This window comes from Eptesicus fuscus, chromosome 14 (genome assembly GCF_027574615.1).
Source record: "Eptesicus fuscus isolate TK198812 chromosome 14, DD_ASM_mEF_20220401, whole genome shotgun sequence".
Classification (NCBI taxonomy): domain Eukaryota; kingdom Metazoa; phylum Chordata; class Mammalia; order Chiroptera; family Vespertilionidae; genus Eptesicus; species Eptesicus fuscus.
In genome coordinates this window covers 58,367,277-58,439,365 of record NC_072486.1, presented here as the reverse complement: position 1 = coordinate 58,439,365, position 72,089 = coordinate 58,367,277, and the positions used below count along the sequence as shown (strand labels likewise).

The window sequence follows — 72,089 nt, the reverse complement described above, 5'->3', positions numbered from 1 at the left end:
TAATGAGGCAAGTTAGCTCCTCTGTGCCTCAGTTTTCCTACCCATGAAACGATAATTTTCTAATTTCAACGATTTGTCATAGAATTAAATAAATCAATATATAAGCCAAGCACAGTGCCTCATACATGGGAAATGTACGTTTACTATTACTACATGTCACCCCCATTTAATTGCTGGAATTAAAGCCCATTATTTAAACAAGGTTAAAGATTATGGGAAATCGATACAGATGAATGGCCTGCATGAGAGGAATGTACTCATGCAGCAAACTTCATTTGAAGCCATTATAGGAAATAACAAATCCCCAATAGTTATCATCAGCTGTTTCCTTAGCTGCAGAACGCATCTGTGCACCGGGGAGCCCCACGCGGTAATGAAGCCAGATGCTACGTCCTTGAAGTGCTGGTTAAGAAACAATCAGACGTAACTTCACTTTAACGATGGGCTGATTTTATTAATTTGCACATCACTGAAAAGCTTGGAGTATTAAATACTTGCATGGCCAGATGTGCTCTCTCTCTTCTGTTCAAGAGGACTTTCGACATTGAGTGCACACTCATTGCATCCACCCGTACTCGTTTCTGATCGTGGCTTCAAGGCTGAATGAAGTCGGGGAGAGAGAAACCCATCTTTCCTGACATCCACCTATGTCCTTGCACCCTTGCTAACGAGGGACACCTCGGGGGGAGATGCTGCTGGGACCCCAGTTGTGCCTGCAGCTGGCAGTGCTGCCACCGGGTGCCGGGCGGGCAACAACTGCTCCCCCGGTGAGAGTAGGCCACTTGCTAAAGACCTGCACTAAGCCCTGGCTTCCTTTAGTCTCCCAAAGTGTTCTTTATTTTTCTTAGGCACGCAGTTCACAGCATCCCCCTGCCTATGAAGAGAGCGAGGGGCTCGGAGCAGCCGGCACCATCCCAGCTGCAGTCACGGCCTCGGGACAGCTGAAGAATAGCGGGCTCCGTTCTGATAAAGCGGTGCCGTGAGTTTTAAAGAGGTTAGTTTTAATGCTGCTATATGTAGTGCAAAATCTCTCCTTTTGTTTTTTCCTTTCAGTGTCCGGACCTGCGGCCCACTGGGTGATACGGTTAAAATAGACTGGGTGTGGTAAACGGCGATGAAGAGCACTGACCACTGCGGTATTACAGAAGTCAATGCTTCTATTAAGGCAAAGAGGTTTCGAGATTGGCTGCAGAAACGTACTGCCCCAAACCTCCGGACCCTCTGTAAGTGTCTGAGGAGGAGGCAGGCCTGCGCCTGCGGAGTGGTTTGTGATTGATCCGGCTGCTGGGCGCTGGGAGGACAGGCTGCAGTGAAACGCACCAGCTCCGCCACACACGGCCACGCCCGGGCGCTCTGGAAGCTGCGCACGGGTATTTGACAGGTAATGGTGATTGGAAACACCTGCAGGAAATGGATCGCTTTTATTAAGAAACAGTGATTGCACAATCCGAGATAAAAAAAAAAAACCAGTGTTCGACGAGTTGTTTCAGAAGGTAGAAAATTGCTCTTTATCAGAAATCACGGTAAAAAGACTCAGTTTGTTTGGCAAGACATTTTACTCACGAAATCTCCCTTTCCTCCCTCACTCTGCTCAGCTCTGCAGGCTGGAAGCTGATGTTTGATATTTACACAGCTCAGAGTTTGAGTGCTTGCTAATGTCTTTTCGCTGTTCTACCTACTGCTCTCCAGTTCCCTCCTCCCCCAACTCGGTTCTTAAAATGTAACACTGAGTGAAGTGATCAGAGCTGGATAAATCAAACCCTCGCCGTCCCACCCCAACCCTCTACAGGACTAGTCAGGAAATCCTACTTTAAAAACCATCCTTTTGGGAAGAGGCTGTTCCCTGGAATGAAAGCAACTAGCAGAGAAATGACTTGTGGTTGCAACTGATGCACAGACGTTTTTACTGCACTGGGGAGTGACCGTGGCTCCTCTCGTGGTTCAGAGGAGTCTTCTTTACATCTCCGACGACATAAATAATTCAGTGTGCCCAAGGAATTATTACAGCCTCTTTTTTCTTAAAAAGTATGAGTCTTATTTCTTCCAGCTGTAGAGCAAGCTTTTCCCCCACCTATGTCGGCTACCTTGCAGCTTGTCTTACTTGATTAAAGTTGGAGAAATGTGGTAGGATGGTTAGCGATTTAAGTAGGTAAAGCTCAGAGGACGTGATATATGCGCACAGTGAGCTCCGGGCAGCATCAGTACAAACCAACTACCCCAGCTATGGAGACAGCCTGCTTCCAAAAGCCTTAAGAACCTTTAATGCTGCCTGGCTGGCATCTCCTTGCAGGGAGCATCACATGATTTGAGGTGCTAAATATATAATCTCTTCCCGCCCACCATCAGACAGAGAGCAAAAAGCCAGAGCTGATAGCCCTGGTGTGGGTCCTCCTCTAGCCCTGCATTCCTTCTCCTGCTTGGATCTTAGGAGTGTTTCCTCTTCATTGCCTCCTAGCCAACAGCTGATGGAGCGTGGGAACAGGTATCAGGGACCATCCGAAGACTTCTCAGACACTTGAGGGAATAAGCTAGCTTGGCGAGCGTGCATTCATTCCTGTAGCACCAGTCAGACACCACGGGGACCGGCAGTGCTGAACTGAGTGAGACAGGACCCTGGTCCCCCTCAGCACGTCTACCGCACGGAAGCCGCTGGAAGGAGCACCGCCTACCGAGTCTCCCTCCCGTTTGGTACGCACTGAACACATCCCAAAGCTGAGGGCTAGTTCTTTTACTTACAAATATTGTTTATACTGTTCTCAAGTGTCACACCAGTGATCATAATGGACTTTATCTCTTTTGACAGTTCTTTCTACCCAAGAACAAACCACCATAGGTAAGTCCCACTCACACTTTTCAGGATACAGCTGTTGAGACCCGAATGCTTTGCCTATCGAATTGGGACAGACTTACTCCTACTTCTCTTGACTCAAAGCCAAAGAGAAACCAGCTCCAGCAAACGTAGTATCTTGATTTCAGACTCTGTGACGTGGTTCTTCTCGTGTGTGTTTGTGTATCTGCTCCGGTCTTTGCCACATTCTCTAGTGTGTCCGTGGGCCCACTGAGGGGCACCCCCAGCCCAGAGCTCATTCATCGGTTTAGAATCATTCCTGAGCTAATGCATTCCCTCCCTCTCAGGGGCATTTGACACTGTTGTGAAGTCAGCTAGAGGCAGGGTAAAAGGAGGGACATGAGAATCGTTTTCCAAATAAAGACAGAATGGTGGTAAAGATTCTCAACCCCCTCGGAGCTGTAACAGTATAGAAACATTTTTGCATTAACTCTCCATGTTCACACTCACCTACACATACATTCATACACTCTGCCTAATATTCTCACCTCTACTGCCAATGCCTATAACAATGTGTAACAAATTACATGCTCCACCCATACAAATACTCTGTGGAAATTCACAAAACATCCAGAACCCCCAAATAATGGAGACATGAACTGATAAATTAGGTGTTGTTCAGTAGAAAACCACACAAGTGAATGGAGGTGGGGGTGAGAAAGTATAAAACAACAACAACAACAACAACAAAAGGGCAGAAAGTAAAAAACAAACCCCAAACAAACAAAAACCCCACCAATAACAACAACAAAATGGGCAGAAGGGAGGAAGAGATTTATTAGATTAAGAAAATGTCAGGTAATCTTCCCAGAAGAAGCAGTGTGTTGTGGTTGCCTCGGATCAGCTCAGCTTTCACGATCTTTCCTCACTCGTAGCTCTGACCAAATTAAAGTTCTGTAGCATTTCAGCTTGGATAACAGGGCAGGAAGAAGGAAAGAAACTTTGGATTGCGGCTAAATACTTTTGAACTTGATAGAAACTTATCAAGTGCATTAATGGTTGTTTTAGTTGGATGAAAAAGAAAATAAAGGATCAAAGATTACTAATAAAAATGGAAAAGTTAGCATTTATAATGTGATGATAGAATTGTGGTAAAGGATATGTAGACATTACGTTAATGTAATTCAGATATCCACCATTTTCTCCTGTTACCTTATCTATAACCCAGGTCAAGTGGTTCAATGGGCACACATGTATGTGTACACACACACACACACACACACACACACACACACACACACACTACATTTTCTAGCTGGTGTCATCTATTTGATCTTTGCTCTCAAAGACAAGAAAATATATCTTTGATTTTAAAAACAGCTCTAAAGGAATCCTTACAGCATGCAAATACTCTGGCCATCGGAGCAAAACATGAACTTAGCCCATCTGATAAAAACATAATTCAGATCCAGTTTTGTTTTTGTTTTTTTGAGTTTTGTATTTCTGTGCCTGGGACACATAAGCTAGCATTTTAAAATGAAAGTTAGGAAAGTGTGGTCTGTGGTGATCTGTATGTTTATATCTGCCTATGTATTTATGTTGTAGATATGGTATATTTCTACAGGTGGATGGTATTGCCAAGACTGAACTATAATTGCAGAATTGGGTTGTAAAGGAACTTACCCAATTGGCTTAAAACAGGCGTCCTCAAACTACGGCCCGCGGGCCACATGCGGGTGTTTTTGTTTGTTTTGTTTTTTTGTTTTGTTTTTTTTTTTACTTCAAAATAAGATATGTGCAGTGTGCATAGGAATTTGTTCATAGTTTTTTTTTAAAACTATAGTCCAGCCCTCCAACAGTCTGAGGGACAGTGAACTGGCCCCCTGTTTATAAAGTTTGAGGACCCCTGGCTTAACACAAATGAGCACTTATATGAAACAGAGAGAACAGACATGAACCCATTCACTTCCTAATGTGTGTGATCTAGCATGAGTCTTCAGTGAATGGAGTAGCTTAAGGTTGTTGGTTTAATTAAAACAAGCATTTCTTTAGAGAGAATGGCTAATCGCTTTGAGGTCTCATGAAGCCTTTAAGAAGTAATTTAAAAGTAATTGCTAAAGGCAAATGAGATAAGTGGGATATGTTTTTAGGTAAAATTTTGTCAGTTTCCAATAAATCTTGGGTCACTTGTGACAAAGCCTGATCGGGATGTTACAGTGACAGAAAAAGATTTCACATGAAACTAAGAGATTCATGCTTGGAGGAGAAGGTATGAGGAATGAAGACACATTTTGTGGAAGGAAAGAATAATTTTGTCCTGGACTAAAATGATTTTTCTAGAGTAAGAAAGGAAAAAGAAAAAAAGCTGAAAGGCTTATGGGAGTTGATGGAAAAGGAATCTTGAAATCATATGTATGGGTCAGGTTGGCTAGGATTGAAATGGGTTTATTTAAGTGAACTTTCTTTGATTTAAAAAGTCCCCTGATACGGAATTTAAATTTGGGGTTTTCTTGTACTGATGGTATGCTCTTGGTAGAGATTACAAAGGGAAAGGAAGGATTTTGTGTTTGGTAAAATTATTTCCTATGTTCTGTGTGATCTGGTCTTTGATTGCTTCAGTTACCCAGCCTTCTTAATATTAAAGGAGTTAAATTTTGCTCCTAATGACTTAACTTTCTATAATTGCTTGTTAAGACTTTAAATGGATGATTAAATGGATAACTAAAATAAGGAAATATCTCTTTATAAAAGGGAGAGATGAAACTAATTAGGCCTATTCGATATGCTAAAATTCTGAATTTTGGAAAGTAGATTTTAATCCAATTGTCCCTTCCCAAGGATAAAGGTGCCCAGTGATGATTTATATGCATTCTCATTGGGTAGAAGCATTCCCACCTTGAAGGGCTACAGTTGAAAAAATTATTAAAATACTTGCAGAAAGGTTTTTGTTTTTTCTTTTTTCTTTTTTTTTTAATGAATCTTTATTGTTCAGATTACAATTGTTTCTCCTTTTTCCCCACATAACTCCCCACCACCCAGTTCCCACCCCCCCTCTGCCCTTACCTCCCCCCCCCCCCGCTGTCCTTATCCATAGGTGTATGATTTTTGTCCAGTCTCTTCCCATACTCCCCACACAGACACCCCTTTCCCCCTGAGAATTATCAATCCACTCCCATTCTATGCCTCTGATTCTAATAAGTTTACCAGTTTATTCTGTTCCTCAGATTTTTAATTCACTTGACTTTTAGATTCACTTGTTGATAGATATGTATTTGTTGTTCATAATTTTTATCTTTCTTCTTCTTTTTCCTCTTTTTAAGGAATACCTTTCAGCATTTCATATAATGCTGGTTTGGTGGTGATGAACTCCTTTAGCTTTTTTTTAATCTGTGAAGGTCTTTATCTGCCCTTCAATTCTGAATGATAACTTTGCTGGGTAGAGTAGTCTTGGTTGTAGGTTCCTGCTATTCATCACTTTGAATATTTCTTGCCACTCCCGTCTGGCCTGCATGGTTTCTGTTGAGAAATTAGCTGATAATCGTATGGGAGCTCCCTTGTAGGTAACTAACTGTTTTTCTCTTGCTGCTTGTAAGATTCTCTCTTTGTCTTTTGCTCTTGGCATTTTAATTATGATGTGTCTTGGTGTAGTCCTCTTTGGATTCCTTTTGTTTGGGGTTCTGTGCGCTTCCTGGACTTGTAAGTCTATTTCTTTCATCAGGTGGGGGAAGTTTTCATTCATTATTTCTTCAAATAGGTTTTCAGCATCTTGCTCTCTCTCTTCTTCTGGTACCCCCATAATTCTGATGTTGGTTCGCTTGAAGTTGTCCCAGAGGCTTCTTACACTATCTTCAACTTTCTGAATTCTCTTCTCTTCATGCTTCTCTGGAGGAGTGTCCTTGGCCTCTTTGTATTCCAAATCTTTGAGTTGATTCTTGCAATCCTCTAGTCTGCTTTTGGGTCTCTGTATAATATTTTTTATCTCAGTCAGTGTATGTTTAATTTCTAGTTGGTCCTCATGGAATTTATCGGCCTTTTCCATGAAATTCTTGAAAAACCTTATAACCGTGGTTTTGAACTCTATGTCCAATCGCTTGTTTTCCTCCATTTCTTTGGTTTGTGATCTGTTTCCTTGCCTTCTCATATTCTCTGCTTCCCTGAGTTGGTAGGGTAGTTTTGTGTACTAGGTGTCCTATTGGTTCAACGGGTCAGCCTCCCAGTTACTTGAGGTGGACACTCTTGGTGTATCCTTGTGTACTGTGTGTTCCCCAGCAGGAGCTACAGCAAGGGCTAGTTTTCTCCTCCTTTGCTTGGGCGGTTTTGGAGCAGTCTGACTGGAGCTGCAGTTGGTTAAGCTGCCACAGAACAGGCCATTTATATGTAAAAGCCGCTGTGTGGAGCCTGGGCGGGTTTGTAGAATGTGCGGGGCGGGGCCTCAGGGCGGGGCCTCAGGGCTGGGCGGGGTCTCAGAGCGTCACTAGGCTGGGGCGTGGCCAACAGCGATGGCTGCCGTCAGCCGTCTCTGCCTTTCCCGTTTCCAAGTCCCTGCGCCCCACGGTCCAGCGCAGTAAACAATGATTGCTGGGCGCACCACCGCAAAAAAGTCACTCTCACTTTCCGACCCGATGGCCGAGAGTCCAGCTTCTCCCCATAGGTGTCTGGGTCCCCCGAGTGTCCCCAGAAACTGGATTTCAGAGTGATCGGGAGCTTGTCTCCCTGCGGGTTGAAGAAAAGCCGCGCACCCAGCCGCCCACCGCCGGCCCGATTCGCGTGCCTCCGTACCTCAGCTTTTCAGCGATTGTGCTCCTTTCTGTTCTTAGTTGTCAGTCTTCCACTCAGCCAGCTTTCCCGTGGTTCTGGGTGGTAGACGTTTTTGTCTTTTAGTTGTGTTTTTGAAATTGTTGTGTGAGGCAGCAGATTAGTTGTTTAACTATGCCGCCATCTTGGTTCCTCTCGGTTTTGTTTTTTCTTGCTTGGAAAATGACCATGGAGCTCCACAGTGATCAGGGAACCCACTTTACAAGACAAAGTCTACTACACCAGGAGTGCCAACTTTGGCCAATAGTACAGCGTATCATCCCCACCCAGCCTTCTGGTTTTACAGCACAAACATGTGAGGTAGTCAAAATTCAGTTGGTGAAATTTGGTTGAATCTTTTAGTCTACCTTGGCCTAAAGCTCTTGACTTGGTGTTGCTTAATGTAAGATCTACTCCCTTTGGTAAATGTCCATTGTCCCTTTTTAAAATCGTTTTCGGAAGACCTATGAGGCTATGTATGAGCCTGCCTTAAGGAGACCTTCTGACTTATTGCAAAGGACTTATAAACGCCCTTGAAATGAATTCACAGCTTGTAGAGCAATCTTTCCACAGCACACTCCCAACATATGAAGACATTGAAAGTCATGGCGCCCAACCTGGATACAGGTCCATCAGAAGACCTCCCAACAAGGCCTCTCTCCAGCAAGGCTGGAGAGACCATACCAGCTATTGCTAACTAATCCCTACACTACAAAGTTAAAAGGTATTAACTCTGAATTCCTGTTTCTTATTTAAAAAGGCTTCCACACTTCCACCTCATCCACCTGATTGAACATCCCAGCCTATAGGCGACCTCAAGTTAAAGTGATCCAGAGCGGACAACCGCTCGGACGAGAAGCAGACGACCTTTCCCAAGATCCAGGACCAGGCCAGTAAAGTCAAATCCCGCCATGCAAAATCCTATGCTTATTTCACTTCCATCATAATGATTATATTCCGGGGTGTATTAGTAATCTTCATTTCTTGTGGTCACCTTACCTGGTCTAGTTATTCCTTATCATTAACCCTAAACCAGTGGTTGGCAAACTCATTAGTCAACAGAGCCAAATAGCAACAGTACAACGATTGAAATTTCTTTTGAGAGCCAAATTTTTTAAACTTAAACTTCTTCTAATGCCACTTCTTCAAAATAGACTTGCCCAGGCCGTGGTATTTTGTGGAAGAGCCACACTCAAGGGGCCAAAGAGCCGCATGTGGCTTGCGAGCCGCAGTTTGCCCACCACGGCCCTAAACTATTCAGTACACCCTACTTTTTGCTGCTTTAACCCTTATATGGGACACCTTGGCGTAGAAATAGAGGGTTCCCCCCCAAAAAAAAAATGTATACACACTTTAATATCTGATAGCTCAATTTTGAAAATGAAGTGTATTTTAATAAACACTGTCGTTATAATTATTCAAAGTGTGTCTATACATTTTGGGGGCACCCTATATTATAGTACGATACCCTCAAACCTTAGCTTCTTCAGGGAACTGGCTGGAATGCGGGATTTATCATCTGATGTCTGCCTCTATCTTTGGTAAAACTGATGATTCAGGTTGATTTTCTAAAACCCCCTCTAAAGCACTATGCAGTACCTTGCCTCTCTACCATCGAAGTTGATATTCCAGTAGTTTCAGACACCACCTAATGGGGAAATAATTAGTTATTAAGGAAAAATTATAGCCTTGTACATTTCCCTTGTACAGGAACTTGTTTCTGATCAGTCAATGAAGTCAAATTGGAATATCCCAGTAGAATGCAGTTCTAGTACGAATTTAGGAAAGTACATTGTTTTAAATGTGAATCATTCCCTTCATCTTCCTAGAAGGATTTTTTAAGTTTTTCAGTGTTTTTAAAAATGTTTTTATTGATTTCAGAGAGAGGGAGAGAGGGAGATAGAAGCATCAATGATGCCAGATAATCATTGATGGGCTGCCTCCTGCATGCCCCCTACTGGGTATCGAGCCCACAATCCAGGCATGTGCTCTGACTGGAATCGAACTATGACCTCCTGGTTCATGGGTCGATGCTCAACTACTGAGCCACATTGGCTGGGTGCTAGGATTTTTAATCCCAGTATTACTATTGGTCAGTTTTTCAAGTGAAAAGGACTTGCATCTCAACTGAGGTGATTTAAAGAAACATGGACAGTAAGGCAGAAATGGATGGCTATGAACACTGTTGTGTACAATCTTAGAGTGGGTGTTCTTCTTTCCCAGGACTTAAACTGAAAGAGGTAATTTCAAATATAAGAACATTTCCTTGAAGTAGGACTAATATCTCGAAGCAGCCAGTCTGTCAGCTTAAGGCTGCAACCTTTCTTATTTCAGTCTTGGGGCTGATTATATTTCGAATGGAGTTCAGTATTTTGAAGACTAGCTCCCTTCATGAGTTCCTTATCTCCACCTCATGACAGTGTTAAAAACTGAGGTGCATTTTAAGTGATGGCAGAGAGAATAAGCCAAAATATCTATTCGTATGGATAACATTAAACATAACTTTTAAAAATTAATGATTCAGTTAATGGTATTATTGTCGTTAAAATATGCCATGTAATGAATTGGTGTTTATTTGAGGCAGAAGGAAAATCTGTCCTCAGATACCATCCACCAAATGGTACTCATGCCCACAACACTTTCATAGGTGCTATCAAGGATACAGGAAAGGAAGGCAACCTGGTCCTATCTACTAAGAAGTTTTAGTTTTTAATTATTCTGTATTTTTATTGAATTTATTGGGGTGACATTGGTTAATAAAACTATATAGGTTTCAGGTATGCAATTATATAATACATCATCTATATACTGAATTGTGTTCACCACACCAAGTCTCCTTTCATCACCATTTAGCTCCCCTTTACTCTTTTCTACTCCCCAACCCCTTTCCCTCTGGTAATCACCATGCTGTTGTCTGTGTCTATGAGTTTTTTTTCTTTGCTTAATCCCTTCACCTTTCTCCCCAAGTTCCCCAACCCCTATCCCCTCTAACAGCTGCCAGTCTGTTCTCTGTATCTATGAGTCTGTGTCTGGTTTGTTACCAGTAGTTTATTTTGTTCATTAGATTCCAGCATACAAGTGGAATCATACGGTACTTTTCCTTCTCTGATTGGCTTATTTCACTTAGCATAATATTCTCCAGGCCTATCCCTGCTGTTGCAAAAGGTAAGATTTCCTTCTTTTTTATGGCCGAGTAGTATATGTACCATTGTGTAAATGTGCCACAGCTTTTTTATTCACTCATCTACTGATGGGCGCTTGGGTTGCTTCCACATCTTGGCTATTGTAAATTATGCTGCTGTGAAAATAGGGGTGCATATATTCTTTTGAATTAGTGTTCTGGGTTTCTGCAGATATATTCCCAGAAATGGAATCACTGGGTCATAAGGCAGTTCCATTTTTAATTTTTTGAGGTAACTTAATACTGCTTTCCACAGTGGTTGCACCAGTTTATATTCCCAATCACCAGTGTGCAAGGGTTCCCTCTACATCCTTACCAACACTTATTATTGATGATAGCCATTCTGATAGGTGTGAGGTAGTATCTCATGGTGATTTTAATATGCATCTCTATGATGATTAGTAATGTTGAGCACCTTTTCATGTCTGTTGGCCATCTGTATGTCCTCTTTGGAGAAGTGTCTATTCAGGTCCTTTGCCCATTTTTTAATTGGATTTTCTTGGTGTTCAGTTTTACAATTTCTTTATAAATTTTGCATATTAACCACTTATCAGATGTATTATTGGCAAATATATCCTCCCATTCAGTGGGCTGTCTTTTCATCTTGTTGATGGCCTCCTTTGCTTTGCAAAAACTTGTTAGTTTGATATTTATTTTTTCTGTTTCCCTTGTCCGAGAAGATATATTGACAAAAATGTTGCTACAAGATATGTCTGAGATTTTATTATCTACTAGAGGCCCAGTGCACGAAATTCGTGCGGGGGGTGGCGGGGGAGGTCCCTCAGTCCCGCCTGCAACGACACTAGCATCCTTCGCCCCGGCCTCTGGCCAGAGGCCCCTCCCCTCCCTCCATGCAGCTGAGGAGCAGACACTGGGCTCGCATTGCCGGAGCGATGCCGCCAGCATCCCGCCCCGGCCGCCGCCATCTTTGTCGCGGAGTGATGGTTAATTTGTATATTACTCTTTTATTAGATAGGATGTTTTCTTCTTGGATCTTTATGGTTTTGAGTATAACATATAAGTCTGGAATTCATTTTGAGTTTATTCTTGTGTATGGTGCAAGAAGGTAGTCTAGTTTTATTTTCTGGCACCATTTATTATTATTAATCCTAACCTGGTATGTTTTTATTGATTTTTAGAGAGGGAGAAACATCAATGTGAGAAGCATCGATTGCTTGCCACTCATACATGTCCTGCCATGGATTGAACCCACTACCTAGGTATGTGCCCTGACCAGGAATTGAACCTGTAATCTTTTGACATATGGGACGACACTCCAACCAACTGAGCCACCTTTATTGAGTAGACTATCTTTACCCCATTGTATGTTCTTGCCTCTTTGTCAAATATTAATTGACCATAAAGACATAGGTTTATTTCCAAGTCCTCTATTCTGTTTCATTGGTCTATATGTCTGTTTTTATGGCAGTATCGTGCTGTTTTGATTACTATGTAGTATAGTTTGATTTCAGGTAGCATGATTCCTCCAACTTTGGTTTTCTTTCTCAAGATTGCTGTAGCTATTGTAGGTCTTTTGTGGTTCCATATACATTTTTGGAATAGTTGTTCTGAAATACACAATTTTCTTGTTCCTGATTTTAGAGGAAAATCTTTCAGCTTTTCACCACTGAGTGATATTAGCTGTGGGCTTGTCCTATTGATGTTAAGTTCCTTTTATACCCACATTGTTGAGAATTTTTATAGTAAAGGATGAATTTTGTCACATGCTTTTTCTGTATCTATTGAGTTGATTCAAAGGAATTGCATTGAAACTATAGATTGCTTTTGGGTAGTATGGACATGTTAATGATGTTAATTCTTTGTGTCCATGAACACATTATATACTTCCACTTATTACTATCTTCAATTTCTTTCTTCAGGGTCTTATAATTTTCTGAGTACAGGTTTTTTACATCCTTGGCTAAATTTATTTCTAGGTATTTTTAAAAATGCAATTATAAATAGAATTGTTTTTTTAGTTTCCCTGATAGTTGATTATTGGTGTATATAAATACAAATGATTTCTGGATATTTATTTTGTATCCTGATTGTAGGTTCCTTTCTTTTAGCACTTTAAATATTTCCTGCCATTCCCTTCTGGCTTGTAAAAGTTCTGCTGAGAAATTAGCTGTTAGTTTTTTGGGGTTTCCTTTTAATATAATTCAATGTTTTCTCCTTGCTTCCTTCAAGATTGTTTTATATTTTTTCCACTTAATTACAGTATATCTTGGTGTGGGCCTCTTTGGGTTCATCTTATTTGGAATTCTCTAATGTGGGTGTCTGCTTCCTTCCCTAGTTTTCGGCCATTATTTCTTAAAATGAACTTTCTCTCTTCTCCTTCTGGGGTCCCTATAATGTTGTTCCATAGGGCCCTCATACTACCCTTATTTTCTTAAAATTCTTTTTTTTTCTTTTTGTTATTATGATTGGGTGATTTTCACTATTCTTCCTGGTTGCTGATCCATTCTTCTGTATTAACCAGTCTGTTGTCAATTCCATCTAGTGTGTTTTTCATTTCAGTTAATATAATCTTCAGTTAATATAATCTTCATCTCTTATTGGTTCTTCATTATATTTTCTTTTTTGAAGTTGTTCCCAAGTTCCTCTATTCTACTCTCAAATTTACTGAGCATCCTTATGACAGTTTCTTTGAATTCTTTATCAAATTAGTTTTCTCCATTTCATTAGGTTTTCTCTTGTTCCTCCATTTCATTTGATTTTCTGTGTCTGTTTCTACGAGTTAGATGAAATAGCTCTCTCTCCCGGTCTTGAAAAATTGGTCTTGTGTGAAGTGGCATCTGTGTAGACTAGATGGCTTTGGCAGGCTGGTTGGAGTTGGGGCGGGCATGTGCAGTGCCCAGGGTGCTATCTGGCCAGAAGGAGCAGGTTGGGTGTCCTGTTGTTTGGCTGTTCACAGCTGCACTTGTGTGTGTGCTACAGAGCCCTGCTGGTTCTGCTCTTGATCCTGGTGGGGCTGCCTGGTGTACAAAGGAGCACACCCAGTTGTTTTGATTGACTGCTGCTGGTCTGAGAATACCTGACCATGGGCACCACAGCACTCTGTTTCCCTCCTACTGCAGGCAGAGCTTCCTGCTGTGTGTGGCTCACCTTGTGGTTTGATTGACTGCTGCCAGCCTGAGTTGGGGTGCACTCTGCCAGCTCCCTCCCTCTCTGTGCACTCATAGATACGTCCTATTGCTTTGATTGATTGACATGGAGGTCTGAGCTGGACTGCCCGCTGGGCAGGAGCACAGTGATGCCCTGCTGAGTCCCTTTCACTCCAGGTGGGGCTATCCAGTGGGTGTGCACAGCAGTGGCTGAGCCTCAGTGCCCTGTTGGGCCCAGTGGCTCTAACTCTGGATTGGTGTGTAGGGGGCAGGGGCTGTGCATGCTTGCTATGTGCCCCTTCCTGCTGGAGCTAGTTATAGGAGGGGTGATTGGGGATGCACTACTGTGGCCTTGCAGGTTGGCCAGAGCACTTGGATAGAGCTCTCACCACTGCTACTCAAGTGTAAGGAGAATGCGAACAGATGCTTACCAGCTCCTCCGATTCCTGGTGGGTTCCCCGATTCTGGAGAGCTCCTGTAGTTCCCCATCTTCTCCAGGTGGCCTCTCCCTCTCCTTTGTTGTGCAGAAGCTGTTCAGTTGTCGCTTAGAGACAACTACTCGAAATATAGATGTGCATTCAGTGTGTTCATGGGAGGGGCAAGCTCAGTGTCCCCTTATGCTGCCCTCTTGGACCTGCCCAAATTCAGGCAACTATAGTGACTTCCCCAAAGTAGCCAGTTGTCCGAGGACACTTATCTCAGGCCCCACCATAGAATAACTCCAGGTATTAGAATATACACACTCTACTATGCGTGAACCCAGGGGACCCGTACAGCCACATGTCGATTTACAAACATAATCTGTATCCAGAAAAAAAAAAAAAAAGGCCTTTGTGTGCAAAAAAGGAGTGCCTGGTACGTTTAACCACCTACAGAAGAGCATGTACTCTGTGAGGTCAATTAAGGTCCAGGGCTAAGTGAAGAAAGAGGAAATGAAAGAACTCCGACTTTCATGCTCTTCTCTCAAAATTATCACACTTACCTACACACACCACGCTGACATGGTTCCTCTGCCTCAAAATTATGCCATGGGAGAAAAACCAGATTAGAAAAAGGGGGAGGCACCTTTCCACATGTAATGAAACACGTACAACCCCTCCCCCTCTGCAACACACACACACACAAATACCCATCAAGAACATTAAGATACCTTATAGAAAAATAAGAAAAACTTTCCATTTTAGTTATGATTTGACCTGAATTTATACACCTACACCATACTTTAGTCTACTCCCTAGCCCAGTGGTTGGCAAACTGCGGCTCGTGAGCCGCGGTTTGCCACTCTGTTGACTAATGAGATTGCTGACCACTGCTCTTGGGGCTTAATCACAAGGAACAACAATAGCCTGTAATTATTGGAATCGAGAGTCTAGGACTAGCCTATGACTGTATTAGAATTGCCAGGCAGAGTTCAACCTTCTTGCTTAAGAAGGCTTTCAAAGACTTAACCTATACACTTTGAAAGGGTTCCCACCTGTCCTGCTCCACTGTCACCAGGGCTCAGCTCACAGAGACCACTGCCTCATTCCCAACACGAAGTCCAGCCCGTGTCACCAGTGTCTCTCTTCACTTGGTCACTCAGTTGTGCCTGACGATGATGCCAGGAACATCTGACTGATTGTAAAGTGGAAGGTGACAGACCAAAGCACGAGGACACGAGATAATGGTGGTTATAAGCAGAGAATAATCAGAACAACAACAAAATGGATAGCCTTGTGCAAGACCACGGATACAAAACGAGTAGCTCTGGGACTCAATAAACAAGTACAGTACTGTATATTTTGGTAAACAAATGGTTGTTCAATAGTAGATAACTATTCTTTTTTCTAATTCAGGGTCGAGAGGTTTTTGTTCAGAGTCCACACATGTTGGTCTGTGAAGCCATGTGAAATCTGAGAAGTGCCCTCCTCTGAGGAGTCTCTGGTACGTGGTGGTTCAGTGCTGGGGGTAATTCTCATTAACAAAAGAGAAATGGCAGCCAGACCTGGTCTCCCAGGCAGGCCTCAGTTCTTCTTGTCCTCCTTCTGAGGCTGGCTTCTGGTGATGCCCAGGTTGTTCCACACCTCTGTGTACATGAGGGTCCCAATGAAGACAAACAAGGTGCCCAGCCAGTGCCACACAGTGAAAGGGTTCTGGAAGTACAAGATGGAGATGATGAGGCTCACAAACTTGCGTAGAGTCACAACGAGTGTGACGGTGAGGGAGGTGCATTCTGTGGTGAGAATAAAGACACCCCGAATGCACACGTACCTGGAGAGACAGGGTTAAGGTAGTTTTCTGATTACTGAGAGATCAGCTGGGGAGCACTTTCTGGCCTGGCTCTTGGCTTAAATGTTCGTTCTAAGAACCAGGAAACTCGGGGGTTGGCTATGGCGGCTCTGAGGCTCCTTGATAGAACATTCTGCAGATTCCTGTCCTGCCATTCCAATTGTGGGTCCCAACTCAAACTGCCTAAAACCTCCCATTATTCTTATTCTGGATTCTTCCCACAGTTCACAGTGAAGGCCACCACCCAAGGAATGACAGAGGGTAACACTCTCAGTAACGGTCATCACACCTACCTTTACTTGATCTGGTCCCCAGTCCTCCCACCCCTTTCTCCAAAAAAAGAACTCTGTAGGGCAAATCTATGAGGTGAAGCGAGAGGAATGAAGTCAATCTCATCAGTTCCAAGGACTTCACAGTTTTTATAATGGACTTAAGGTCGTTCAAAAGAAGCATTATTTTAGTTTTAATTCATTTGGAATTTCTTTCAGAATTTTGTGGCAGCTTGTGAAATGTCCCAGGATACTAGAAAACTCCAGGTAGAAATCACAGAGCATGCATGTCATATACTAATTCTTAATCACCCACTGACTTCTACACCTGCACCCCGAGCTCCTCCTTCACAGTGCCCTGTGGCCTGCTGGCCTCGGCACCCACTACCATCCCTTTGGCCCTCCACAGGGAGCTCAATGGATGGGCCTTTCTCCTACTACTGCAGAACAGATCAAAGCAGAAATGAAACTCATGTCACTGAACTGTCAGAGGAATAAACAATCCCATGCCAGAGAAGACCACGCGGCAGAGGAGTGCGAAGGATACTGAGTGATGACATTCATGAGGAGGTAGAACCACATGATGGGCATTGCCACACCAACAACCGGAACTTCATATAATTCTGCAGAGATTAAGAGGGGAGATAGTTGTATTACTTTTGACAGCTAAAGTTTTCATCTTTTTGAACAAACTGAACATAATAGAGATAACGACATTATTTCCCTTGCAAATAGATTTGGACCAAACACCACTTTACTTGCCTTGATTCCAGGCTCTATCAGCCTCAAGAGTCCTTGCATTGCTATCTTAAAGCAAATGAGAATTTATCTTAAGTTTAAAATAAACTCTTTACCATTCACCTAAACAGGACTCCACTTTACAGAGAAAGGCTGTGAATCACAGAGAAGTTCAAATGATATGGTCTTAACATCTCAATACAGAGAAAAGACAACCAGTAACTAAATGCCATTTGGAAATACTGTCAATCCTACTAGTAATCAAATAATTCTAAATTAAACTAGGCTGTAGCATTTTATATCTATTAAATTAGCAACTAAAAATTTACAAATAATATTCTAATCTGGCAAGGTAAAAGTGGAATTGGCAGCCATTCAGTTGGTGGTAGTATAAATTGACTTTTTAAAAATCAATTTCACAATTCTTATTAAGGGGGCATAAAAGTATTGATACCCATTCTTAGGAAAAACTCTGAATTAATCTAAATGTCCAATGATAGAGCAATGTGTGTGTAAGCAAAGTTGCTCTGACTAGATGAGGCACTGTATGTACATTCTATTTAAAATATAAGGACTATATATAGTCACACAAAAAACTAAGAATGAAAGTGAAAAAGGAAATATAAATTTTATCTATACAAGGGTTACAACGATATAAGAATTTATGTAAATAGTGTCTGGAAGGAAACTGGTAAAATGAAATTAGCTGATGTGTAAGGTGATGGAAGTTAAACTTTTTAAATACATTCTTATGTTTTATATATTTAGGTTTGTACACTGAACATCTGGGAGGAAACAAAATGCCCATGATTAACAAGAATAAGGACATAACAACCCTCTCAGGGTCACTTCTTTTATATTGCTAACTTGTTTTTTGAGTTTGAAATATACAGCATAACTTAGGAAATTCCAAAGGTGATGCTGAGTTCTGGTTAGAAAAAGAACATTAATTTTCTTTTGCAAAAAAATTAAAAGCCATCTAGATAAAGAGATAACTGTATGTCTGGACTAGTGAGAAATCCCAATAATCTGGGATTCTATTCTCTTTGAAACACTCAGCAAGTATTGAAATGAAAAGAAAGTTAACAAATGTTATTACTGTTTAATAACTTCAGAGATCCACTGTATCAATTTGCTGAGGAAAGAGACAATCAGTATGATATAAAACATTTAGATGGATATTCGACTCTCTTAGAAAAAATCAAGGATAATAGGTTCCAGACGCTAAAAGTCAAGAAGAGAAAAAAATGTATATTTAACTTAGGGATGATTCTGAAAAAGTTAAAGGCAGGTTCTAAAAAATAAAAATGTATAAGTACCCAGCACTGCAACTTTTGGAAGAATCATTCTAGTAATCAAATCAAAATGAATTTGATAGTGTGTTTACTCAAATAGCTCTTTGCTATGTGGGGACTGTCAGAAACTCTGAAAACCATGTGTCAAAAATCAGCTGTATGTCAATCACACCTCAATAAAAAAATCAGAAATGGGTAATTCAGAGCCTTAAAAACTTTCTCACACACGTATTTTTGGGTGGACAAAATGGGAGAGGCCACGTTGCAAACTCAGAGAGCAGTTCAACTTCACAGCTCATGCTCAGAGCAAGCAAATGTTTACTGGGCGCCTCCCACCATTCCACAAAGTACACTTTTAGAGGTGAGCACATCAAGCCTTATGTTATAAGATGTTTATTTGTTCACTTGTCTATATAACACTGTCTTTTAGTAGCTAATCAGATCATATAAGTAATTTCTTTCAAGTTAACTGGCAATTGATAGCTAATTTATTAGTTACTTTAAAAAGTAATAGCTAACTAATGCTGTAGACTTTTGAATTAATTTTGCTTATTCCTGTAAGCTCTAACCTGTCACCATTTTTGCTTCCTCTTCCCCAAGGCTCCCATCTCTGCTGTGTGCTAGGACTATTTATTTGCATTCTTGAAAAGCAAACCTTCCACATTCAAATGCAAACACACAATTCCAAAGCAAAACAGAAAATTTGAAGATACATAGTCTCTTACTTCTCTTGCAAATCATTGAGAAACACCTGCAAACGCTTTTGCTGCTGCAACTACTGATTAATGGCACTATAATCCAGGAAGGTAGAATGGGGAGGGTTTAAGTGGGCCTGTTGACTTGCATAAAAACATCAGTGGTCAAGTCCAGCGGAAAACTGAAACTTGCCTTGGAAGCTCTCAGGCAATTCTACTGAGTAACCCCAAACTCACCAGACTTATTGAAAAGAGCTGCATGGTCATAAATGTCAGAAGCCAAGAAGATGAATCCAGGCAGTGGAAGGGCATGCTAGGGGAAGAAATATTTCACATAAATTGAAATGCAGCACAGGACAGAATAATGAGTAGTTTTATAAGTTGCTTGGCAAGCAATCAAGAAAAGCAAATAAGACTAAGTTAAATATACCCAGTGCTTCTAACGACCTGACACTGTCTGGCACAATAACCCCCAAATTACCGTACTTGCCCTATGGAGTTTGTGATGATCATCACACACACACAACAAAAGGGAATACACACAGTCATTGTGTCCAAAGATTTGTTACGTTTTACTAATTTTGAGAATAGTTAAGCAAATATAATGGATTTAAAAATAATAAAGAACATGGGGCAGGTCCCGGCTGGTATGGCTCAATGATTAGAGCGATGGCCCGAGCACCTCGATTTCCAGTCAAGGGCATGTACCTAGGTTGCGGGTTTGATACCTACCCCAGTTGGCGCAGGTGCAGGAGGAACCGATGTATGTCTCTCACATTGATGTCTCTCTATCTCTATCTCTCCCCCCTTGCACTTTCTTTAACAATCAATGGAAAAAAATATCATCAGGTGAGGATTAACAACAACAACAAAAGGAATGTGGAGGCAGAGTTCAGACTGTTTAGAACAGTAGTAGTAGGAAAAGAGACTGGAGAACAATACAATGTCAGGAAAAAAATAAACGAAGACAAGAATGAAAAGAGGTTGAAGAGGAAGAGGAAACAACACATAAACAAAGATTAATGTACTTGACACCAACCCACCACCACAATAATTGAATAAGGAATCACGGCTAACGTTTACTCAGAAGTCACCATGTGCCACTTACTGTACTAAAAGAAAAATGTGAACCAAATGGAGTGGTTATTTTTACATTCCCAGCCAGGTACTCTAGTTCCAACTAATAAGCCAAACTGCTTGTCTGCAGCTTCAGTACAAAAAGTTGGCAGTGAAGGAATCCCCGAGTTACCGAACCTCACCCTGACCTTGAGGGGCTTTGCTCTGGGCATTATCGCAAGAGGAGAGAGGGAGGAGGAAGAGGAGAAGGCTCTAGACCAGCAGCTTAAAACACAGAAGCCGAAGCATATATTATTGCTATTTAAACTCTCCATAAAATGACTGAAGCCCATCTGAGGGCCTCCTCTCGCCCATCTTCCCCAACCCTCTCAATGGCCTCCTGCACATATTCCCCTGGGCATGCAGTGTTTGCAGCTTAGTTTCCTTTTCCAGGTTTCCAGATTAGTCTGAACCTGGGTGCATCTGCAGGAACACTGGGGTCAGGTTCCTGGTCTGCACGGTGGCTCCTGGCATGTTCACGCAGACTGGCCGTGGCCACCTGTGTAGAGGGCTGTGGCTCAGATGCACATCAGCAGCCTACGAAAGGCACTGCAGCCTGTGGGCCCATAGCCCTTCACTGGATGATAAACTGATCCTTCAACTACCTCAGCAGGATGGCATGTTACATGTGAAATCACACATTACAATAGCATAATAACTCAGTAATTTTATCCTCCCAGGTTCAAGAAATTGCTTACATTGTAAAACAAAGCCTCCTTGGAGTGCTTCCCAAATTGTTTGTATAGAGTCTCTTGGAAGATGCCCATCCTCGCGGACATCAGGAGCGCGAACGTCAGCGCCCCGATACCTACAAAACAAAGGCCGGGTTACAAGACACCTGCATGCGCTCTTTCCAGATACTTTGTTAAACAACATTTATTGACAGTTTACATATACGACAAATATTACAAACTAGCTGTAGAATATGCACTAAACTTAAAAAAGAAATAAAAATCAACCATAATATTACCATCCAGTCCTTGATAGCTTTCTACATCTCTCTAAGCCAGGATCATAATGAGTACAGAGTTTTATGTCTTGCATTTTTCAGGATCTTTTTCTGGATTTTTCTTCAGGTCATTTATTAAAATTTTTTCAAAAGTGTGATTTAATGGCTACATATTACTCTTCTCATGTGGATGTACTTAACTATCTTACAATATGAGAATGGTTAGATGACTTCCAATTATTTCTTCATTAAAATCAATGTACATCCGTATATGTAACTCTTTTTTAAAATGTTATTTCCTTAGTATGAACTCTCATAAGTGGAATTACTCAGTCAAAAGTTGTAGGCATTTTAAAAACTCAATACATACACTTTTTTCCAGAAAGGCATGTCAATTTATACTGTAAACAGTTTATGTGAAAATGGTTGTCCTATTCCACCCTCAGCAGCAAGGAGAATAATCATTTATTATCTTGCCATTATAATGGATCAAAAATAAAGATACTGCATTTTGGATTCAAGTTGCATTTCTTTGATTATTAGACTAGTTAGAGGCTGAACATAAAATTATAGGACATTAATATTTTCCTCCATAAATGGTACGTTCAAATCCTTTGCAAACTTCTCCTAATAGATGAAGTGTTCTTCTAATAGCTCATAAAGATCTTTCTGTGTTAGGAATGGCAATCTGAAGGGGGGTAAAGTTTCAAAGCCAAGAAGCAAGGAGAATACAGTTCCTTCCCTGCTATTTCTCTTTCGCCTGGTCAGTCTCAACCTGTCATTGCTAGCCCTGAAAGCACCTGGGAAGAGCTTCCCCTCTGTATCTCACAATGGGAGGGCCAAGCCCTACAGGAATTGTCTCATTACTTTCACAGAGATACAATTCCAGAGATTCTGCTGACCAGTCAAGTCTGGGAACACTGCCACATGGAACAGCTAACTTCTGAAGAAAATACATCTAAGATTTAGAAATGGGTCCCTTTAGAGTCCACTGCTACAACATGACCTTCTGAAGAAGTCTATACTCAGTAATCCTATCTAATAAAAGGGTAATATGCAAATTAACCATCACTCTGTCATAAAGATGGCAGCGCCCATAGCCACAAGATGGCGCGCCCAGTCCTCTCAGCCCTGCCTGAGTCCCCCAGTCCCAGGGGGATGGCTGCTGAGAGCGGGCAGCGTGAGCGGCCTGGCGGGCACAGAGTGGCTGGTGGGGGTGCGGAACGCTTGTGTTGTCGCCCTGGCGATGAGGCAAGCATTCCGCGCCGAACCGTGGATGGGCCTCTGGGCCAGAGCGCCTCTGGGCAGCGGGCGTGGAGTGGCCAGGCCCCACAGAGAGCTACTGGCGCACAGATTCGTGCACAGGGCTACTAGTAGGTCATAAAGAGACGGATGACAGCCAAGCACCCACAGTGTGCTGGGAAGCAGGCAGGTACTTTTCTTCCTAGATCAATGGCAACCAAGAGAAACACGGGTCCATGTCACAGAACACACCACCATGACCTCGACATTTCCTTTCTGTCACTTCTTGAACACTGCGGTTCAGATTTATGATCCCAGGTGCCTCTCTCCTGTGGCATCATTTGTTTAGCTAACGCTTCTTGCCAAGAAACATATCCCTTAGGAGAAAATTCAGCAAACAGAACTGCAGAGGCAATTATCATTATTGTAATTAGCATACTTGCCTAGTAACCACCATGTAAATGCCTGGAATCCTTCATTCTCACTCAAGCTGGACTGGGACGTCTAGGGAATAAGAAAAAAAACACTAGGTACAGAGACCAGAACCACGAGCAATGGGCCTGGACACAAGGGAAATGTTTGCTACCTTTTCCCCCTCCCCTCTTTGTATCATTAATAAGTACCTGGTACCCGGGCCCCATGGCAAGCAGTGAATATAAATGATTTGTAAACGGATTCTTACCACCTGCTTTGCTGACATGTAAGTGCAAATAAATATCCCCACAGACACCAGGGCAATGGAAGCATATTTGAATATGCTGTATCTGCAGAAATAAGAACAAGAACACATTAGGAAGGCACAGGTACCCATTGCCACAGGATGTTTTCAGTGGATGGTGCCTGAGAGTACAAATCACCAGCAGAGCCCAGGTAAGTCGGCACATGCAAGGATCAGGGTGCCCACTGGTTGCTACACACACCCTTTCTTGGTGTTGCTTAAAATAGTTTCTAAACGTTTGTGGACCAACAGATTGTTTCATTAGAAAAAAAAAACCAAAAAACCAGACATGACATTCCATTGGTGACAGTCACATAAAACAGTTCTGACACTTTTCATTCTATCTTCCAGGCCATTTGGGCTTTATTGAGAATTTTCTTTGTACGAAGCACGATCAGTCCTTCGCTCATTGTGTTGCCCGGATGAACACCTTCTGTGACAGCACTGTCCCTCACAACGACGAGGCTGGAAAGGCTCCATACTGGGCTCTCCCATACGGTCACCACCAGCCACATGTGGCTACTGGGCAATTAAGTTCTGACCAGTGAGACCGAGAAACTAAGTATTTAATTTTAAGTAATTTAAATGTTAAATGTGAATAGTCACATGTGGCTTCTGGTGACCACATGGGACAGTGAAGTTCTCAATCGACTGGCTTCATAGGTTAGGATGGATCTAAGGACTCAATGATGATAAGAGCTAATTCGACAGAGAACACTGCTGCACAGGTGGGACCCCTGCCTGGTCAGCTGCTTCAGGAATGCACGTCACTGCCACAGAGAGAACTCGGAAACAAAGAGGGCCAGAAGCGCGCTCTCTCCAGTAGGAGCAAAGGAATCCACGTGCCTAGCTTATAGGTGGGGCCAAGAATATGCTTCCTATACATAAATTATAAAAGTGCATTGTTTACCTTTTCTTCAAAATGATAATTCCTAGAATCATGTTGGCAATTAGAGAACCCTGTAAAAGGAGACAAGAGAAAGTTTTAGTGCACTAGGGAAAGACAACATAATTCAAGGTAAAAATGAACATTGTCAAGAGGGGAAAACAGCTGGGCAGGAGGAGATTAGGATGAATAATTAGTAAGGTCCAGGTGTTCTTATGATGGCAACAAGTATAAGCCATAAAAATCTATCTTGCAAAATACGCCTTTTCAAAGATGACAATGAAGATAAAAATGATCAATTCTCAATAACTACTCATAGCTGAAGCTTACTAGAGGCTTATTTTTGTCAACTTTTCCATCTAATTTATAAGAGCTTTTACTATGTTTCTCCTCCCCCCTCGTTTTAATGAAAGAAGTTGTGCAGAGATCTCTCTCTTCTCTGGAAAGGTGTCTGTTCATCATCAAGTACTTACTGAAAGTCTATTATGTGCTCAATGCTTTGAGGGTCATCTTAGTAACTACAATTAGCTCTGGAAAGTGCTTTTAGGAATAACACATTTGATTTCACAAAAATCTCAGACCACACCAAAATGTTACAATTCTAATCCTCACTCATTTTGTATTCTTCTGCAACCCTAACTCTATTTCCCTTGAAGTCTTTTCTGCCCTCCAGGGAAAACTGTTCTTATACATATACTGAACACAGATCTCTCACCATACATGAGGCAAAGAAAAATCCTCTACTGCTTTGGAAGAAGCATGCCTCCATCAAGAATTGCCCTTTATTTAATGATCTCAAGTCTCTGATTTAAAAAAAAAAAAATCAGAAAGAGAAGGGTCTGGCCCTGGCCTGTGATCTCAATGGTTAGAGTGTGGGCCCGAGCACTGAAGGATTGTGGGTTTGATTCCTGGTCAAAGGCACATACCTGGGTTGCAGGTTCAATCCCCGGCCATGGCCGGGGCATGTATAGAGAGGCAACCAACTGGTGTGTCTCTCTCCCATCGATGTTTCTCTCTTTCACTCCCTCCCTCCCTTCAACTCTCTCTAAAAATCAATGGAAAAATATCCTCAGGTGAGGATTAACACACACACACACACACACACACACACACACACACAGAAATGAAAAAAGGGTCTGTTTCATTTACTAGAAATTAATTTTATGTAAGAAAGAAAGTGATGAGAAATAAGTTAAAGAACAGTCATAGCAAGTTTGAATATAAAATCAACCAGATGAAGGAAATTAAAAGTTAAAATCTGTTTCTCCGGGAAATGTTAACTTTCCTTTTATTAATCACCCATAAGACCTGAGAAAAATAAAAGTAAATCATCCACTTTCACATTTCTCTCTCTTTGCCTTCTCAGGTGACAGTCAGCCTCTGCTCACTGATCTGAACACAACTCCGGCAGCAGTACTCACAGATCTAAATATCATGTGCAGGGGCATGGCGATGTTGAGGTTCAGGGCATAGTTGTTCACCACGCTGACAGTGAAGAACATGGTCACCATGACGGCATAGTATCTGAAATGCAGAGGTAACAGCTCACCACACAGAATCTACTAGTTCAAGAAAATCAAATATAGAAGGAAATAAGTATCTTTAGTTAAAATTATTTTGCTTATTTCTTCTTTATTAAAATTGTATCACTATAATAATTTGAGTCAAATAATAAGTACCTGTAAAAATACTGCACAAAGCCACACTAACATGGAAAAAGTTTAAATTATACAGTATGTTTCAAGAAACACTACTTTAATATGCTTCAAGTATAGATAGCAATAGGTTTTTAAAAGTAAATGGGGAGAGGTAACATCAGCATCATGGCAGAGTGAGAAGACTGCATTGTTTCTCCTCTTAAATTGATCTCAAGACAATTATAATTCAACAAAGATCTCCTGCTCAACACACAAACATGCCTGAGAGATTCATGCATTAGCACATCTGAAGGTGGGCATGTTGAAATGAGTAGGGGAGGTGGGATAGGGGAAGGACAGGAGGGGATGTGGGATGGGGAAAGGACAGGAGGGGAGGTGGGATGGGGGAAGGTTAGGAGGGGAGGTGGGATGGGGGAAGGACAGGAGGGGAGGTGGGATGGGGGAAGGACAGGAGGGGAGGTGGGATGGGGGGAAGGACAGGAGGGGAGGTGGGATGGGGGAAGGTTAGGAGGAGAGGTGGGATGGGGGAAGGACAGGAGGGGAGGTGGGATGGGGGAGGGAGAGGAGGGAAGGTGGGATAGGGGGAGGACAGGAGGGGAGGTGGGATAGGGGAAGGTTAGGAGGGGAGGTGGGATAGGGGAAGGACAGGAGGGGAGGTAGGATAGGGGGAAGACAGGAGGGGAGGTGGGATGGGGGAAGGACAGGAGGGGAGGTGGGATAGGGGAAGGACAGGAGGGGAGGTGGGATGGGGGGAGGACAGGAGGGGAGGTGGGATAGGGGAAGGACAGGAGGGGAGGTGGGATGGGGGAAGGACAGGAGAGGAGGTGGGATGGACAGGAGGGGAGGTGGGATGGGGGGAGGACAGGAGGGGAGGTGGGATGGGGGGAGGACAGGAGGGGAGGTGGGATGGGGGAGGGACAGGAGGGGAGGTGGGATAGGGGGAGGACAGGAGGGGAGGTAGGATAGGGGGAGGACAGGAGGGGAGGTGGGATGGGGGGAGGACAGGAGGGGAGGTAGGATAGGGGGAGGACAGGAGGGGAGGTGGGATGGGGGAAGGACAGGAGGGGAGGTGGGATGGGGGAAGGACAAGAGGGGAGGTGGGATGGGGGAAGGACAGGAGGGGAGGTGGGATAGGGGAAGGACAGGAGGGGAGGTGGGATAGGGGAAGGACAGGAGGGGAGGTGGGATGGGGGAAGGACAGGAGGGGAGGTGGGATAGGGGGAGGACAGGAGGGGAGGTAGGATAGGGGGAGGACAGGAGGGGAGGTGGGATGGGGGAAGGACAGGAGGGGAGGTGGGATGGGGGAAGGACAGGAGGGGAGGTGGGATAGGGGGAGGACAGGAGGGGAGGTAGGATAGGGGGAGGACAGGAGGGGAGGTGGGATGGGGGGAGGACAGGAGGGGAGGTAGGATAGGGGGAGGACAGGAGGGGAGGTGGGATGGGGGAAGGACAGGAGGGGAGGTGGGATGGGGGAAGGACAAGAGGGGAGGTGGGATGGGGGAAGGACAGGAGGGGAGGTGGGATAGGGGAAGGACAGGAGGGGAGGTGGGATAGGGGAAGGACAGGAGGGGAGGTGGGATAGGGGAAGGACAGGAGGGGAGGTGGGATAGGGGAAGGACAGGAGGGGAGGTGGGATGGGGGAAGGACAGGAGGGGAGGTGGGATAGGGGGAGGACAGGAGGGGAGGTAGGATAGGGGGAGGACAGGAGGGGAGGTAGGATAGGGGGAGGACAGGAGGGGAGGTGGGATGGGGGGAGGACAGGAGGGGAGGTAGGATAGGGGGAGGACAGGAGGGGAGGTGGGATGGGGGGAGGACAGGAGGGGAGGTGGGATAGGGGGAGGACAGGAGGGGAGGTGGGATGGGGGAAGGACAGGAGGGGAGGTGGGATGGGGGAAGGACAGGAGGGGAGGTGGGATGGGGGGAGGCCAGGAGGGGAGGTGGGATGGGGGAAGGACAGTGACGGTGGCCACAGATGCAGTTTGGTGCCCACCCTGGCTCCAGCGAGCAAGCACAATAGTAGGGGAGAAGTCGGCTGCAGCCCTCACACTACAACCTGGAGGGTCAGAGGGGTAGAAGCAGTTTCCTTCCTAGAAAAGGCATCTGCCTTCTGCCCTCCTCATTGCAGCAGAGCTGGGTTTAGAGGTGGCTGGGAAGCCATTACTGTAAAGGGTGGAGCAGAGCCATAAGATCTCTACCTCAAATGCACACACAGAGAAACAATCCATCAAATACCATGAACAACCAGGGTAACTGAAAGAAAAGGAAAAATCTCCAGAAACCAAACTCAAAGGCACGGAAGACTGTGGTTTACATGACAGAGAATTCAAGACTGCAATTATAAAGAAACTCAACAATATACAAGAAAACTCAGAAAGGCAATTCAATACATTCAGGAATAAAATTAATGAGCAAAAGCAGTACTTTACCAGAGATTCAAACTATAAAAAAAAGGAACACATTCTGGAGCTGAAGAACTCGATCAATGAGATAACGAATGCACCAGAGAGCACTGGAAACAGAGCAGACCAGACAGAAAAAAGAATGAGGGAACTTGCCCAGCCAGCATGGCTCAACCTATGAACCAGGAGGTCATGGTTCAATTCCCGGTCAGGGCACATGCCCAGGTTGCAGGCTCGATTCCTAGTGGGGGGTGTGCAGGAGGCAGCTGATCAATGATTCTTTCTCATCACTGAGGTTTCTATCTCTCCCTCTCCCTTGTTCTCTGAAATCTACAAAAATAAACTAAAAAAAAAAAAAAAAGAATTAGGGAACTTGAAGAGAGAAACCTAGAAATGACCCATGAAGAATAGAGAAAACTAAAATTTAAAAAATAAAAGAGCTCTCTGATTACATTAGAAAGAGCAATATAAGGATAACAGGTACGGTATACCAGAAAGAGAAGAGAGAGAGAGAAGGGAACAGAGATCCTACTTAAAGAAATAGTTGACGAGAACTTCCCAGCCTATGCAAAGAACTAGGCATTAGAATAGAGGAAGCTAACAGAACACCTAATTCTATCAATGAAAAATAAAAGACCTTCTTCAATTCTAATTTTATTCAAACTGTCAAAAATTAATGACAAAGAAAACATTCTTAAGGCAGCCAGGGAACATAAAGATTAACTGAAAAAGGAAACCCCATTCATCATCACCAGATTTTTCTGTAATGTTTTCAGTAGAAACATTGCAAGAGAGAAGCAAGTGAAAGAAAATATTAAAAATATTGAAAGAGAGGAACCCATCAGCAAAGGATAAGATATTCAGCAAAGTTATCCTTAAGACATTAAGAAGAAATAAAGGCTTTCCCAGACAAAAAAAGCTAAGAGAATTTACCACCGTAAGACTGCATAAAAGAAATGTTGAAACTGGAAACAAAAACACAAAAGTACACAAAACGTTGAATAAGATGATTAATAGATAGCAGGAAACTGAAAATCTATTTCAAAGTAGTTTATTAAATAATTATAAAGGTTAAAGGGGGGAAGGGCATTAAAATAATTGTAACTACTGGAGGTAACAAGTTCACAACATAAAGAGGGATAATTTGCGACAACAAAATGATAAAAGAGGAGGAAGAGGATTGAATAGGTACAGGTGAATGAAGAGACAATCAGAAGAAAAAGCACTGTATGTTTGAGACATTTTGCACAATCCTAATGGTAACCACAAAACAAAAATCCAGAGCTGAGATAAAACATTAAAAAAGAAGAAGCCGAAGCCAGTTTGGCTCAGTGGATGGAGCGTCGGCCTGCGGACTGGAGGGTCCCGGGTTCGATTCCGGTCAGGGGCATGTGCCTTGGTTGCGGGCGCATCCCCGGTGGGGGGTGTGCGGGAGGCGGCTGATCGATGTTTCTCTCTCATTGATGTTTCTAGCTGTCTATCCCTCTCTCTTCCTCTCTGTAAAAAATCAATAAAAATATTTAAAAAAAAAAAAAAAGAAAATCATAGAAAACTGTCAAACTAAAATAGCAGAAATAATTACAAGAGAAAACAAACAATGGAGATAAGAACAACAAGAAAACAAAGGATAAAATAACTGTGTTGCCCTAAGCGGTTTGGCTCAGTGGGTAGAGTATCAGCCTGCGGACTCAAGGGTCCCAGGTTCGATTCCAGTCAAGGGCATGTACCTCGGTTGCGGGCACATACCCAGTAGGGAGTGTGCAAGAGGCAGCTGATTGATGTTTCTCCCTTACTGATGTTTCTGTCTATTCCTCTCCCTTTCTCTCTGTAAAAAATCAATAAAATATATATTTTTAAAGTAAAATAACTGTGGTAAATCTTCATTTATCATTAAAAACCCTAATTATAAATGGATTGAACTCACAAATCAAAAGGCACAAAGTAGAAGTATGGATTTTAAACAAGACTCAACTATATGTTGCCTGCAGGAGACTCTGCTCAATTACAAAGACAAACACAGGCTCAAAGTGAACGGGCGAAGATGATGCTTCAAACAAATGGCACCCAGAGAGAAGTGGGTGTAGCTGTACTTATGAGACAAAACAGATTTTAAGATTAAAAAAAAAAAAGAGGTAACAAGAGACAAAGATAGACATTTTATAAGGATAAAGGAGACAATTCATTAAGAAGACATAACACTTATTAATATGTATGCACCCAACCTGGAAGTATCAAGATATATGAAGCAATTACTAACAGACCTAAAGGGAGAAACTGACAAAAATATAATTATTGTAGGCAACTGAATCCCCATTGACAGCAATGAATAGACCATCCAGACAGAAAGTCAATAAGGAAATATGGGCCTTAGATGACACATCAGGTTAAATGAACTTAATATTTATAGAATTTCACATCCCAAAATGCCAGAATACACATTCTTTTCAAGTGCACACAGACATTCTCAAGGAAAGACCCGATGTTGAATAATGAAACTAATCTTCGATAAATTTAAGAAGACTGATATCATACCATACATATTTTCTGAGAAAATCACAAATATGCGGAGATTAAACAACATGCCACTAAACAACTATTGGGTCAAAGAAGAAATAAAAGAAGAAATCAAAAGATAAAGACAAATGAAAATAAAAATACAATATACCAAAATTTGGGGGATGCAGCAAAAGCAATACAAAGGGGGAAGTTTAGAGCATTACAGGCCTACCTCAAGAAACAAACAAACAAAACTTCAAATAAACCACTTAGCATTACACATTTAAAAACTAGAAAAAAAAGTCCAAGATGGTGGCAGCATAGGAGGTCTGAACTCAACCCCTCCCATGAGCAAACTCAAATATACCAGTACACATATATACAGAATAATTACTCCTGCAAGATAGCTAAGGGCTTAATGAACAGTTTCTCAACAACAAACAACAAACAACAAACGAATGGAGAAGGCTGGGAAAGCGACAGGAGCCCTCTGGGAGGGCAGGAACTCTATGGCTGGAGGTGCCTCTGAATGCCTGAGGGCAGGCGGGATCTCTGTTCAGGCGCTTTGGCTTGCCTGCAAATCACAGCAGCTTTCCCAGCTCTGCTGCCCAGTCCTTTCTGTCTCCAGCAAAGGGAGCAAGCTGGAACAGCTGGGTGATACAGACACCTGGCCTCCCTGCTGGGCTCCAAGTTGGCACTAAAGCCTGCACAGAGGTCACTTCTACATAAGATCACTTTCTGTACAACAAACAAGAGAGAGACTCTATAGAGAAGCCTGGGGAGCCACTGGAACTCTCTGGACACTGGGAACTATCCCTGGTTGGAGGTGCCAATAAGCACCATTGCTTACACCCCCCTCTGCCTCCATAGGGTGGGCGGGGCTCTATCCAGGTGCTCTGGCCTACCCGCTAGGTAACTGCAGAGTGTACCTGACACATCACCCAAACCCATTTCAGTCCCAAACAACGGGAGCAAACAGGATCAACAGGTCATTACTACATGCACCTGGCCTCCCCACCTGGAGCCATTTCAGCTCAGTGGGCCAGTGTCCAGGACACTTTCCACCTGCTCGGCTCCTCTGGCTGACCAAAATCACCAGACAAACACAGCCTACACCAAGGACCCTGGTACATAAGGCCACGTTTCAAAGACTGGGAGAGATGGCTATGTTATCTAATTCATATAACAAACATAGACACAAACTAAATGAAATAATGCAAGAATTATCTCTCAAATTAAAGAACAAGAAAAATCTGCAGAAAAAAGAAAAACCTAAGGAAATGGATATAAGTAATTTGCCTAATAAAGAATTCAAAGAAATGATCATAAAGATGCTCACCAAACTTGAGAGTGACATAGAAAAACGTAGGGAGAACTTCAACAAAGAGGTGGAAAGTATAATAAAGAACCAACTAGGTCTGATGAATACAATAACTGAAATGAAAAACACATTAGAAGAAATTAGCTAATACAGAAGAACGGATCCTGAAGACAAACAATGGGAATCAACCAATCAGAACAGAAAAAGAATTTTAAAAAACGAGGATAGTTTAAGGGACCTCTGGGATAACATCAAGAACCCAGGTATTAGCATTATAGGGATCCCACAAGGAGAAGAGAGAAAGGAACAGAAACTATATTTAAAGCTGAATTCCTGAGCTGGGAAAGGAAAAGACACCCAGGTCCATGAAGCACAAGAGTTCCAAACAAAGATGAACCCAAGAGACTTACACCAAGACATATTGTAATTAAAATGGCAAAAGTTTAAGATACAGACACAATCTTGAAGGAAACAAGAGGAAAACTGAATTACATATAAAGGAAACTCCATAAGGTTATCAGCTGATTGCTCAGCAACAACTTTACCAGCTAGAGGAAGTGGCAGGACATCTTTAAAGTTCTGAAAGAAAGAAAACTACACAATAATTTACCCAGCAAGGTTATCATTCAGAATTGAAGAAGAGATAGTTTACCAGACAAGCAAAAACTAAAGAAGTTCATCACCGTTAAACCAGCTTTATAAAAAATGTTAAAGGGACTTCTTTAAGCAGAAAAGGACAGGCCATATCCAGAAATAAGAATATATATATTAAAGGGAAAAATCTCACAGGTAAAGCCAAATATTAAATAAATACAGTGAATCAGACACTGAAAACACTACTAAGATCAAAAGAAAGAAGTATCAAACACAACTCAAACAATAAGTAGCCAGGATATATAAAACATAACATCAATAGCATACAGCACGGATGGGGTAGTAAAATGTAGTCCTTCTAGAATATGCTCACCCTTAAACACCTATCAACTTAAAACAGACTGTTATAGATATACATAGACCTCATGTAAACCACAAACCAAAAACCTACAAAAGATATACAAAGAAAAAAAAAGAAAAAAACTACTACTGAAAACCAGCAAACCACAAGAAAGGGATCAAGAGAAGATACAGAGAACTATGAAAACAATTAACAAACAGCAGTAAGTACATACTTATCAACAATTATTTTAAATGTAAATAGATTAAATGCTCCAATAAAAAAAAAAGGGTGGCTGAATGGATTTAAAAACAAGACCTATCTATATGCTGCTTACAAGAGACTCACTGCAAATCGAAAGATGCAGACTGAAAGTGAAGGGATGGAAAAAGATATTCCATGCAAATAGAAATGAAAAGAAAGATGGGGTAGCAATATCAGACAAAATATACTTTAAAACAAAAAAATTTTAAGAATACAAAGAAGGACATTACATAATTATAAAGGGTTCAATCCAAGAAAAAGATGTAGCAATCATCTACACTAATAAAAGAGAAATATGCAAATCGACCATACCTCCACGATGCCCACCAGCCCATCAGGAGTGAGTATGCAAATTAACCCAACAAAGATGGAGGGCTAATTTGCATACACAGGCACAGAGCAGTTGGGGGCAGGGCAACCGCTTGCACGCATGCCAGCACCAAGCGGCTTGCATCCCTGGGACAGGCGTCCTCGGGAGCCAGGATGCTCTGAGCCTGTAGGCCTACGCGTAGGCCCAGAGTGGCTAGGGTCCTGGAATGACGCCCCCAGCCACTCTGGGCCTATGCGCGCACGAGCAGCCGGGGACGGGGCGGGAATATCTCTAGGACCCAGTCGCTCCGAGCCAGCGAGCGCGCAAGCGGGCAGGGGCGGGGCGGGAACATCCCCCACAGCAAGTGAGCAGAAAGCAGACTGCAGGGGACTGCTTGCCCCTCACCGCCACAGCAGTGAGGGGCAAGCAGTCCCCCGCAGGGCCCCCACAGAGAGCAGACACCAGGGCCCTGCTTGCCCCTGCGGGGACAAGCCAGAGAGCAGACCACAGGGCCCTGCTTGCCCCTGGCCCCGGCAGCTAAGGGCAAGCAGGCCCTCACAGAGAGCAGACACCAGGGCCTGTGGTGGCATCAAGCAGGCAGGTCCCCAGAGAGCAGAGAACCATGGGGAGCAGGCCTAATCCATCAGTAGGACATCCCCTGAGGGCTCCCAGATTGGAGAGGATGCAGGTCGGGCTGAGGGACCACCCCCTGCCCCCGTGCACGAATTTTGTGCACTGGGCCCCTAGTAAATATCATAAATATCACACCCAACACAGGAACACCTAAGTGTATAAGGCATAAAGGGAGAAACACACAGTATTACAATAATAGTATAGGATTTTAATACCCCACTCACATCAATGGGTAGGTAATCCAGACAGAAAATTAATCCTATATAATAAAGAGGTGATATGCAAATTGACCATCACTCCCACACACAAGATGGCTGCCCCTATGTGGTCAAAGATGGCCGCCACCATGTGGACACAAGATGGCCTAGGCCTCCACTCCAGGCTACAAAGTTTCAATGATAGAAGATAAATAAATCCCAACAAAAATGGCTATGGCCACAGAGCAAGCAGGAAGCTTGGCTCCACTTAAGGCTACAAAGTTTCAATTATAGAAGGAAAATAAATCCCAGATACCAGGGCCTCCACTTGGGTCGCCGGGGGGCATGGCCAGCCTGCAAACCACCACAGGCTCCTCGCCCAGGCTTCCCCATGCCCCAAGGGAACCCCCACCCTGATCCGGGACACCCTTCAGGGCAAACCAACTGGCCCCCACCCATGCACCAAGCCTCTATCCTATCTAATCCTATCTAATAAAAAAAATAATAAAAGAATAATATGCAAATTGACCATCACTCAAACACACAAGATGGCTGCCCCCATGTGGTCAAAGATGACTGCCCCCATGTGGACACAAGATGGCCACCACAAGATGGCCAGCAGGGGAGGGCAGTTGGGAGGGACCAGGCCTGCAAGGGAGGGCAGTTGTGGGCAATCAGGCCAGCAGGGGAGGGCAGTTGGGAGGGACCAGGCCTGCAAGGGAGGGCAGTTGGGGGCAATCAAGCCTGCAGGGGAGGGCAGTTAGGGGTGACCAGGCCGACAGAGGAGGGAAGTTGGGGGCGACCTGGCCTGCAGGGAAGAGCAGTTGGGGGGGACCAGGCCTGCAGGGGAGGGCAGTTAGGGTCAAACAGACTGGCAGGGGAGGAGTTAGGTATCAATCAGGTTGGCAGGGGAGTGATTAGGGGGTGATCAGGCTGGCAGGCAGAAGCAGTTAGGGGCGATCAGGAAGGCAGGCAGGCGAGCAGTTGGAAGCAGCAGTCCTGGATTGTGAGAGGGAGTGCCCGTTTAGGCCCGATCCTAGTGATCGGGCCTAAACGGGCAGTCGGACATCCCTTGAGGTGTCCCAGATTGGAGATGGTGCAGGCTGGGCTGAGGGACACCCCCCAACCCCCATGCACGAATTTCATGCACCGGGACTCTAGTAGGGAATATAATACTCATTAGTGAAAAGCTTAAAGCTTTTCCTCTAAGATCAGGAATAGGACAAGGATGATCGCTATCACCAGTTCTATTCAACATAGTATTGGAACTCCTATCTACAGCAATCAGGCAAGAAATATAAATAACAGACATCTAAATAGAAAAGGAAGTAAAGCTTTCATTATTTGCAGATGACATAACCATAAGGACTAAAAGAAAAAAACCATTAGAATTAAGAAATGAATTCAATAAAGTCACAGCATAGAATCAATACACAGAAATCAGTTGGGTTTCTATACACCAATAACAAATGATCAAAAGGAGAAATTAAGAAAACAATTCCATTTACAACTGCATCAAAAGCATAAAATACCTAGTAATAAATTTAACCAAAACCTGTATTAGGAAAACTGTAAGACACTGGAGGAAAAAAATTGAAGAGCAAATAAATGGAAGAATACTCCCTGCTCATGGAATGAAAGGATTAATATGTTAAAATGTCCTTGTTAAAGGAATATACAGATTCAGTGTAACCCATATTAAAATATTAATGGCATTCTTTCAGAATTAAAGCTAATCCTAAAATCTATATGGAACCACAAAAGACTGCGAACAGCCAAAGAAATTCTGAGAAAGAACAAAGTGGGAGGTATCGCACTACCTGATATCAAACTATATTATTAAGCTACAATGCTCAAAACAATATGGTACTGGCATAAAAACAGATATAGATCAATAGAATATAATAGAGTGACCAGTAATAAATCCTTGCTTATATGATCACTTAATCTACAACAAAAGAGGCAAGGATATACAATGGGGTAAAGACAGTCTCTTCAATAAGAGGTATCAGGAAAACTGAACACATTAAAAAAAAAAAAAAACCTAAACCACTTTCTTATACCATATACAAAAATAACTCACAATGGATTAAAGACTTAGATATCAGACCTGAAACAATGAAACTCTAGAAGAAAACATAGGCAGTGAGCTTTTTAGCATTTCTTTTAGCAATTTCTTTTTAGATATGTTTCCTCAGGCAAGGAAAACACAATAAACAATAAACAAATGTGACTACATCAAACTAAAAATGTTTGCACAGCTAAAGAAACCATCCACAAAACAAAAAGGCAACCTACTGAATGGAAGAAGATATTCGCAAATGATACATCCTAAAGGAATTAATATCCAAAATACTGTACATGAGGAACTCATACAACATAGCACCAAAACAAAACAAACAAAAAACTAATCCAATTTAAAAATGGGCAGAGGACCTGAATAGACATTTCTCCAACGAGGACATACAGATAGATGGCCAACAGATATATGGAAAGATGCTCAAAATCACTAATCAGGGAAATGCAAATTAAAACCACAATGAGGTATCACCTCACACCAGTCAGAATGGCTATCATCAATAAATCAACAAGTAAGTACTAGTGACGATGTGGAGATGCACTGCTGGTGGGTTATAAATTAGGGTGAACACTATGAAAAATGGTATGGCAATTCCTCAAGAGATTAAAAGTAGAACTTCCATAAGACTTATAAATTGTCTTTTTGGGGAGGTATTTATCCAAAGAAAACAATATCGCTAACTTGAAAGACATATTCACCCCTATGTTCACTGCAGCATTACTAGTAACAGCCAATATAGAAGCAACCTAGATGTCCATCAATAGATGAATGGACAAAAAAAAAATATGTAGTGAATATATACAATGATATATTAGTCAGCAATAAAAAATAACATCTTGCCATTTGCAACAACATAGAGGGACCTAGAATGTACTATGCTAAGTGAAATAAGAGAAAGACAAATACTATATGATTTCACTTGTATGTGAAATCTAAAAACAAACCACACCAAATGAATGAACAAAACAATACAGACAGACCTATAAATATAGAGAACAAGCTGACGGTTGTTAAATGGGGCTCGGGGTAGTGGTGAGAGGGGGATATAAATAATTTTTAAAAACTAAATATAAAAAAACCAACATGCTATTGAACAACTACTGGGTCAAAGAAAGAAAAAAAAAAGAGATCAGAAGATGCACAGAGACAAATTAAAATGAAAATTCAACATACCATAATTTTGGGGATGCAGCAAAAGCAATATTAAGAGAGAAGTTTAGAACATTACAGGCCTATCTCAAAATAAAAGAAATTTTAAAAATTAAATTTATCTTAGCAAGTAGGAAAAACACCTAGAAAAAGAAGAACAAATAAAGCCCAAAGTCAGTAGAGGATCAAAAATAATAATAACCAGAGCAGAAATAAATGAAACAGAGAACAAAAAAAGATAGAAAAAAATTAATGAAACAAACAGCTGGTATGTTGAAAAGATAAACAAAACTGACAAAACTCTGGTTAGACGCACTAACCAAAAAATGAAAACAGACTCAAAATCAGAAATGAAAGAGAAGTTACAGTGGACATCACAGAAATATAAATCGTTATACAAAAACACTATGAAAGGCTATACACCACCAAATTCTATAAACCTAGAAAAAAATGGTAAAGTTCTTAGAAATATACAACCAACACAGACTGAACCATGAATTGCAAAACCTAAAAGAGTGATCACTAGTAAGGAAAATGAAACAGTAACACTCAAAGAAGATTTAATACGAATCCTTCTCAACCTCTTTCAAAAAATTAAAGAGGGACTACTTCCTAATTCATTTTATGAGAACAACATTACCCTGATACCAACACACAAAAAGAAAATTACAGGCCAATATCACAGATGAACATAAGATACAAAATTTCTAAACAAAATACTAGCAAATCAAATATAACAATACATTAAAAGGATACTACATCAAGATTAAGTGGGGTTGCCCGGCAAGTGTGGCTCAGTGGTTGAGCAATGACCCACGCACCAGAAGGTCTCAGATCAATTCCTGGTCAGGGCCCATATCTGGTTTGTGGGCTCGATCCCTGCTGGGGAGCAGAGCACAGGAGACTTGGTTGGACAGTTTGTAAGGAGGACATTCAGAGAAAAAGGGAAGTGTGCTGAAGGCAGCCTACCCTGTTTATTGGAATTCTGACTTAGGGGAGTGCCGAAGGCTGCGCTTGGATGTTTACTGGAAACCTTATGCTTAATCTTTGAGTGTCCTTGCTTAAAGGACGCTGCAAACACATGTGTCCTCCCAAGATTACTTACCCTACTGATTGTATCTAAAAGATGAACTTTATCTCAAACAGCTGCTACAATAAAAGCTTAACGAGGTAGATGATTGAGGCTGTCTGGTTCCTTTAGCCAGGCAGTCCCTTAGCCCTCTCTTTCACAGCAAACTCTGTGTTAGAGTAATCATTCATCCATCGCTCAGGGTCTGCTGGTCAGCCCCGGCAGATCCCCAGTAAGGGGCGTGCAGGAGGCAACAGATCGATATTTCTCATTGATGTTTCTATCCCCCACTTCCTCTCCCTTCCTCTCTCTGAAATCCTATCTAATAAAAGCATAATATGCAAATTAACCATCACTCCGCAACAAAATGGCGGCGCCCAGTCCTCTTAGCCCCAAGCCCCGAAGCCGCGCGATCCGGGGCAAAGCGGAGGCGGCTTGGGGCCGGGGTCTCCAGCCGGCAGCGCCCCACCCCCAAGCTGCACAATTGGGAGCAAAGCGGGGGAGGCTTGGGGCCGGGGTCTCAGGCCGGCAGGGCAGTGCACCCCCAATGCGTGATCTTCAGGCCAGCGAAAGCAGCCTGGGCTGGAGCTGCGCACTCCCACCGGGCTATCCCCAGCCAGGCTGAGATGGCAGCCTGGGCAGGGGTCTCAGCCTGGCCAGGGCCCAAACCCCTTCCAGCGGTGGCAGCCTGGGGTCTCAACCATTGAGTCACACCAGCCAGGCAGATATGGAGGAATCTTAAATGTTTCTTTTTTTATATTTTATTGATTTTTTACAGAGAGGAAGGGAGAGGGATAGAGAGTTAGAAACATCGATGAGAGAGAAACATAGATCAGCTGCCTCCTGCACACTTCCCACTGGGTATGTGCCCCCAACCAAGGTACATGCCCTTGACCAGAACCGAACCTGGGACCCTTGATTCTGCAGGCCAATGCTTCATCCACTGAGCCAAACCAGTTAGGACTGTCCAATATGCTAAAGAAAAAACCCTATCTAATAAAGAGGGAATATGCAAGGGAGGGCATTTGGGGTGACCGGGGTGTCAGGGGAGGGCAGTTAGGCGTCGATCGGGCTGGCAGGGGAGTGGTTTGGGGCAATCAGGAAGGCAGGCAAGTAGTTGGGAACCAGCAGTCCTAGATTGTGAAAGGGATGTCTGTCTGACTGCCTGTTTAGGCCCAATCCCAGGGATCAGGCCTAAACAGGCAGTCGGACATCCCCCAAGGGTCCCAGATTGGAGAGGGTGCAGGTTGGGCTGAGACACCCCTTCCCCCGTGCACGAATTTCGTGCACCGGGCCGCTAGTCTATATAATAAAAACCTAATATGCTAGGTGTCCGACCATTCATTCGACCGTTTGACCACTCACTATGACGTGCATTGACTACCAGGGGGAAGACGCTCCGACCAGTAGGTTAGCTTGCTGCTGGGGTCTGGCAGTTCGGGACTGGGAGAGACAGGCCAGACATGCCCTGGAGCCCTCCCGTGGTCCCTCCCCAGCCCCATTCGTGCACTAGTGGAGTTCCTCAGCCTGGCCTGTGCCCTCTTGTAACCTGCGACCCTTTCAGGGGATGTCTGCAGGCCAGCTCGAGGAACCCCACTGGTGCACGAATCCGTGCACTGGGCCTATAGTAAAAACATATTTAAAAACAAAAGATTAAGTAGGGTTCATTCCCTGGATGCAAGGATGGTTCAACGTTTGCAAATCAATCATTGTGGTAAACCACATTAACAAAATAAAAGATAAAAATCATATGATCATATCAATAGATTCAGAAAAAGCATTTGACAGACATAACATCCACTTATGATTAATATACTCAATAAAATGGATATAGAAGGAAAGTACCTCAACATAATGACAAATACAATAAAGTAGCAAGATATAAAATCAATACACAAAAATCCACTGTATTCCTATATACTAACAACAAAATACCAGAAAAAGAAACAAAACAATCCCATTTACAATTGCAACAAGAAGGATAAAATACCTAGGAAGAAACTTAACAAAGGAGTTTAAAGACCTGTACACTGAGAACTATAAGATATTGTTCAAAGAAACTGAAGAAGACACAAAGAAATGGAAAGACATTCCATGTTCATGGATTGGAAGAATTAACACTGTTAAAATGACCATTACCAAAAGTAACATACCGATTTAACACAATCCCCATCAAAAACCCAATGGTATTTTTCACAGAAATAGAACAAAAAATCCTCAGATCTGTATGGAACCACAAAAGACCCTAAATAGCCAAAGCAATCTAGAAGAAAAAGGACAAAGCCTGATGTATCACACTGCCAGTCTCAAAATTATACTACAAAGTAAAACTATCAGAAAAGGAGACACGCAGACCAAAGGAACAGAATTTGGAGCCCAGAAATAAGCTCACACATACATGGGCAACTAATATTCGACAAAGGTGACAAAAGCACACAGCAGAGAAAGGAAAGTCTCTTCAATAAATGGTGCTGGGAAAACTGGAAAGCCACATTCAAAAGAATGAAACTAGACTGCTATCTGACACCATAAACAAAAATTAGCTCAAAATGGACGAAGGACTTGAATAAAAGACCTGAACCAATAAAATACATAGAAGAAAACATAGGCACTAAACTTGTGGACTTTGGTCTGAGAGGGGCTTTTGTGAACTTGACCCCAAGGGCATGGGAAATAGAAGCAAAAATAAATGAATGGGTCTACATCAAACTAAAAAACTTCCGCAGAGCAAAATAAACCATCAACAAAACAAAAAGGCAACCAATCGAATGGGAGAAGATATTTTCAAATGATACCTCTGATTAGGGGTGATACCGAAATATATAAAGAACTCATACAACTCAACAACAACAACAAACACACCAAACAATCCAATTAAGAAATAAGCTGAGGCTGAACAGACATTTCTCTAAAGAGGACATGCAGATGGACAATAGAGAGATGAAAAGATGCTCAGCATGACTAATCATCAGGGAAATGACAATTAAAACCACAAGGAAATATCACCTCACATCTATCAGAATAGCTATCATCAGTATCAAATAAGAGCTGGTGAGAATGTGGAGAAAAGGGACCCTCTGGCACTATTGGTGGGAATGTAAACTGCTGCAACCTCTATGGGAAACAGTGTGGATTGGTTCCTCACAATATTAAGAACAGAGCTACCACATGACTCAGCAATCCCTCTTCTGAGTATCTACCTAAAAAGCTGGAAAACACTTATTTATAAAGATATGTGTATCCCTATGTTCACTGCACAAGAGCCAAGATATGGAAACAACCTAAGTGTCCTTTGATGGATGATTGGATAGAGAAGATGGGGTACATATACACAATGGAATACTACTCAGTCATAAGAAAAGATGAAATACTCCCATTTGTGAGAACGTGGATGGATCTTCAGATATTTATGCTAAGTGAAATTAAGACAAAGAAGGACAAAAACGGTATGATTTCACATGTATGTGGGATATAAGAAAAAACAAACAAACCCCAAACTCTTAGAAACAGACAACAGAATGGTGGTTACCAGAGGGGAGGTGGGAAGAGGGGAGAATAAGTAGGGTAAAATATGGGGTGACAGAAGATTAGACTTGGGTGGTGAACACACAATAGAGTATACAGATGTTGTAAGTTGTATACCTGAAATTTATATAATGCTATTAATTAATAACATATAAATTTATTGCTACCTCAATATATTTAATTTTAAAAATAAAACAAAAGTGAATTTTTATTATTGTATCAGTTCTTTGTATAATTTTCATATACCTCTAAAGAACTTAAAAATGGTCAATTCTCTCAAATACTTCTTCTATACACTTGTTTATACTATTAATTTTCACTATTTCTAAAGAAAATATTTGCTAAGTCAAAGGTTACTTTCAGCCTAGCAACTGTTAATAATTATCCCACATTTGGATTGGCCTCCCAATTAATGAGGACATCATTTAACTTGTACAAATTTGTATTTAAAAACCAGGGCCCCAGGGTCTTTAAATAAAAAACTACAACACAAAAACTAAAAAGAAAATGCAGTAACCCTAGTACCTTAGAAAGATAAAGGAATAAATACAAATGGACAAATGAATTAAATAATTTTATATTTGTATGCCCCCATTTTGAATTACAAAATACTTTTACAATGCCTTTCATACATATCACATTCAACCACATGAAACTATCATACTTTTGTAGGTCTAAAAAGGTTGAATATCAGTAATTTCATTTTATTCAACCTAATACATTCAATAGGAGAAAAAATCACACACACACACACACACACACACACACACACACACACCCTAACATATAAAAAGCCCGTGGTCGTTACGCCATCATGCCGGAATGACCGATCAGCAGGAGGCTGCGTGCGCGGGGTTGGCGGGACTGTGTGCGCAGCGAGGCACACACGGGTAGGGGGGACTTGACTCTGGAGGACTTGGCCAGAGGTGCGGGTGGGTTTCTGGGTCCCACCAGGGCGGCAGGTGGGTTTCTGGATCCCGCCTCCTGTGGTGGCTGCGGCGGCAGTGGCAGCGGGACTCTTTCTGGGTCCCGCCTCCCACAGTGGTGGCGGTGGTGGCGGTGGCGGCGGAACTCTTTCTGGATCCCGCCTCCTGTGGTGGCTGCGGCGGCAGTGGCAGCGGGACTCTTTCTGGGTCCCGCGGGACTCTGGGTCCTGAGTCTTGTGCGATTTCGCACACTGGGCCCCTAGTATATATATAAAAGCCTAAGCAACCGTTATGACCGAAGGACCGGTCGACCAGTCGCTATGACGCGCACTGACCACCAGGGGGCAGATGCTCAATGTAGGAGCTGCCCCCTGGTGGTCAGTGTGTTCCCACAGGGGTAGGGCTGCTCAGCCAGAAGCCAGGCTCACTGCTGGCAAGCACAGCTACAGTGGCAGGAGCCTCTCCCGACTCTGCGGCAGCACTACCGAGCAGCAGCGGCAGGGACAGCGGGCTGGGATGGGCGCGCATGGTGCCAGGCCCTGGCTCGGGCTCCTCCCTGGCTGCCTGCTGCTTGGCACACTGCTACATCCCTCAGGGGATGTCCGACGGCCGGTTTAGGCCCGATCCTCACAGGCCTCCTGCAGGGATTGGGCCTAAACCGGCAGTCGGACATCCCCTGAGGTGTCCTGGATTGCAAGAGGGTGAAAGCCAGGCTGAGGTATCTCCCATTCCCCCCCATGCACGAATCCATGCACCAGGCCCCTAGTTTAAAATAAATGGCTAAAGAATGCAGGGGAAAGGTAAATAAGGATCTCCATGTTTGTCATGAAATGATGATCTTTGAAGGACGGGGATCTCATCCTTCATCTTTGCACATCTGAAGACTGTGACAGCACCAAGTCTAAGCTATCTTCCCTATCAATGCAAAACAGTATCACACATATGAAAAAATTACTGGCAATAGCTGTGTCCCTGCTTTAAATCATATACCATTGGTGACTTGCCAAATTTTCTTAGTCCCTGTCTTGAAAAGATGCCATTTAAAGATAAAGTGAGTTCATCAAGGTCTTTCAGGAAATTAATTCCAACTATATTCCACATTGTTGCCAACATTGCACTGCCCAGAAATTGCTCACAGGAATGAATGACAGGAGCAAGATTTTCATTACAGCTTCATAGATAGGAAATAAAAAGCCAGCACAAATGGGACACTTGGAGTATGGTTGTTAGGGAAGGGTTATGGTGAGCCTCCAAGGGCAGGTTAGGGAATTTGGGCTTCACTCTGACCCTAATGGTGACCCCTGAGCACTTATGAGAGAGGGTGCTACACTACAAAGGTAAGAAGTTGATATGGGGGATGAGGAGGTAACAGGCCGAAGGTCCGTGCAGGAAGGATCCTATAATAAGAGGGTAATATGCAAATCGATCGAACAGTGGAACAACCAGTCGCTATGACGCACAATGACCACCAGGGGGCAGACGCTCACCACAGGAGCTGCCCCCTGGTGGTCAGTGCGCTCCCACAGGGGAGCGCTGCTCAGCCAGAAGCCGGGCTCACAGCTGGCGAGCGCAGCGGTGGTGGTGGGAGCCTCTCCCACCTCTGTGGCAGCAATAAGGATGTCCACCTGCCATCCTCCAAGGGCTCCCAGACTGCAAAAGGGCGCAGGCTGGGCTAAGGGACCCCCCCCCCCCCCCCCAGTGCACGAATGTTGTGCACTGGGCCTCTAGAACTGTTATAAAAGTTATGAGGAAAGTGAATACGTTCCTGAACTACGCTGGCAGCCAGAATGGAAAGAGAAAGGGTCAAAGAAATACAAAATGCTGGAGCTCCCCACGATGTACATGCTGGACATGAGAGCAAAGAATTTTATGCAGATATGAAAGCCAACAGAAACAAACAAAAATGTATTCAGAATATTTAGCATCACATTGGGAATTTTAAAATATGATATTAGTAACAAAATTCAGCTAGGTTTTCTATAGTAAGATTACTCAGGAATACTGCAAAATAATACCAACAACAACTGGTTAATACCAGCCTTAACCAGTCCCCGCATACATTCATACCGGAAGGGCCCCCTCAGAGGGATTAAGTGACACTATCCTATTAAATACTGGATGGATTACATATTTATTTCAAGTCTCTGACAGCAAGAATACTCTTTTCGATACATTGTTTATTATAAGAACTGCTATTTGGCCCCATGAGTACAATTATGTAAATATGGACTAATGGTCAGAGGTCTGGAATAAACAGTTTTGCCTCAGCTTGCCAATCACTTTCTTTTAATTGAGGTGAAATTCACATAACATAAAATCAACCATTTTAAAGTGAACAATTCAGGGGCATTTAGTACATTCTCAATATTGTGCAACTACCACCTCTATTTCCAAAAGCCACTCATTTCTTAAAAGGAACAATGATACCACTCTTACCATATGTGATAACATGAGGATAGCATACATAACTATTTAAAAAATTGGTGAGATCACTCTAGGCCTTTAACTGATCACCTACCACTCAGACAGACACACACACACACACACACAGTCTGTTGTCTCCATCACAGTTATTTAAAGCATCGCGGCAGGAATTTTATTCTAAATACTAGAGGCCTGGTGCACGAAATTCGTGTACGGCGGGGAGTGGGGGGAGTCCCCTCAGCCCAGTCTGCACCCTCTCCAATCCGGGACCCCGCGGGGGATGTCCGACTGCCGGTTTAGGCTCAATCCTGCCGGCAGTTGGACATCCCTCTCACAATCTGGGACCGCTGGTTCCTAACTGCTTACCTGCCAGCCTGCCTGATCACCCCAACTGCCCGCCCCTGCCAGCCTGATCACACCTAACCGCCTCTGCCTGCTGGCCTGATCACCCCCAAAGCCCCCCCCCCCGCCCCGCCGGCCTGGTCGCCCCCAATAGCCCCCCCCCCCCCGCCCCCCTCGCCAGCCTGGTCGCCCCACGCAGCCTTCTGTTCAGTCGTTGGTCATCCCTCACTAACCCCCCTGCCAGTCTGATCACCCCACACAGCCTGCTGTTCAGTCGTTTGGTCGTCCCTCACTAACCCCCTGCCGGCCTGGTCGCCCCACGCAGCCTGTTCAGTCGTTTGGTCGTCCCCACTAACCCCCCTGCCGGCCTGGTCGCCCCACCAGCCTGCTGTTCAGTCGTTTGGTCGTCCCTCACTAACCCCCCTGCCAGCCTGGTCACCCCACGCAGCCTGCTCAGTCGTTTGGTCATCCCTCACTAACCCCCCTGCCAGTCTGGTCACCCCACGCAGCCTGCTGCTCAGTCGTTTGGTCGTCCCTCACTAACCCCCTGCCGGCCTGGTCGCCCCACGCAGCTGTTCAGTCGTTTGGTCGTCCCTCACTAACCCCCCTGCCAGCCTGGTCACCCCACGCAGCCTGTGTTCAGTCGTTTGGTCGTCCCTCACTAACCCCCTGCCGGCCTGGTCACCCCACGCAGCCTGCTGCTCAGTCGTTTGGTCGTCCCTCACTAACCCCCCTGCCGGCCTGGTCGCCCCACGCAGCCTGCTGTTCAGTCGTTTGGTCGTCCCTCACTAACCCCCCTGCCAGCCTGGTCACCCCACGCAGCCTGCTGTTCAGTCGTTTGGTCGTCCCTCACTAACCCCCCTGCCAGCCTGGTCGCCCCACGCAGCCTGCTGTGTGGTCGTCCATCCGGTTGTTTCGGTCGTGACGGTCCCTGGGTTTTATATATTAGGATAGCTCCTGGAGTTTCACAACATATTAAATTTAGAAAATGAATATAAACTCTACTATATCTTTGATACAAATCTTATAAATGGATGTCTCATATTCCTTTTACATAAGTACCAGAAAAGCTCTTAATTTTTAAAAAATTTATCTTTATCATTGAAAGTATTACAGATGTCCTATTTGTGTTTTTTTTTTTTTTTCCCCATTGACCCCCTCCAACCAGTACCCATCTCTCCCAGGTTTTCACCACCCCTATTGCCTGTGTTCTTGGGTTATGCATAGAAGTTCCCCAGTTAATCCTCCCCTCCCACCCCCTAACCCTCCCCTTCCCACTGAAGTTTGTCAGCCTGTTGCATGCTTTTATGCCTCTGAATCTATTTTATTCATCAGTTTCTTTTGTTCATTAGATTCCACAAATGAGTGAGATAATGTGATACTTACCTTTCTCTGACTGGCTTATTTAGATTAGCATAATGCTCTCCAGGTTCATGCCCGCTGTTGCAAATGGTGAGTTCTTTCTTTTTTTTTTACAGCTGTGTAGCATTCCATTGTGTAAAGGTACCACAGCTTTTTTATCCACTCACTCACTGATGGGCACCTGGGCTGTTCCCAAACCTTAGCTACTGTAAATTGCACTGCTATGAACAAAGGGGTGGATATATTCTTTCTGACTGGTGTTTCTGGATTCTTAGGAGATGTTATTTTAAAAGACAAAAAAAGTCTAAAAGAGATTTCAATGTACATACCTTATTGGGATAGCTGGCTGCTTCCTCCCGAAACTGACTTCAAAGAAGAAGCCTTCCACAGCAATAAATAAAAATTGTGCAAATGTCACAATGTTCCCACATCCTGGATGCTTCCTGCATTGTGGGGGACAAAAAGAAAAAGGCACAAAAAACTGAGATAAAGGCCACTATGATTTGTTATATTGACAGTTCAGAGTAACAGGGAGATAGATTTCCATCACCCACTGTCCTCTCAGTTTTCATGGCCCATGGATCACATACATTTAGCAAATACCTCACAGAGAAGAATGTGAAGCCTTATTTCACTCTTCTGTAGGTATAGCAGGCCATCAGGAAGGACCACTCTGATGCACTCTTCCTGAAACTATGACACAACCTTCCTGGTAAACTGTAGGAATTGGTCAGTCAGATGTTCTTTTTGAGATCTTCACTTAACCAAGAGGACTGTATTCAGGATCCTAGTCAGCCTACGCAGCGTATGCTCAGGTCTCCTAGAAATGTTTATATATCCCCCTGACCAGAAATCTCCAAGACTACTGTCAACCAAAGACTCATACCCGGAGACATTGCCTTAGCTACCCCACGGGGGCAAAAATTGTTTTTTGGGGTGGGGGAAAGCTTACTATTTTGTAAGTATAAAGCACAGGTATATGTACAGCACATAAACCCATATATAGTGTGTCTGTGGGGGGATGACTAGGAAAACAATGTCTAAAAAGGGGTTTTAGATGGGGGTGGGGAGAGGGGTAAGAAGCAATAATGAAAAGAATGAGGACACTGCTATAGTCTACTATTCTCCACTACCTTTAACACAAATATATTAGGCACTCAATGAATGTTCATGAAATTCCATCAATGCTCTTCAGTGATCTATGTAAGGGATGGGGAATCTTTCACGGTGACTTAGGGGAAAATGTACAAGAGAAGAATTCCTTCTGGCATCCCTCCTGAGGCACTCTGAAAAGGAGTTACCGAAACCGTTTGTGGTTTTCTTGAGCTTGTCCTCCATGAGGCTCTGCTCAATCACTGGAGGAAGGTCAAAGTGAGCAGCTAGCTGCCTTTGTTTTCCGGAAGCTTCCCGGCTGCCCGTACTACCCATATTCCCACATTACAAAATTCAGCCTTCGTATCCTGCACCTTCACCTTCACCCAAGACATTTACCCACAGGTAATGAGTAGAGGGGTGTAATTATATTACTAAATATTAGTACAATGCTATTTATTAAACTCCATCTTCTGTTAGTGGTTTTAATATTAAATAGCAGTGACAAGTATACAAATTCCAAAATCCACCCATCAGGCATAAAAATAAACAGCTCCCAGCACCAGCCTTTCTTGTACGGAGCCATGCTGACACCTGAGGCAGAACTGTTGCTCCTCTTCAGGCTCCACTGCCTATGGAAACGACTGCTTTACATTCAATTCAGTGATTTCTTTTAGCACCTCTTATGTTCAAGGGGCAGGGCTAAAGGCCGCAGGAACCCATAAATAATCATGCAAGACATTTACCTCATTGAAGGAGCTCATTAAAGCCATTAGCCTCACTGTAAATTAGAGAAGGAACCTGAGCTCTAGATAGTTCTTGGCAGCGTCTACACACCTAGGCTGTTCGTTACAACCAGGTGCCCTGGGAGCCTCCCCTCCCAGTTCGGATTGGATTGGTCTGGGGTAGGGTCCTGTACTGCTGAAAGCTTCCCACTTGACTCTCATGTGCGGCCAGAGCCGAGAACCCTAAGGTGGGTCTGGGGGAAAGGCCGGGAGGGGTGAGGGTGCGTGTAAGATGCACAGGTAATCTTCACGTGCTGACACAGGATTGAGAATTACTGAGCTCCGGTGGCTAAAAATTCACAGTGACATGCGAGATGCAGCTGTCATTACCCTGTGACATGGAAGTTGATTACATCTAGTTTTCTTGTCTTTCAGATGGGAACAGTATGAGTGCCTATCCCATTGGTTTTATTGCAGAGCAAATAAGCCAGTCCCTTAAACACACTTCCCATAGTGTCTGCCAAGCAGGGAAAAAGGCAGACGAGGACTCTAGGATGGCCAAAATGTCGCATCTTGCATATCAGTAGGTCTTCCATTGAATATAGTAACCTTTTAAAATATATTTGTATTGACCGTTTTTTCTCACCTATAAATCAAAAGGGACATGCTTTTAACCTTGTCCTGAGGATGTGATGAAAAAAATATACACAACGTGCCAAACCCAAGACTTAGCCCGAGGGCTCAAGAAGCTTCCTTGCTTTCCCTCCCATTTCTCTTTACCGAAAGCTTAGGTCAACTCAAGAACAATCAGGGAGACCTACTGTGCGTACAGTTAGGGGCCAGCTGCCCGGAAGGTCCCCTGTGAATGAGACCTGATCCCTGCCCCCGAGATGACAGGATGAGGAGTATGAGAGAGTAAGGACTCAGTGCCACAGAGGGATGGCTCGAGGAAGGTGCCCCTACTCTCCGGGCGGTGTCTGGCCTTCACTCAGGCACCCGAATGAATGTGGGGATGCCTCACTTTAACAACCATGATCTGGATTTAGGACACCTCCAACAACAAATCCCATACCCACTAGGAGTCACTTCCTACCAGCCCCTTGACAACTCTAAGCTCCGTTCTCTATTTCCATAGGATTGTTACATTTCCCTATTGCACTCATATGATTCCATATTTAAAAAATGAACTTACAGAGCTTTTTAGGAACATACTGTTGTGTAGATACCAATAGAATTACTTATTTTAACTTAAATAATAAATTTCAAAACTTCAGAGTAAAAACTTAGAGCCTTTTCCCTAAATCACTTGTTTTGTTGAAATTCATTTATCAAGAATTATAATCCCGGGTGAGCCCAAGTGGCCCTGGGTCTGGGAGAGGCCAGCGTCCCTGGGTCCGGGTGACCATGTGTCCCTGGTCCGGGTGAGGCCTCATGCACCTAGGCCCGGGTGAGCCCAAGTGGCCCTGGGTCTGGGAGAGGCCAAGCATCCCTGGGTCCGGGTGAGACCATGTGTCCCTGGATCCGGGTGAGGCCTCGTGCACCTAGGCCCGGGTGAGCCCAAGTGGCCCTGGGTCTGGGAGAGGCCAAGCGTCCCTGGGTCCGGGTGAGACCATATGTCCCTGGATCCGGGTGAGGCCTCGTGCACCTAGGCCCGGGTGAGCCCAAGTGGCCCTGGGTCTGGGAGAGGCCAAGCATCCCTGGGTCTGGGTGAGACCATGTGTCCCAGGATCCGGGTGAGGCCTCGTGCACCTAGGCCCGGGTGAGCCCAAGTGGCCCTGGGTCTGGGAGAGGCCAAGCGTCCCTGGGTCCGGGTGAGACCATGCGTCCCTGGATCCGGATGAGGCCTCGTGCACCTAGGCCCGGGTGAGCCCAAGTGGCCCTGGTTCTGGGAGAGGCCAAGCTTCCCTGGGTCCGGGTGAGACCATGTGTCCCTGGATCCGGATGAGGCCTCGTGCACCTAGGCCCGGGTGAGGCCACTTGCCCCTGGGTCTGGGAGAGGCTAAGCGTCCCTGGGTCCGGGTGAGACCATGTGTCCCTGGATCTGGGTGAGGCCTCGTGCACCTAGGCCCTGGTGAGCCCAAGTGGCCCTGGGTCTGGGAGTGGCCAAACGTTCCTGGGTCTGGGTGAGACCATGTGTCCCTGGATCCGGGTGAGGCCTCGTGCACCTAGGCCCAGGTGAGCCCAAGTGGCCCTGGGTCGGGGAGAGGCCAAGCGTCCCTGGGTCCGGGTGGGACCATGTGTCCCTGGATCCGGGTGAGGCCTGTGCACCTAGGCCCGGGTGAGCCCAAGTGGCCCTGGGTCTGGGAGAGGCCAAGCATCCCTGGGTCCGGGTGAGACCATGTGTCCCAGGATCCGGGTGAGGCCTCGTGCACCTAGGCCCGGGTGAGCCCAAGTGGCCCTGGGTCTGGGAGAGGCCAAGCGTCCCTGGGTCTGGGTGAGACCATGTGTCCCTGGATCCGGGTGAGGCCTCGTGCACCTAGGCCCGGGTGAGGCCATGTGCCCCTGGGTCTGGGAGAGGCTAAGCGTCCCTGGGTCCGGGTGAGACCATGTGTCCCTGGATCCGGGTGAGGCCGCGTGCACCTAGGCCCGGGTGAGCCCAAGTGGCCCTGGGTCTGGGAGAGGCCAAGCGTCCCTGGGTCCAGGTGAGACCATGTGTCCCTGGATCCGGATGAGGCCTCGTGCACCTAGGCCCGGGTGAGGCCACTTGCCCCTGGGTCTGGGAGAGGCTAAGCGTCCCTGGGTCCGGGTGAGACCATGTGTCCCTGGATCTGGGTGAGGCCTCGTGCACCTAGGCCCGGGTGAGCCCAAGTGGCCCTGGGTCTGGGAGTGGCCAAACGTTCCTGGGTCTGGGTGAGACCATGTGTCCCTGGATCCGGGTGAGGCCTCGTGCACCTAGGCCCAGGTGAGCCCAAGTGGCCCTGGGTCGGGGAGAGGCCAAGCGTCCCTGGGTCCGGGTGGGACCATGTGTCCCTGGATCCGGGTGAGGCCTCGTGCACCTAGGCCCGGGTGAGCCCAAGTGGCCCTGGGTCTGGGAGAGGCCAAGCATCCCTGGGTCCGGGTGAGACCATGTGTCCCAGGATCCGGGTGAGGCCTCGTGCACCTAGGCCCGGGTGAGCCCAAGTGGCCCTGGGTCTGGGAGAGGCCAAGCGTCCCTGGGTCCGGGTGAGACCATGCGTCCCTGGATCCGGATGAGGTCTCGTGCACCTAGGCCCGGGTGAGCCCAAGTGGCCCTGGGTCTGGGAGAGGCCAAGCGTCCCTGGGTCCGGGAGAGACCATGTGTCCCTGGATCCAGGTGAGGCCTTGTGCAACTAAGCCCGGGTGAGGCCACGTGCCCCTGGGTCTGGGAGAGGCCAAGCGTCCCTGGGTACGGGTGAAGCCAGATCCTGGGTCCGGGTGAGGCCATGCGCCCCTGGATCCATCCGGGTGAGGCTGGGTCCCAGGCCCGGGTGAGACCACGCGCCCCTTGGGTATGGGTGAGGCCACGTGCCCCTTAGTCTGGGTGACGCCGTGCCCCTGGGTTCGGCCGAGACCAAACCAGAGGGAGTCGGACCTCCGTTACCACCATTTGTCCACCATCCAGAGCTGAGGGGTCAGTGCTGACATGTACACATAAGGAACTACTGGACATCGAAATTGGGTCTCAAAAGAACTGTTGGTCCAGGGGGAAGCTCGCTACAGATTGATTCATTTGCCTGTCAGCATAAATATTGTTGCTCGTCTCACATTCAGTTCTTATTAGTATATATCTAGTGACATATGATCTCGTTCATCTAGAGGAAATGATGAACAACATAGACTGAGGAACAAGAACAGAACCAGAAGCAAGGAGGCATCGATCGGACTATCGGGCCTCAGAGGGAGGATAGGGGAGGGTAGGGGGAGGGTTGGGGGAGGGGGAGAGTTCAACAAAAGGACCTGTATGCATGCATATAAGCCTATCCAACGGTTAAGTTCAACAGGGGGATTGGGGCATGCGTGGGGAGAGGGGTGGGATGGGAATGGGGGGATGAGGACAAATATGTGACACCTTAATCAATAAAGAAATTAAAAAAAAAAAAAAAAAGGTAAAAAAAAAAAAAAAAGAATTATAATCATAGCCAAAACCAGTTTGGCTCAGTGGATAGAGCGTCAGTCTGCGGACTGGAAGGTCCCAGGTTCGATTCCGGTCAAGGGCATGTACATTGGTTGCGGGCACATCCCCCATGTGGCAGCTGGTCGATGTCTCTCTCTCATCGATGTTTCTAGCTCTCTATCCCTCTCCCTTCCTCTCTGTGAAAAATCAATAAAATATATTTAAAAAAAAAGAATTATAATCATAACTGAAAACAGTTTCTTTGACTTTGAAGTCTCTTTGGCAAGAATTCAAATTTATTTCATTTCATTTTAATTTTTTATATAAATTTTTTTTTTAAATCCTCACCCGAGGATATGCTTTTATTGATTTTAGAGAGAGACATACATGTGAGAGAGAAACATCGATTGGTTGCCTCTCGTACGCGCCCTGACTGGGGATCGAACCCACAACCTGGGTATGTGTCTGACCAGGAATCAGACCCACGACCCTTTGGTGCATGGAATAACGCTCCAACCAACCGAGCCACGCTGGCCTGGGCAAAATTTTTATTTTTTTAAAAAGGCAACTTTGAAGAGCATGAATTGGGCATATATTTTATGCCTTTTGTTATCTCATATTCTAGATTTAGGAAACTATTCTATTTGATTCAGTACTAGGCACTTGATTGGAATAAAATGGGGGAAAGAAAATGTTTCAGATTGTTTTCCTCCTGTAAGACACACAATACCTTGCCTACTCAGTTAGCTGGTGCATATCCCCTCTGTCATTCACATCTGCTCTTTGCACTGCATTGTGGCCTGTATTTTATTTTAGATCCTAAATATAGGTATGAACATCAGGAAGAAAAACCTACATTTGTTTTCCAATTTGGGAAAAATGATTTAAAATGTTCGCTTCTCCCTGCAATTCACTTGAGCATTTCCATTTTTCTACTTGCCACTTATTACGGCACCCAATGGTTCCAAGGAAGCCATATAAAAAGCACAGTTCCTGCTCTATAAAGATTTATGAGCTGTGATGTCCCAAGACAGAGTCACAAATTCTGAGAAGGCCAAAACTAGAAAGAACTTTAAAGACCATCCAGTCCAACCAGCTCTTATTTTATTGTAACATGAGAAGTCGTGAGTTGCCCAAGCAAATCAGGAAAAAGCTGCTATTCATCTGCTGTCCCATTCATTAAAGTCATGAATGTACTCCTCTCCTTATGAAAACCCATTGCTGTATGCAAAAATCCAGATTTACAAAAAAGGATAAATGAGCGACGATTTATTTACACATTATTCGAAGTGTTCTAAGTAGAAGCTTCCATAATGCATGAAAACATTCTGTAAAGTTACATTTACCCACAACTTCTCAGGAACAAACCCATAAAACAAGGTAGACCTGCACTGAAATAAAAGTCGTCAGAGGGGAGGGGAAGCCTGAGTGTGCGTCAGGCTTTGCACAGGAATCTCCTTCAGATCCACGTGAGGCAGGTGGCGCCATCACCTCCCCGCCCCACTTTTACTGTTGAGCAAACAGACTCAGGAGATCAAGTAAATTAGCCCGGTGCTCATAACTAGTAAGAGGGCCTTCAGCTGCTAGCATAACTGACATCACACAACCTTTCAGAAGATTTAATTTAATGGCATATTCAACACAAATGTGACACTATTATTCTCTGACCTTTATTTGGCTGGCCTGATTGTACCACATTTTTATATTTTAAAGTCAATTTCCATTTGTTAAGTTGTATGAGTCCTTATATATTTTGAAAATTAACCCCTTATCAGATATATCTGTGGCAAATATGATCTCCCATACAGTAGGCTCCCTTTTCATTTGTTGATGGTTTCTTTTGCTGTGCAGCTTTTTATTTTGATGTAGTCCCATTTGTTTAACAAGAGGTGTCTTAGATTTTGTGTCTGCCTATGGTTTCTTGTGGAATTTTTATGGTTATATGACTTACATTTAAGTCTTTTATCCATTTTGAGTTTATTCTTGTGTATGGTGTAAGTTGGTGGCCTAGTTTCATTTTTTTGCATGTGTTTGTCCAATTTTCCCAACACCATTTATTAAAGAGACTGTCTTGACTCCATTGTATGCTCTTGCCTCCTTTGCCAAATATTAATTGAGCATAATGGCTTGGGTCGATTTCTGGGTTCTCTGTTCGGTTCCATTAATCTATATGCCTGTTCTTGTGCCAGGACCAGGGTGTTTTGAGCACAGTGGCTCTGTAGTACAACTTGATATCTGGTATTGTGATCCCTACCACTTTGTTCTTCTTTCTCAAGATTGCTGCGGCTCTGCGTGGTCTTTTTTGGTTCCATATAAATTTTGGAATATTTGTTCTGGATCAGTGAAATATGCCATTGGAATTTTAAAGGAACTGCATTAAATTCAAAGATTGCTTACAAACAATCCAATTAAAAAATGGGCAAAGACCTAAATAGACACTTCTCCAAAGAGGACATACAGCTGGCTAAAAGACATATGAAAAAATGCTCAGTCACTAATCATCAGAGATGCAAATTAAAATGACAATGAGGTATCACCTCACACCTGTCAGAATGGCTATCATTAACAAATCAACAAAGATCAAGTGGTGGCGAGGATGTGGAGAAAAAGGAACCCTTGTGCACTGCTGGTGGGAATGCAGACTGGTGCAGCCACTATAGAAAACAGTATGGAGTTTCCTCAAAAAATTAAAAATGGAACTCCCATTTGACCCAGTGATCCCACTTCTAGGAATATATCCTAAGAAACCCAGAACACCAATCAGAAAGAATGTATGTACCCCTATGTTCACAGCAGCACAATTTACAATAGCTAAGATCTGGAAACAGCCCAAGTTAGATGAGTGGATAAAAAAAGCTGTGGTACATTTACACCATGGAATACTATGCAGCAGTAAAAAAGAAAGATTTCTTACCCTTTGGGATAGTATGGAGGGATCTGGAGAGTATGATCCTAAGCCAAATAAGCCAGTCAGAGAAAGACAAACATCACATGATCTTACATGTGGAATGCAATGAACAAAATAAACGGATGAACAACACAGATCCAGAGGCATAGAAGCATGAACAGACTGACTAATCTCAGAGGGGAGGCAGGGTGGTAGAGGGGGTGAGGGGTGGGAAGAGATTAACCAAAGAACTTCTATGCATATCTGCATAACCCATGGACACAGACAATAGTGCAGGGAAGGCCTGGGGAGGAGGATGGGGGCAGGGGTCCATGGGGAAAAAAGGGGAACATATGTAATACTTTCAACTGTAAAGATAAATTTAAAAAAATTAAAGAACAGAAATCATTAAAAAAATTGATTTCCAAAGTAACCTTCCTTTGAAATGTACCAGCTTACAGCAGGATACATTGCTATATCCCTCGCCACCTGCTCTCAAGAAGGACAAATGGCCCTGGCCAGTGTGGCTCAGTTTGCTGGGCCTCCTCCTGTGCACCACAACGCTGCCAGTCAGATTCTAGGTCAAGGCACATGCCCAGGTTTCGGGCTGGATCCCCAATGGGGAGCGTGCAGGAGGCAGCTGATCGATGTTGCACTTTCATATCGATGTTCCTCTCTCCTCCTCTCTCTCTAAAAATCAATAAACTATTCTTTTTTTTTAAAAAAGTACTTTATCCTTTAAAAAGAAAAGAATGACAAATGACAGGTCTTTATCAACACTGTCTGCATAACAAAATTTCAAGCTCAGTAACTGCAAAAATGAACCCCACACAGAGTTTACCTTAAATAAACTGGTTGCTTCAGAATGACTTCATCAATGGTATCAGGAAAATAAAAGACGTTTCTAGTGGGCACCACATGAGAAACTGGGTGACCAAAACCTATAGCCTGCTCAAGTTCAAAATTAACAGGGAGGTTGAAAAGAGTTATCGGACTAGGAGTTTAGATATCCTGGATTCCAGTTTTGTCTCTGCCACTTACAAGGAGTAAAAGACCATCTGACTTCTTGGGAACTGTTCCATTTTCAGTAAAACAGACATTCTAATTCTTGACCTATATTGGGCACAGATTGTCCTGATGCCCCATGGAGATAACGTGTAGACTCGGAAACATGATGGTAGATAGCGCCATAAATAGCATTTCACAGCAGGAGAAGGAGGTCCAGAGAAGCGAAATGATTTGAAAAGGTCACCCAACCGGGGTATGACAAAGCCAAGAATGAAGTTCATAATTTCGAGATTTGTCAGTCCTGAGCCTTTTTCAGGACACCTGTTGTTTTTTCTGTAAGTCTGCACCCATTGAACGTTGCACATTATCACTCAACATTATTTGCATGCCATCCTAGTTTCCCTTTGGTAAAGACATTCTTTTTATTTTTTTTTAAGCTAACATTGCATAAGTTTCAGGTGTGCAACATTAAAATTTGACATCTGTGTTTAATACCTCCTGTTCACCACTGGAAGCTTCCATTTGTCACCCCCATTCTTTTTTTTTATTTTATTAAGAGTTTATTGGGGTGACTCTGGTTAATAAAAACCATACAGGTTTTAAGTGTACAACTCAATAAAAACATCATCTGCACCCTGCGCTCACCACCCAAAGTCAAGTATATTTCTGTTCCCACTTACCTCGTCTTTGCCCACTTCCACCTCCCAAACCCCTCCTTTCCACCTGGCTATCACCATACTGTTGTCCCTGCCTATGTGTCATATATATTTCTATTTTTTCTTAATCCCTTCACCTTTTTTCACCCAGCCCCCCAACTCTCCTCCCCTCTGACAGCTGTCAATCTGTTATGTACCTATGCTTCTGTTTCTATTTTGTTTGTCAAATGATTGTGTTGATTACATTCCACATATACCTGAGATCATATGGTATTTGTCTTTCTCTGACTGGCTCATTTGACTTAGCATAATACTCTCCAGGTCATCCATGCTGTTGCAAAAGGTAAGATTTTCTTCTTTTTTATAGCCAAGTAGTATTCCATTGTATAAATGCACCACAGCTGTTTTTACCCACCCCCCCAATCTTAATTTACGAAGTTACGTCCCAAAACACATGCCTCTCAATTTAAAGACTAATATCTTAAAGCTGGAAATGCTCTCTTGGGTCAATTAGACGGACCATATACATAAATAATAACTGATTCACCTACATCACTGAGAGGGAATATTTGGGCAAAGTACTCATGGCCATCTAATCTATAAGGGTAACAAAACACATGCCCTGCAGGCACTTTAACACACATGACACTTTCTTTGCAGCGTGTACAAAATCAGACTGCATTATAAGTCGAAAAGCTTCGGTCCGGCGCTCCAGTCAAACGTGGCATTATTACCCGGTTGGAGAAAAGAGCTAGAGGAACGTGGGTTCTGCCACAAGATTCTGCCAACTTGAGCCCAGTCACGTGAGAAATTCTCCCGGATTCAATCCCCCAGTGTGTGAAAAAGGGGTGATGCCGGCAACACCCCGAGTGTTTCCTGCGAGGGATGCTGTGAAACTATTTGGTGGGGCAGCGGACGGAGCGCAGGATGGAGGAGTGGACTCTCAGGGTCCCAGGCGGCGCAGAGCCGACCCCGCGGGGCGTGGGGGTGACGCGTGGGGACGCCCCTCCGGCTTTCTCGGTGCAGCCGGGGAACCGCGGGGTCACTCACCTGACCAGCAGCTCCAGGAAGATCACGTTACTGCAGCAGCCTGCGAACACCAGGCCCACCGCGAAGAGCGGGCGCATGGTCAGCGCGGGGAAGGGGAGCGAGCGCGCGGAGGAAGCGCCCGCCTAGACCACTACCTCGGCGGTGGCACAGAACATCGTCCCTTCCCGGAGCGCTGCTCTTCCCCGGCGCCGCCACCAACGCTCCGGGCCAGAGGAGCTGTAGTTCACTGTCAGCCCCGGCCCCATTCATTCGAGGGGGCGCTCTGGTCCTAGCCAGACTACATATCCCAGGATGCCGCGCGCCCTTACGCCATGCTGGGACGCGTCCCGCCTCTGCTGGGACCCTCCACTAGAGAAGAGAAAGAGAAGCGAGGTTATCGTCTTGCCTCTCGCGATAGGAAGCCGCAGGGTTTTTTGGGAAGTGAAGTTCCAACCCTGCCCGAGGTGGTTTCCGGCGAGTCTGCCGAGGGCTCTGAGAGGGATGCGAGCGTCACTGTCTCCACAAACACAGCGGGCGGCACTAGAGCTGCAGACCTGTGATTGATCGCTGGCGGCGTTCTAGCATCTGAAACAATTCTGAATGGAGTGAAAGCAAAAATTCCTCTGAACTTACTTTTCTGCCTTTTGAAAGGAGCATTGGAGTCAGAAAGTGCTGGAATTGAATGTTGGCTCAGCTGCTAATCAGCTCTGCTATCTCAGGCAACTTCTTCGAGCAGGAGTCTCACTATTGGTAAAAACGGGAGCAGTAATGCCCAGTGAGCAGTAATGCGCATCTTACCGTTTGTGGGAGTTACAAGCTATGATCACCTGGGCATCTTGTTAAACTGTGGATTCTGATTCATTACACCTGCAATTTGCCCTGAGATTCTGCATACCTAACAAGTTCCCAGGTGCTGCTGATGCTGCCCGTCTGTGGACCTCACTTAGAAGAGCAGATACCTATAAAACAACTGTTTCTGGAGACTTCTCTACCCCACCCCGTTGACTTTGGGACCTCCTGCCACCCAAATGTTCCTTTTCTCCTTCCCCTTAGCCTACGGTCATGCTCAAAGTAATTTATCTTTCTCCTTCACTTTACCACCAAATATCTTTAAAGACTAATCTATATTCGTAGCCTTTTCTGATCAAAGCCAGATTTTTAAAAATAGTTTCATTTTGAGTTCTACTGACCTCTTAATTGTCAAAACCACATACAGCAAGTTTTTGAGTACTGTTTCATTTAATGTTGTTTAATTATAATGTTTATAAGATGCCATTACAACTTAATTCTTGCTTGTATCAGCCTAGGGCAGTGGTCGGCAAACCGCGGCTCGCGAGCCACATGCGGCTCTTTGGCCCCTTGAGTGTGGCTCTTCCACAAGATACCACGTGTGGGTGCGCACGTACAGTGCGATTAAAACTTCAGGCCCATGCGCAGAAGTCGGTTTTCGGCCTGGGCAAGTCTATTTTGAAGAAGTGGCTTTAGAAGAAGTTTAAATTTAAAAAATTTGGCTCTCAAAAGAAATTTCAATCGTTGTACTGTTGTTATTTGACTCTGTTGACTAATGAGTTTGCTGACCACTGGCCTAGGGCAGCGATTTTCAGCCCATGTGCCACAAGAAGTACGCTGGTGTGCTGCAAGAATTTTTAAAACGTGCAACACCTGACTATTTAGTCAGGACACTAACCTCTTTTCCTTTAGATCAGGGGTCCTCAAACTTTTTAAATAGGGGGCCAGTTCACTGTCCCTCAGACTGGTGGAGGGCCGAACTATAGTTTAAAAAAAAACAACTATGAACAAATTCCTATGCACACTGCTAAGTCAGCTGCTAAGCAGGACAGGCAGCGGCGGCAAAAACACCCGGCGGGCCGGATAAATGTCCTCGGTGGGCCACATGTGGCCCGCGGGCCGTAGTTTGAGGACCCCTGCTTTAGATTATCAAACTTAAAAAATGACAACAGCCAACACAACAATAGCTGTGTGGTGTGAATGAATCAAAATTATACTTTTTTTCCCCAGATTGGCAAAAAATCTATATTTTTGGTGTGCCACAGAATTTTACTAATTAGCCTGTGTGTGCCATTACATACATTGTTTCACTTAAAGTCACAGTTTCCATGAGCCTATCAATGATGTTAAGTGAGAACGTACTGTACCAGTCTTACTTGGTCTTGCAAATGGCTTTTGACAATGAAACTCAATGCTCCGACATTCTCTTGTCCCTCTGCTCATAAGATACGAGCCTCCTCTTTCTCTTTCTACTTCTCTGACTTACCTTTTTTTTTTAGTTTTCTTTGCAGGCTTTTCCTTCTCTGTCCACCCGAATTCTCCTTTCAGAGTTCCATCACCTGTCCCTTCCTTTTTTGCCCAAACACATTCTACTGGTGATCTCATCTCTGCAACTTCAACCATCACCATATGTAACTGTGAACCTACACATACATACTCATATATGTACAGCCCCAATGTTCCTCGTGTCTTAAATCAAAGTTTCCAACTGCTTATTAGACATCTTCGACAATGTGATATCTGAAAAGAGGAACTTTCTACTCACAAAAGCTCTCTGTGTGTAGCTTTTCAACCACAGCTTCTTCCTCTAAAGCTCCAGCGCTCCATCCATCCCTAAACCACTCCAGGAATCAGGTTGCATCGTAGTTACCTGTTTTCATGTCAATCTTCCTCCCCCTCTAGCCCCTTGGTGGACCAGAATCAAGAATAACTAATTCACCTCTAGATCCTTAGCATCATATATGGTGACTGGTATCTAATATGTACATACACTTTTTGTTGAGTAAATAAATGAGCTTGACTTCTTGAGTAAAATAATTCACACCTCACAAAGTCAATAAATACGTAGTATTTTTCAGACTGATGAATTTTTTAAAATGCAAACATCAAAAAGGCACTGGCAGGAAACAGAACATTACCAGCATCTCAGAAGCGCCTTTGCCCCTTCCAATCACTCACCCCCTCTGGGAGTCAGTGCTTTTCTTTCTAGCACTAGAGATTAGTGTTGCCTGTGTGGGCAGTTTTATATAAATGGAATCATGCAGAATGTTTTCTTTGGTTCCTGCTTTCACTCAGCATTATGTTCGTCAGCTCATCTGCGTTGTTACATGTATTTGTAGTTCATTTATTGGCATTGCTGTATAGCACTGACATGAATGTACCTTGTATGAAAGTACCTCACTTTATTTGTCACTTCTTCTGGTGATGGAGATTTGGGCTATTATGAAAATGCCACTAAGAAATTTCTTTGTTTTTTAATTGTCACCCGAGAATATTTTTTGATTGACTTTTAGGAAGATTGGAAGAGAGAGGGAAAGTCAAGAGAGTAGCATCGATGTGAGAGAAACACATCGATTGGTTGCCTCCTATGTGAGCCCCGACCAGGGCGTGGGCCGGGGAGTAGCCTGCCATCAAAGTACCTGCCCTTGACTGGAATCAAACCCGGGACCCTTTGGTCCACAGGCCAACACTCTATTCTCTGAGCCAAACCAGCGAGGGCTAAGAAATTCCTTGTACTTAGCTTTTGGTGAACATAAATACACATTGCTGTTGGATATGAGTATCTTAATCAAGGTCCAGTCAGAAAACAGAAATGACCAGTAATTTGAAGAGCGAAAGTATAATAGGAAGAACTATTAACTAGTAGCAGAAGATTCATTCCTATGAGGCGTTAAGAAAGCCCCAAGATTACAGGGAGAGCAGACACAAGGAGCAGCTACTGCCTAGGACTGAGACAGACCTCCCGAGGAAGGAACACATGTGAACAAGGGTCTTCTCCCCTTAAAGTGGAGATTCAGCCTTAGTGAGGGCCTGGCTGTAGCCCTCGGCTAGCAGTGCGGTGCTGATAAACTCTAGGATAAGGTGACCAGATCGTCCTGCTTTTGGCGGGACAGTCCCGACTTTTAACAATTTGTCCCGCGTCCCACGGCGTTTTAAAATAGAATCTTTCCAAAAATAGGGACTTTTTTTAAAACGCCGTGGGACGAGGGACAAATTGTTAAAAATCGGTTTTGTCCCGCCAAAAGCGGGACGATCTGGTCACCTTACTCTAGGAGCACCTTTGGGCTCCAGCTGGGACACTGGCCACTTTGTCAGGAAGCTGCTGGGGGGTCGAAGGGGCGTTGTGCTTTCTCTCTCTAGGAAGCTGGCCGGGGCTCTCGGACCTCCTGGGAACCACCTGTAAGGTGCTGCTGAGCTGACTCAGGTGAGCGCCACAGCAGGTCCTCTGTGCTGCAGCAACAGGAAGAGAGGAAACACGCCAGAACCCAGAAGAGAAGCTGCCTCCTGTCCTGCTCCTGCAGCGAGACTCCCTGACAAATCCCGGCATCGCACCACCTGGTGGAGGAGGCGTCCACAGGGTCCAGCTCCAGCATCCCAGGCAGGGCCGTGAAGGGTGGATCTGGAGCTGAAAGGCTGTAAATCCACAACTGGAAGACCCCAGTTGTCAACTTATACCCCAGTTTTGAGGGGTCATTTCAACTTCAGTAGTTTGTTTCACCATAAAACCAAAGTTATGAAGTATAGGCATGGCTTCAGCTCCCAGGCGTCTTTGTTCTTTCTCCTTTCCCTGAGCTCCAACTTCCAGCATCTTAGACAGCAGCCAGGCTCACCCTGTTTAAACCTTCGCACGTGCCCTTCGCTCGTGAGGAGGGACCCATCGCTCTGAGAGTGTTCCTCCTCTTTGCCCCGAGTTGGCGCTGTGATGGTTTCTTGCTTCTGCTTCCCGCCACTGAGACATATTTTGAATCATTTATAAAATCCACCTAGCCAAGTTGCAGACCAAAAAAATTAAGTGAGACGCCTCCCGTGGGTTACCTTTTGACAAGGGTCCTCATGTTGACAACCCAACAGAGATCTATCATGTGGGGTTTTGTAAACTTGTTTTCCTTATCGATTACATGAGGGTGGTTTTCTCCTCCCTCTGTCGCATAAACCGTGAGGTGCTTGGAGCTGTGCACAAGGGAGGAACGCTCTGAACAGGCTCGAGGTATTGACAAAGCCGAAGGTGGTTGTTGCTTGTTTCATGGGTCATGTTCAAGCAACGCCCCAGTGTGCTAACAGGTTTGTAAAATCTAGCTTCTTCGAGGATGTCATCATAAGACAGGTTTTCTTTCTCAGAGTGCTGTGGGCAAGCTCCTGAGCAGCAGGAAACACCTCTGCTTGGCCCAGGTGCCTTGGGTCCCCCTGCACGGCTGCCGAGCTGAGGGGTGTTCAATTGTCTTGTTGACCTGAGGTGGCAAGTCTAACTCGGAGGAAAAGACACTGTTTTACTGCCTTGAGAGAAAGAACGATGTCAGAGAACCAAGTTCTTCACTTGTGTGACACGTCTCCGAGTTATTTACTGAACTCCCCCCATAACTGATAATAGTTTAAGGGGCGGGGGTGGGGGAACCAAACAAAGTCAGGAGATCACTTGATGGTAATTTTCCTGCACTGGTTCGCTCACTTATAAAAGCCACACGGCCTTTGCACATGCTGACCCACCCCTGACTCGGGTGCTGGTCAGGACCATTCACAGCTCGGGCTATCAGCTCTGGCACGAGACAGACCTGGGTTCAAGTCTCAGCTCTGACATCTCCTGGGTGACCTGGGCAAGTTTTTAGAATTTTTAAAGCCGACCTCACGTTCTTTTTTTTTTATATATATATATTTTATTGATTTTTACAGAGAGGAAGGGAGAGGGATAGAGAGCTAGAGACATCAATGAGAGAGAAACATTGATCAGCTGCCTCTTGCACACCCCCTGCTGGGGATGTGCCCGCAACCAAGGTACATGCCCTTGACCGGAATCGAACCTGGGACCCTTGAGTCCGCAGGCCGACGCTCTATCCATTGAGCCAAACCGGTTTTGGCCGACCTCACGTTCTTAACTTGTACAAAGGGACAAAGGATACTACTTCCCGCCCTCAGAGGCTTGTAATGAGCAATGAATAAGATGCTTGGATGTGAAATGCTTAACACAGGGCCTGGCACATAATGAGTGGTTCCAGTCTGTTAGGCCCCTGTGCACTAAGCCCTGTGCTGAGGTGGGGACACAAAGATGCGTAAGACAGTCTCATGCCTCAGCGAGCTCACAGGTATAATGAGGGAGAGACATGTGTCGCTGTAGAGGTTTTCTCATGTTCCATTTGGGACAATAGCACAACCTAGACCCTTCCTCCCCAGCCCCAGTCCTTTGTTAAACTCCCAAGGTGTCCTCCCAGCCCCAGCTGGGCCCCTGCAGACCCTCACGGCCTTCATCATTGCCGCTGCCCCATTTTCATCCTATCTGATGGCAGAGGGTCTCTGCTCACTTAAAGGTGATTTGTGCTCTATCAGCTACTGTGCTGTAGAATGTTCTTTACCTTCTATTGACCTGTGACCCTATGAGTCATCCGCTTCCATACCATAATATCATCAAAAAGATCTCGGCGAAGTTGTTGGCATTTCATTGGGGCCTTAGTGACAATACTGAGCTGGCGGAAGGGTCTTATGAGTCATGCATATGAATATCATTATTCAAATTACTCTGGTAGATGTCGAAGATAAAAGGAAATGTTTTATTTTGTGTTCATTAAGCACTAGAGGGTATGTTTCCCCCCCGGATGCCGGCTCGTTATGCCTGTAATGGTTAATGGGAGCTAAATTCCAACATCACATCAAGGGGAGAGATGATCCCTCAAGTATTTGGGACCGCCTTCTCCAAATTGCAAATCAAAGGTAGATTGTAAACTTCTGCGCTGTCTTGCTAATGGAGTAAAGTGTATGTGGATTTTTTCTCTCCCTCCAAACACTAACTTTCCCTCAATAGCGATGATTACGGGAGTTTTGTGGCAGGAGAGATTGTGAGGTCTACCAGGGCCAGCACCATAATGGGTTTTCCCTCCTGGGGAGGAAAACTAACCTTGTATAAACGCATGCTGTGCATGGGGCTTTACTTATGCCCTCCACTCTCTCACTGTGTTTCACACACCCCACCCCACCCAATGAGATGCTTCTGTCTTGGGTTTGAGGAAGCTGAGGCCCGGGATGGCCAACTAACCTACCCCGAATCACATGGCTAATAGGAGAATGAGGCAACAAACCCGGGCTGTATAAAAACAGGCTCGAATACACTGCGTGGGCCATTTCCTGTTGTGGGGTCGAACCCTGGAGTCAAAAATAAGACCACCGGAGGCTGCTAATTGATTAAAAAAGCAGGCAAGGATTTATTGAACTGGCCAGGACAGCCGCGAGGGCACCACACGCAGGTGGCCACCCTCACGACCGCGCCGTCCTAGGTGTAGGCAGTCCTTTTAAAGGTCCAAACCACAAGAATTTTCCTTTGTTCTAAATTCTAAATACATTGGAATGTGGATCTATCTTGCGAAAGCAGATTGTACAAAAGCAGGACTGAGCAGGGTTAATAATCTCTAAAGGTAGTCAACTCCTGGAGCCACTGAGTCAGTGGGCATCAATCTTCTGTGGTTCGGGTCCACAGGCACAGGAAAATGACCTTTGTGAGTTTCCAGGTCTCAATCTGGAGCTGAGGTAACTACCCTATTGTTTAAGCAAGCAAGCGAGTGCAGAAGCCAGAATAGCAGGGTTAAAACTCAAACAGCAGTCTTTACCTAAGTATAGTTGCTACCATATTTCATTTCCCACGAGTCTGTCAGATGCCTACTCCGTGATGAATGCGGGACACGGTGGGGAGGGCATGCAAGATGCGGGGAAGCTAACAGAATCGCCGCGCAGGCAGCGTGCCTGGTGCAGGTGAACTCATGCGAGCTATCTGGCGAGGTGGTTTCCGCCCTCCCATATACCGGCTCGTGAAAAGAGGAATTAATCCCACTTCATGGTGGGTGAGTCGCTAGGAAATGCGCTGTAAGCGACTCAGGGGAGGGAGGAGCCTGTGCAGAGGGGAGCAAGGCTGGAGCAACCGCCAATTGCAGGCTGTGTCCTCAGCGTGCAGTTGGGAGGAGATGCCCGCCCCTTGTCTCGCCTGACCGTGCAGGAGGCTCCAGGGACTTCCGGAAGGAGAGGACCCCAGAAAGCTCAGTCTGAGGCAGGTTTTTAAAAAATACATGTTTCTGCTGATTTTTAGAGAGAGCAGAAGGGAGAGGGGGAGAGAGATCGAAACATCAATGAGAGAGGAACGTCATCCACCGCTGCCTCTTGCACGCCCCCTACTGGGGATCAAGCTCACACCACTCCAGCACGTGCCCTGACCGGAATGGAACCAGCGACCTCTTGGTTCCCGGGTAGATGCTCCAGGGCTGAGGCCCACCAGCCTGGCTGAGGCAGGTTTTAATACCTTTGAAAGACAGCATGTTCCTTCTGCGATGTAAATAAGACCCGTTTTGTCCTTGGCACTGACGTGGAGGAGAAAATGACCCCCGCCTTCCTGTGGCTGCTCCTGGGCTTTGTCACCTGCCCTCCCAGGAGCCGTGTTCTGGGTCTGGGTAACATTTGAGCTGCCCCCCCCCCCTCCGTGCTCTCCTTCCCGTCTGGTGTGAAATGGGGTCCCCAGAGGAAGTGGAAACGGATCAGCTAAGCTGCACCCCGAGTAGCGGACAGCCCTGCTGAGCTCCCCCTGCAGGGCTGTGCTGGGCTCCGAGCATCTAATCACCTCCAGGTACAGACAAACGCAGGGAGCGTTTGGGGGAAAGCAACCACCGTGATGGAGGAGGAGCTGGATTTATGAAGAAAGATGAAAGAGCTGAATAAGTGGAGCTCCGTAAATGATGACCGCAGGGAACTCGGGGACCCGCTACGTACAGCTGCAGGTTGTAAACAGTCAGCGGAGTAAGAGTTATTTCGGTGAGACCTGAGAAATATAACAAAGAGTAATGAAAAGAAATATATAATAATAATGGGCTGTAATTTCATACCTATTCCCATCCCAAGAAACTTCAAAACATTTTATGGCTCAGTATAATACACACACTACAGCGGGGCGTCCTCACGCTGTAAAGTGGCCTGTAATTCAGCGAACGCCCGTGCAAAAACAATACTTAGAGCGAGGGAGGTGGGCCCTTTGGGCACAAAGGCGGGGCCCCTCCCAGTCACAGTGTAGGCAGAGAAGACATTTCGGAGGTGCACACACAATTCAAGCCCCATTTTACAGAAAAAGGTCAAAAGGATCTTCGCAGCCGGAGAAATGCGGGTCTCAGAGAGCCGTGAAGGCGGCGACAGCTTTGTCTCGGGTTGTCAGCTACCTGATGAGTCACTGGGACTATAGCCAGGCCTCCAGCTCCTGTCCACGCCCCGAAACCCTGCGTGTCTGGCGGGGTGTCCGCCGCCCTGGTCCTCAGCTTTCTCGGCCTCTACCTGAGGAGCCAAGCCTTTGTCTCTCTGACTGGGATGCTGAGCGATGGTGAGCCTCGCATTGCCCTGTTCCCTCTGCAGGGAATGCTCCTTCCTCACATATCCACTTGGCTGCCTCCGCATCTCATTCAGGATTCTGCCGAAATGCCAAGTGGTTAGAGAGGTGGTGCCTGGCCGCGCTGCCTAAAGAGGAGCAGCCTCCCACTTCATCACCCTCCAGCCCTTACTCCGCTGTACGTCGTAGGCATGCTTATCAACACCTGAAATTATATGATACTAGAGGCCCCGTGCTTGGGGGGTGGGGGGGAGCCTCGACCCAGCCTGCACCCTCTGGCAATCTGGGACCCCTCGGGCGATGTCCGACTGCCAGTTTAGGCCCGATCCTGCTGTGGGATTGGGCCTAAACCGGCAGTCGGACATCCCTCTTGCCATCCTGGACATCTGGCTCCTAACCACTTGCCTGCCTGCCTGCCTGCCTGCCTGATCACCCCTAACTGCTTGCCTGCCTGCCTGATTGCCCCTAACCACTCTGCCTGCCTGATCACCCCTAATTGCTTGCCTGCCTGCCTGGTCACCCCTAACCGCCTCTGCCTTGGCCCCCAACACCGTGGCTTGGTCAGGAAAATCATCCAGAAGGATGTCCGGAATGACATCTGGAAGGTTGTTCGGCTGTCCTGTCTAATTAGCATATTATGCTTTTATTATTATAGATGATATTAGTTTTTTTTCTGCCCACTGACTAGAATGTACGCTCCTTAAGGACAGGGGCTTAGCTGTTCTGTCCACGGCTATATCCCCAGCGTCAGCTAGATGACTTACTGGACACCATAGTATCCCCTCAGTAAATATTACCAAAGTGAGTTTATTTATTTATAAAGATTTTTTTAAATTGATGTTTAGAGAGAGAAGAAGGGAGAGGGGGAGAGAGAGAGAAACATTGATGTGAGAGAGAAATGTTGATCAGCTGCCTCCTGCACAGCCCCTACCAGGGATGGAGCCCACAACCCGGGCATGTGCCCTGACCCAGAATCTAACTGGCGACCTTCCAGTGGGGATGATGCTCAACCAACTGAGCCACACTGGCCAGTTGGGCAGACCTCTGGCCAGTGCAAAACCTCTGCCCCCTCCCAGGCACTGCCCCTACGGGGAAATCGTATGGAGTTAGGGAAAAGGAGGTATTTTGGAATCAGTGGATCTGGCTTCATATCCCGACTCTGCTCATTAGGTGTTGTGACCTTAAGGAAGTTGTTTAAAAATCTTCAGCTTCAGTTTCGTCATCTAGAAGAGGGAACAACAGCACCTGCCTGTTATACCCTGAGAATTCAGTAAAATTACACACCTGAAGCTCCTGGCACATGGGATGCACTCAGTGAATGATTTGTTCCTCTTTGGAGAGGTATGAAGAACTGATAAAAGAACAAAGATTCTAGAGCCCATTGACTTCCTTCAATCTGCAGTTATTTCTTCTCTTTTAGAGTTGACCCTCCCACCCCATCTCCTTATAGAGACCCAAGATGCAATTTGGGAAGGTCACATTAGAAATACCAGAACAAAAAAGCCGGCTGCCAGTTAAAAAGTACCTTTTTTGAAAGAGAGTGTCCATGGAGCCAGCCCCTCAGACCCTGTGCAGGCTTTCCAGACGAGGCAGGTGATGATGGTGACCCCTCTTTTTTCGTTTTAGTCAAAGATGTTTGTTCAGCCCTTCACTTGGCGGTGAGGAGAGCTCATTAACGGGGCGAACATGGGGAGCCCATTTGGGCATGTGCTTTAGAAAGGAAGGAGTTAGGTTCTTTTGCTGTTTGAGTCTCTGTTTTGTGGGGGTCGGGGGGGGGGGGGGTTACCCAGATCAATTTATTTTGGCTTCCGAAATGGTAAATGATGGTGTTGCATGCACAATGGCGTTGTCTCATTTGGGCGTGGAGACGGCCTCAGTGAATGGTCTTAGCCTGTGCCGGGGTGAGGCCTGGACCACATGCTCTCACAAAGGAGAGCTTCCCTCCCTTTGCACAGACATTCTACTGCCTACTGAGAGGTCATGATCGTTTGTCCTTCCTGAACACACCCAGGAGCAAATCAATTCAGAGGAGCGGGTGCAGGGCGAGGGCAGTGTTTTGAGTGATGGAGGAGATGGGGTCGATGATTTTAACTGAGTTCGGTATGTGAGATTTTTCTTCTGTGAAAATGATTTTCTTGAGGTTCTCTCTATGAAGCCTTCATTTAGAAATATGTAAACGTGGTCTATAGGAGTTAATCGGCTTTCATGTTGATGAAAAACCCTGAAGAAAGGAAACCATATGGAGTTAGGGAAAAGGAGGTATTTTGGAATCAGATGGATCTGGCTTCATACCCCGACTCTGCTTCTCGTTAGGTGTTGTGACCTTAAGGAAGTCGTTTAAAAACCTTCAGCTTCAGTTTCTTCATCTAGAAGAGGGAACAACAGCATCTGTCTGTTGTACCCTGAGAATTCAGTAAAATTACACACCTGAAGCTCCTGGCACATGAGATGCACTCAGTGAACTTCAGGCTCCTTCCACCCTCTGGCCCCTTTAAAATGCATCTGATTAAATGCACAGTCAAGGTTAATGGAGCCACGAGAAGCTTTGGATTCAGGGGGACTTTGGGCAGCTGCTCCCTGCACACTGACTGCATTTAGAACCCAAGGCCCTTTAATGATTTGTTCCTCTTTGGGGAGGTGTGCAGGGAAAGTCAGCCTGGCCTGGGAGTGTGGAGCCTGAAAGACCGTGACATGAGAAGGAATGGATGGATGCATCCTCCTATGTGCCCGGAGAGCAAGGTGCGGGGTGCCCCGCTGCATTCTCAGAGCTTCCACGGAAAGCTGAGATCAATGCCTGACACTCGCATCTCGCGGTCATGCCTGCACCTCCTTCCTCCCGGGGTGAATATACTGAGCAGTTATTCACTCCCTGCGCTGCAAGGATAAGAGCCCATTTGCAAACCTCACCCTCCTCTTTCTCCTGCTTCCTCCTCCCTCCTTTCAGATGCTCCTGTAGGTTTTCTCCTTTAAATCAAGTTTTGATGAACACAAGTGGGAAAAAGCACTTCCCTCAAGCTAACAGCCTCCACAATTCTTAGAAATGCTGATAAATGCCTGGTGTGGCTTAACAGCAGCTTAGGACACTCCCACAGGAGGTTTGCTGGTTTCCGGAAAGTGAGATCGGGGCGCTGGAGGTGGTTTAGGAGTGGGCGGGCCAGTGTGAGAGCCAGAGTGGGTGAGGAGGATTTATGAAAAGTAGAGAGGTGATTTCACAGTGGTTAGAGCTTCGGCCCGCAGATTGAAGAGTTGCAGGTTTGATTCCGGTCAAGGGCATGTACCTCAGTTGTAGGCTTCATCTCTGGTCCCAGTCAGGGTGTGTGTGGGAGGCAACCAATCGATGTGTCTCTCTCACATCGATGTTTCTATCTCTGTCCTTCCCTCTCCCTTCCACTCTCTCTAAAAACATCAATGGAAAAATATCCTCGGGTGAGGATTAACAACAACAAAAAGTAGGGAGACGGATCATAAATGAGAAGCTGGATTCTGGGGAGAGAGGGGTAGAGACTGGCCAGGGAGCCCGACTCTCTCTGCCTCCTTAACACATTTACTAAAGACATATATTACCTTTGTAAGCTTTCTGTGGAAGAATTTGCATTTTTTTTTAATGTCACAAAAACCACACATGTATGCAGTGTCCAAAAACATAGTTAACAATTGGGTTTTTAAATACATTAGTCTCTGAAATCAAGTAGAAAATAAGAAGTGTATCTATAAACCAAAATTACAATAGTACTAGCATTTATAATGTCCATGTACTAACTTTAACAGAGATATTTATTTCTTCATAAGGCTGAGTCACTGTCCAGTGTCCTTTCTTTCCAGCCTGAAGGACTTCCTTCATGCAGGGCACGTCTGGTGATAAAGAATTCTCTCAGCTCTGGTTTATCTGGGAATGTCTTCATTTCTCACTCATTTCTGAAGAAGAGTTTTGCCAGATATAGGATTCTTGGTTGACAGATTTTCTCCTTTAGTGCTTTGAATATATCAACCCGCTGCCCCTTAGTCTTAAGGCTTCAGATGAGAAATCTGCTCATGATCTTATTGGCCACAGGGTGTGGGGAGATCGGTCAGAGCCTGGACACACTGCTATGGTGGCGGCAGTGCAAGGAGTACAGCCTGTGTGTGCAGGCATCCCG

The 72,089-nt window shown here is 44.9% G+C and overlaps 1 protein-coding gene across 1 annotated transcript; it reads right to left on the bottom strand.

Moving 5' to 3' along the window:
• Positions 1 to 15,627: 15,627 nt before the first annotated feature.
• On the bottom strand, positions 15,628 to 58,904 carry SLC35B4 (solute carrier family 35 member B4). Its single transcript, XM_008150515.3, has 10 exons — positions 58,626 to 58,904; positions 47,465 to 47,578; positions 25,468 to 25,570; positions 24,071 to 24,120; positions 23,125 to 23,206; positions 22,886 to 22,946; positions 20,950 to 21,059; positions 19,373 to 19,448; positions 16,955 to 17,030; positions 15,628 to 16,120 (listed from the first exon to the last, which is right to left on the bottom strand). The coding sequence occupies exons 1-10, from the start codon at positions 58,700 to 58,702 to the stop codon at positions 15,874 to 15,876; spliced, it is 996 nt and encodes a 331-aa protein (XP_008148737.1). The 5' UTR covers positions 58,703 to 58,904; the 3' UTR covers positions 15,628 to 15,873.
• Between the last annotated feature and the right edge of the window lie 13,185 nt (positions 58,905 to 72,089).

What these genes read in the sequence shown, in the direction of transcription:
- SLC35B4 (XM_008150515.3), bottom strand. Translation starts at nt 58,702, where the DNA reads ATGCGCCCGCTCTTCGCGGTGGGCCTGGTGTTCGCAGGCTGCTGCAGT. An exon ending in TTCCTGGAGCTGCTGGTCAG is followed by an intron (nt 47,579 to 58,625) that starts GTGAGTGACCCC and finishes CCCACAATGCAG; the next exon opens with GAAGCATCCAGGATGTGGGA. An exon ending in CAGCCAGCTATCCCAATAAG is followed by an intron (nt 25,571 to 47,464) that starts GTATGTACATTG and finishes TCTGCATTTCAG; the next exon opens with ATACTATGCCGTCATGGTGA.